The sequence below is a fragment of the Ostrinia furnacalis genome, unplaced genomic scaffold (genome assembly GCF_004193835.3).
Source record: "Ostrinia furnacalis isolate ACB-3 unplaced genomic scaffold, ASM419383v2 OfSCF2040, whole genome shotgun sequence".
NCBI classification, from domain to species: Eukaryota; Metazoa; Arthropoda; class Insecta; order Lepidoptera; family Crambidae; genus Ostrinia; species Ostrinia furnacalis.
Window position 1 is genome coordinate 160,896 of NW_021132279.1, and position 72,089 is coordinate 232,984.

Genomic DNA, 72,089 nt, shown 5'->3' on the forward strand with positions numbered 1-72,089 from the left:
GAAAAGGAAAGTGAGTGCTCTGAAAAAAAGAAAGTGCTGATAAACAATAGTGTTTGTTAAGCCTTTGACAACCTAGCGATAGATTGGCCCTAAAGTATCGCACAGGAGCTTGAACGGGTGAAATTAGTTTCTGAGTAATAAATACACAAAGTTCTTATTCATCCTTTTAATGCATAAATTATGGTAGACGACATGCAATAAAGGCATTCTGAATTCTGAAATACAGACGGATCGAAACCCACGTGGGTGAAGCAGTGCCTAGTAGTTCTAGCACAATCAATGATATTATAGAACTATAGATATGTTACGTTCATAGAAATTACGATTTTAATCCGTGCCGAGCTATTCCAAATTGCACACATTGACAAATGTAACTGATAAGTGAAACAAAAGATACGAAATAGCACGCAAATGAAAGAGATAGCTATAGTTTTAACGATTCTGCACTAACTAATCTATGTCCGCAGCGCACGCATCCTTATCGCTCTAACGTCAAAACAAGATCGCTTTCTCTTTCTTAACTTGAACATGGCGCATGGCGTCTTGATTGTTTGCATAAATAATTGAAAATATAAATACTAAATAATTTTGCATAATCACATGTGGTAAGAGATCCCTTGTATTTTGTTTACTTTAGAGTCATAATTGGTACACTTTCGAAACACACACGATGGCATTTTTTATTTATTTTGGTAAGAACATAGGAACTTACGGTGTGGTACGCACGCGATTGCGCACGACGCAGGCCACACGAAGACTAAACACAAGACGTCCCAATTGGGACGTATTTGAGTATTCACAGCGCGAGCGCTTATAACATATCTGCTTTTGTTTTTATATAATATCATTGAGCACAATGAAATGTAATTTAATGCCTTCTATACTACCTATATGCTAGGTTGGCTACTTGAGTTTTAGGTGTAGTCGGCAGCACATCCGGCTCACATAAATTGTGGCAAAATAGCATTACTGTGTCAAAAGACTCCAATGTTTAAGTAACAAAACTGAAGAAGTCAATTTGGAAAACATTTCTGAAGATTCGAACCGAACTTCTTAGCCATTGCTACCACCATACAAAAGGATGTTCAACACAATAGATACGTGATTGTTTTGCAATATTTAATAATAATAATAATAATAATAAAATCTTTATTGGCAACAAAAACACTTACATGCACAAACATTGTTGCGTTAGCAACTAGGGCATGTAATATCGGAAGGTTTTCAATTCCGATACTGAATTCCGATATTAGATCTCAATATCGGAATTCCGATATTAATATCGGAATTGAGTTCATGTGCTATAAAATTAATATTTGGTTATATTCGTAAGAATTCTGGATTGTTTACAATAAAATAATGTTGTAATCAAAATCTTTAATTTGGTACAAAACAGCACTTCATAAAATTGAAGTTTTAAAACCATTTTTACGTTATGAGTGTCCATTTCATTTGGTTTTTTATGTGACAAGAGGCAAACGAGCAGACGGATCACCTGATAATGAATGGTTACTGATAATGAGCTTATATGGACTAGCAAATAATTAAAGTGTTTTTGTAAAATCACAGGTATCAAACAAACTTTTACTCCTTCATTATATTACCCTGTTTTATGTTGGCGGAACGAATTTTAGAGTCATTCAAATCACGTGCTACAAAAATTATAGAGAGTGGTAAAAAACTTTAATATGCTTGTAATTTGTTCCTTTTTGATTATCGATGTACAACTCACAAAACCACGGGCCATCATCATCATCATGTCAGCCATAGGACGTCCACTGCTGAACACAGGCTCCGATAATGATTTTCACAATGGCCGGTTGGTGGCGGCCTGCATCCAGCGCCTTCCTGCTACCTTTATGAGGTCGTCGGTCCACCTTGTGGTTATGAGTCCTACGCTGCGCTTTCCGGTACGTGGCCTCCACTTCAGAACCTTGCTGCCTCATCGTCCGTCTGTTTTGCGTACTAAGGCAGAACCGTTGGAAGACCTTATCACAATGCTCGAAGACCTTAATCAAGTTTCCCAACAGGTAGGCCTTCGGATGAATATGGAAAAAACGAAGCTTATGTCGAATGTCCATGTTGCTCCTTACCCAGTTTCGGTTAGGAGCTCGATTCTCGAGATTGTTGACAAGTAAGTATATGTCTATCTCGGACAAACGATCAGCTAGGTAGTTAGATGCAATTTCGAGAAAGAGGTAAATCGTCGAATACGAAGACGAAAGTCTTCAATTAGTGTGTGTTACCAGTGATGATATACGGCTCGAAAACGTGGCCTTTGAATATAGGGCACAACGTGCTATGGAGAGGGATAAGCTTGGTGTTTCTTTACGAGATCTAATCAGAAATGAGGAGCTCCGTAAACTAACTAAGGTCGCTGACATAGCCCGACGGATTAGCAAGCTGAAGTGGCAATGGGCAGGGCACATAGTAGTTAGTACGCAGAACTGACGGTCCATAGTCCAGTAAAATTAATGTTTGAAAGGGAGTTGAGATGTCGTTCTTTGTTGACCAAGTACCTATGGCAAATGCTAAAATTGATTTAGAACAAGTTAAATTAACCATAAATAGTAAAGATATTAAAATATTTGCAGTGGAACAAAAAGTGATGGTGAGAGACATGAGAAAATCATTGGTCTTTGCCAATCATGTACTTTGGGCTTTGTGGCAGGTTGTGGCGAGTTTAAACGCTTTGTTTAAAATCTCAATTAAAACTTTTATCTGATTCCGATATTACGATATTGGGTCGCTCAATATCGGAATTGAAATATCGGATCTCGCAGTCCGAGATTCCGATATTACGAGATTCCGAGATTCCGATATTCATGCCCTATTAGCAACTGCATTAGTCAAGGACTGTGTCGCAGTTGCTAGCGCCCACCTCATACAGGCTGACATTGCAGACTTAAAAGTATTTTTGTTTTAATTTTAGGCTTAATTTTAACTTCTATTATATAAATTAAATAGTTAAGTTTACACATTATTTAGAAGTAGGTACCTAACTGTGAGTGTGTGTGTATAAATTCGTGCTGAGAGTGCAAGTTTCATTATGATTAGATTTATTTCTATTTTGATACCAATTTTATTCAAATTATACATTTACCATTACCACTACTTTATCAAAGTTTCTACTGCGTCATAATCAAGACCAAGAAGCCATTCACTTAAAAGGATTTTGCATTTGAAAGTGGGAAGGGAGTAGATGTGAAGTGCTGCGTTTACTTTGTTGTATAAAGAAGATGAAATGCAGTCAAAATGGTGCTTAGCTAATACAATTCTACTTATGACAGTGTCACAAATTCTATCCTTTCTTCTTTTGCCTTCCAGTAAAGCGGGACTATAAATAAGAAGCTTGTGCTTACGGAGTACAACGTTTAAAACAAATAATTTGCGTACTGAAAGAATTTCCCAGAAATCATGTATCGTCCTGGTGGGATATCTGATAGGCTATTATAAAAAAAATTATAGATATATAATAAAAGATAGATAGATATATATTAAAAAAACCCTAATAATTTTCCCTATCGCTATCGGAGCATGAATTATACTAATTAATTGAATGTTATAGTTAGCGTTATCAAATTGTATGTTATTAACCCATTTGCATTTTTATCAACCATAGTATGGCAAAACTGAGCAATTAAATAATTCGGGTCACTTAATTAATCCTATTGTTAACGTTTTGGCAAATGACGATAATTGTCGCTTAAAGTTAAAATATTCTTTGATGGCTCTTTTAAAACCATTGTATTCAAAACAAGTGAAAATGTAGTATGTGACCAAACTAGTTACAAAATAGAAAGTGGTTTATTACCATTCATTGAACACTATTGGTCGACTACATGTGTTTAGAATAACACTAATAGCTAAAATCTTTTAAATTACCCAACATGTAAACATTAAAAAAACTTGAATATAGTGCGTCAAGTTAAATATGTACTGCCCTGAGGGATCTTTTGCACTTTAGAATACCTAGATGTGATTTTGCAAAAAAATAAAATTTGGTCGCAACTTGTCGTTCACAAAGCAAGGGTTAATAAATATATTTTTTTTGTAGAGGCACTTTTTGTGGATTCGCAATATTGTTTGAACGACCTATTGTCCTACTTAATATTTGTTTATTTAAACAACATTCGTCCGAGGTCGTGATATGGTCGTTATCAAGGAACAGCGGTAAAACTTTTAAAACGCAGACCACGATAAGTGGTTACTGTATTGTATGTAAAATAACGGCACGATCAAAAAGTCTAATGGACTTACGAGTGTTCCTTTATTGTGCTATATTTATTTCGTTGTTCCGCCCACCAATTTGTCATTGTCAATGTCTTTAACGTGAACTGGAAAAGATGAAAGATAACAGCAGCTTTTATTTTGATTAATTAAGTAATTTTAAAACGATTTACATAGTGGCTATTGTCGTCATATTGCATTGCTATGATTCGGTAAATGATATTGGTACCTACCTATTGCCTATTGTCGTCATATATGAGTTGTCCGATTTGTTAAGAAACTTAAACCTCGGTGATGGCGAACAGGAAAAATGTATGCTTATTTACAATAAACAGATTTTTTTTTAAACTAAGGCAAACTTAACTCTAAACAAAATAAAAATATAAACTTATTGATTACTCAAAAATAAAAGTGTGTCCGTGAGGCAAAGAGGCGAGGATGCTGGCTGCATTTCCTCGCTGAATGCTTTTAAACCAGCGATTTGCCATAAATGCTTTTATATCAGTCAATATTCCTTACCTTTGTCCTCTTGTCTATTATTTTACAATACCTACTACACAATATTAATTAATTCGCCTCTTCTTTTTCAACGAAACGACGTTCACTACTGAAAATGTCCTCTCCAAGGATTCCTGTCCTGCGCTGTCTGTATCCAGGCGCTTTGCGCAACCTTCAGAGTTATTGTCGCAATATCATTTCTGTGAATGATGTTCAGTGCACATAAACTCAATCATCAATACTTCAACCTTATTTACAATGAGAGACATTTTTATCGAGTTATAACCATATGCAAGTCGATGATATAATGTAATGTCAGACGTTCTCGCTCGTTATCTGACCTCGATATTGCCTCCATATGATGTTATGCAAGCCAATTTTAAACAAACCACATCTGGTGTATGTTAATTGGCCTGATCCCGTTTATACTTTTACAATGTCTACGTTTCCTTCTTCACTTACGTAACCCGCTCCTGATGTTTATGTGAGTATGTGTATAGTTCTTTTTCGACGATTTTGTACAGCAACAATCTAGAATAATAAAGATCTGATGGAAATGTTCCATTAAAACTAACTGCAAATGGATTGTTGAAAACACAATCCATTGTGCAGCGCGACATCTGTTAAACATGTTTCTTAATCTACATGAATCGCGTGAGACATTAGCATCTCTATTAATATCCAAAACATATTTGTCCTTGCAATAAATTGCTTCGAAGAAATTGCATTATCCGAGGATTTTGACCTTGTCTGCCATCGATTGGATTCGTCTTTAAAGTTCGTTGCATCTCATATTCTCGATACGAGATGAACGGCCGATTCAGTCAGACGTCTGCCGGAGCACTGAACCTGTACCCTGAGCTCACCTTTCGTCTTTGATAATCGTCAACAAAGTACTTTGAACTGTAGACATTATTTTGTCAGAGAGATCTTTGATCAGATAACTAGCGGGCAGTTTAAAATTAGGCAACGCTTTGCTGGATTTTATAGCCTTTTCTAGAGTTTTTATAAATATGCAACTTTTCAGAAAACCTACCTTTATGTATTCAGCTGTACGTTTTCCAGTTGTATAATTTATTAATTGAATGCATTACCGTTATTAATCTATGACACGTATATGTGGGGATCCCAATTCCAATGTCATTCTCATTCATTTAACGAATTAATTAGCGTGAGAGTGGAATTAACCATGCCTTATAGCATTTTAGACTATGTTACGTTTTATTGGTCTACTTATTCTATTTCACTTTGATTACCCAGATGATCAAAGGACTCCAATCAACACTTTAGTGTCATTTGTCAACCATGGATAAGAAGTCAAAGGGTGATCAAATGACACTAAAGTGTCACTTGAAGTCCACTTTGATCACCTGGGTAATCAAATCCAGGTGATCAAAGTGAAATAGACCCTTTTGATCTATAACTGCGACTTCTGAGCAATACTTGACAATCTCTTTCTTCCGCAGCTCCTCGGTCTGGCCGTGATCGGCGTGGGCGTGGCGTTCCTGCTTAACTGGGCGCCGATCAAGCAGGAGCTCCAGACGCACCTGACGGTGGCCCCGTGGGTGTTCATCGTGATCGGCGCCATCATGTTCGTGATCGCCTTCTTCGGGTGCTGCGGCGCCATCAGGGAGAGCCACTGCATGGTCGTTACGGTGAGTTTATGATTGGTATAGTTGCAACAAGCAGGAGCCCCAAACGCACCTGACGGTGGCCCCGTGGGTGTTCATCGTGATCAACGCCATCATGTTCGTGATCGCCTTCTTCGGGTGCTGCGGCGCCATCAGGGAGAGCCACTGCATGGTCGTTACGGTGAGTTTATGATTGGTATAGTCGATCAAGCAGGAGCCCCAGACGCACCTGACGGTGGCCCCGTGGGTGTTCATCGTGATCGGCGCCATCATGTTCGTGATTGCCTTCTTCGGCTGCTGCGGAGCCATCAGGGAGAGCCACTGCATGGTCGTTACGGTGAGTTTATGATTGGTGTAGTCGATCAAGCAGGAGCCCCAGACGCACCTGACGGTGGCCCCGTGGGTGTTCATCGTGATCGGCGCCATCATGTTCGTGATCACCTTCTTCGGGTGCTGCGGCGCCATTAGAGAAAGCCACTGCATGGTCGTTACGGTGAGTTGGTTGAAGTAGAAATAGCGATTGATGACAGACATTCGCTAATGCCACCCGCATGCCAGCTTATGAATAGGAAAATAAGACAAGAAGTGCAGAAAAATTGGTCCTACTACCATATTAAAGTGATGACTCTACTCAAAGTGGGGAGTGTTTTTTTATGCATAACACGGCAGGTATTTGACCGCAATTGCACATGGAAATGATCTGATGATGATAATCGATTTTTTTCCGATGACCAGTTCCAATCGTTCTTTATTGATTGATCCTTTTCTAGAATAATTTGCTATAAAATATTCTAAAGCTAAAAACCTTTTTATGTTAAAGCAATTAGGAAGCAATAAGTAATAATAATAAGACGCAGAGGTCCCGGGTTCGATTCCCAGTGGGGGCAGAATTTTGTGTTCGGTTTGGTTGATGGTAGGACTTGTTCCAAGTCCGCCTGACTAGCTACCACCATCTTACCTAAGTCTGTCGCCATAACAACAAACAGTATTGTTGTGTTCCGGCAGTTAGAGGTAAGATAGCCAGTCCCTCTGTTTTTGAGGATTCCGGGTGAAGCTCGCTTCCACCTTCGGCCTGATCGTCACTTACCATCAGATGAGATACAGGCCAAGAGCTTTCTCGTTGTGGATAAAAAAAAAAGTATTGTCTCTTTACAACAAGAAATTCGAAGCTTGATCTGATCCAAAACATGTTTTATTCCAGTACGCGATCTTCCTGCTCGTGATAATCATCATGCAAGTGATCCTGGCGGTGCTGCTGTTCACGTACGGAGACAGCATCAAGGACGGCCTGAAGAAGGGCATCGACGGGCTCTGGAACAAGCGCCAGCACGACCCGGCTACCAACGAGGTCTTCAACAGCATCCAGGCTCAGGTTTGTACCTTCAAAGGTCTATGGCAGCAGTTCCCAAACTTATTTTGTCTACTGCCCACTTTGAGAATAAATTCTTTTGAGCGCCCCCATTAAATTTTCAAGAGTCAAATGCTCAGTCGGTGTCTAAGAGACCTCCTAAGTAGATGAAATTACAAATGGCCTACCAAGCCTCTACACAATGCCCCGATTTTTTTCCGGGGTCTCTTACCGCCCCTTTAAGCCTGCAGCGCCCACAAGGGGGCGTTATCGCCCACTTTGGGAAAGACTGCTATGGCAAGGCTGGCAATAGATTTTCCAGATGAGCAAAATTTCTTAGATTGTGGCGACGCCGGCCCACAGCTTTTTGAAAATCAAAGCAAAAGCAAAACTAAATTCATAAGGCCATATTTTATACCACCGCGCGCCGGCTAACTTTGGCTGGCGGGCAAATTCAAATGCCTTGACGTGGCCGAGTTTGGCCAGGCTTGGTCTATGGGGATAACCTGTTGCTATATGAATCTGATTTGAATGACTGAGCGAAGGACGAAGGTCGAGGGAATCTTTCATAGGAAAATCAAAACGGTTAAAAAAATATCCACATCGATCTGAAAACCACCATAAACTTGATTTTTACCACTTCATCACTTCAGATAGACTTCTTTGGTTACTTTGCTTTGGGTCTGTGGGCTAGCTTGAAAAACAATTTTTTGCGGGCTTATACATTTAGGACGTGGGACTATAAGAATGAAATTTGAGGAACTAATAATAATGTCCAGCAGTATCTCTTTGAAAAATCATGCTCAAACAGAAGCGTTTTTAATTTATGTTGTCTCAAAAGGTTGCAAAAAACGTCTTCTCATTGTAGTCAATGCTTCATGGTGTTTGATCATGACTAGCGAGTCCCATACGACGATGCTTATCGGTTATGCGAGAGGTTTCCCACAACTACAATAGTGGCTGCGTAAAGTGATACGCACGCATATGCATGTGATTTCCCATAATAACTCCAAGGGTGGGAACATTTTCATCTGAGATCGTTTTGTCAAACTGTAGATTTGAAGATTTGTCTTCATGTGTAGGAATTTGCAGTTCCTCTCTGCAGTTGGTTATAAATACAACATTTTTCTTAATCGTCGACATGAAATATTCATCATCATCTCAGCCATAGGACGTCCGCTGCCGAACATAGGCCCCCAATGCTTTCCATGTTTCCCGGTTGGTCCTGCGTCCAGCGCTTTCCTGCTATCTTTATGATGTCGTCGGTCCACCTTATGGTTGGATGTCCCACGCTGCGTTTTCCGGTACGCGGCCTTCACTCCAGAACCTTACTGCCCTATCGGCCATCAGTTCTGCGTACTATGTGCCTTGCCCATTTCCACTTCAGCTTGTTAATCTGTCGGGCTATGTCAGCGACTTTAGTTCGTTTACAGATCTCCTCATGAAACGGATACGGATCGACATGAAATATTATTTGTAAAATAAATCGATTAAATTAAATGAGCCGATACTGCACGCATTGGTCGTAGATTTCACTCGCCCTGACCCCGGCCCGACTGTCGAGCTATTATCATTTTTAATCGCCTATCAAGGCTACAGTTTTTTGACCCGTGACACATTGATAAAGTGACCTCACAATGCAATAACAGATAGGTTTATCGTATATCAGATAGGTAGATCACTAGGAAAGAGCATAATAGACACAGACAGTTTTCAAAAATTCCAAGGCTTACTAAACTCACTTAATGTGATGCCCTGGGAAGTTATTTTTTGTCGTTTGTCAAAACGGGACTATTCTCACCTCTCACCTGCTCACCATTCACTGGTTATTCTAGTCTAAAGCCCGGTCTCCGAGCACGTAGAATGTTGTCCAATGACCCCAAGCTGCCCATCTTTATCGCTCGCGCGTAATTATGTTGCTGTAGCGCTTGTACACTCACTGCGGGCGCCCGTAGCACAGTCGCGACAGCAATATAATTACGCGGGAGCGATAAGGATGGGTAGCTTGGGGTCATTGGACGAAATTCTACGTGGTCGGCGACCAGACTATTTTATAGTAAAGCTTTCTAGACAAAGTAACGAACGTGATAGTACCGTGAGGTGTCGTGTAGTAACAATAAACCTCGTCTTCCAGCTCAAGTGCTGCGGTAACGACGGCGCCTACAATTACGGATCCGCCACTTTGGACAAGAGCTGCTGCGATATGGAATCGTTCGCGGGACAGACTTTGGGCTGCACCATCGCCAACGCCAACACTGGCTGCCGGGAGCGGATCGCGGACCTGTACGAGAAGTGGAACAAGCCCATTGCCGGCATCGCCATCGGTATCGCCTGTATTGAGGTGGGTTTTACAAGCTACTATAGTCTGGTCTGCGACTACGTAGAATTTTGTCCATTGACCCCAAGCTACCCATCCTTATCGCTATCCTGTTGCTGTCGCGCTCGCACTAGGGCATGCAAAAACCGAGCGGTTTGGAAAAACCGGTTTTTTCGGTTTTTATTTTTAAAAACCGAACTAAACCGGGTTTTTCGGGTTTTTCGGGTCGACTGTTTGTAAGTAAATAAAAATGCTGCAAATTATAATAAAAATCATTTTATTTCTTTTATATTCTAGTTTGACAAGAAGAAGTTACATGTTCTGAACATAATATTGTGAGATCAATTGAATAGTTTAATTGAAAATCAAATATAAAGAGATCAACAATAGGATACTTCGCTCATTAGCAAAGCAAAACCTTTGGTCAGGACTTCTTGGCGGGAATCTGAAGCGTCATGTTAGCGGTTTTGCGGGTAGGGCGTAACATGGACATTCGACATAAGCTTCGTTTTGTCCATGTTCATCCTCAGGCCTACCTGTTGGGAAACTCGATTAAGGTCTTCGAGCATTGTGCCAAGATCTTCCAACGATTCTGCCCTGACTACAATATCGTCGGCAAACCGAAGGTGAGTGATGTACTCGCCATTAATGTTTATGCCGAATCCTTTCCATTCCAGGAGTTTGAAAGCGTCTTCCAATGCAGCGGTGAACTGAACAGTTTCGGAGATATAACATCTCCCTGCCTAACGCCTCGCTGCAGTGGAATCGCCCCCGTGCTCTGCTCCTGTACTCGGACCGACATGGTGGCGTTTTTGTACAAGCACTTCAGCACCTCGATATACCGATAGTCAATACGGCACCGCTGGAGAGATTGTAACACTGCAAGTTATACTCCTCAGTCTTCTGTATAACATGCCGCAGCGTATGGATGTGGTCTATGGTACTATAACCTTTTCGGAATCCGGCTTGTTCGGGAGGCTGGAAGTCATCGAACCTACGCGCGAGACGGTTCGTGATGACTCTCGAAAACAGTTTGTAGACATGACTCAGAAGCGAGATGGGTCTGTAATTCTTCAGCAAGGTCTTATCACCTTTCTTGAAGAAGAGCACCACCACGCTTCTGTTCCATGCCTCTGGCGTAGTTCCCTGGAGTAAGACGGAGTTAAAGAGTCTCTGAAGGACTTTCAGTATCGGTGTTCCACCCGCATTCAGAAGCTCCGATGTTATTCCGTCATCACCCGGTGCCTTGTTGTTCTTTAGCTGTTTGAGAGCCATCCTAATCTCGTATAGGCTGATGTCCGGGATATCTTCGGTATAGTGTCGAGTTAGCTTAGCTCTTGGATCTGAAGTTGAGCTATCAACGGGTTTGGTGACCGAGGTATATAGCTGTCCATAAAACCTCTCGATCTCACCCAGAACCTCGGCTTTTGTTGACGTTACACTACCGTCCGCCGTCGTTAGCTTCGTCAGCTGGCTTTGCCCAATAGAGTTGTCTCTTGCGAACACTTTGGAGCCTTGGTACCGCTTCCACATTGCATTACAATAATTGTTTTTATTGATATGACTAAAGAAGCGTGTTCTTGTATGAGTTATTAAATTATCTAAAATCGTAGAAGAAAAACCGAAAAAACCGAAAAACCCGGATTTATAACTGACAAAAACCGAGTTCCAAATTGTGTCGGTTATCCGGTTTTTTCGGTTATCCGGTTAACCGGTTTGCATGCCCTAGTTCGCACACTCACTGCGGGCACCCGTCGCACTATAATTACGCGCGAGCGATAAGAGGAGCGATGGGTAGCTTGGGGTCATTGGACAAAATTCTACGTGCTCACAGACCGAGCTTTATAAACTCCATTTCCTAATTTTTTCCCCATAAGGTTGCACGCGTGTCTCACTTCAATTTATCTTTAAAGTTCCCAAAATCCTTTCTCAAAGGATGCTAACATTATTCAATAAAAATATATCCCATCTGTATTAAGGTGAATTAGACAAGCTCGATGTTGCCTGCCTCCTATTTTCCCTACTTTCCCCTTAAGGACGAAAGTTCTAAAATTCAGCTCTATCAACTTTGAATACGCCCACGATAAGTAGCAAAAAATTATGGAACATGTCACAATGTGAAAGCGCTTTGTATAGCCTGACCAGGAACATAAAAACCCTGGCATAGAGGCGCGTCAATTGCATTTGATAGTGCAACACTGTGTACAGTTGTACCTGTATTAAATTAAATAAACAGTATCTGGATTCAGGATTACGGGCTAATTTGATATTTTCATAAATTAACGAAAAAATATTATTACAGGTAACCTAGTTTAAATAAATTAAATGAAACCATCAATCGAGTTAGTAGGATTTATTTTATTATTCATCAATAATCAAATTCAGAACTTGAATATTCAACTGCAATGTCTGCTCATGAACGCTTCAAACTCGGTACCTACTTCTTTCCCAATTCCATAAAATTCAACACTTAGAAAGTGACAAAAAACTTTAAAATAGGTAGTTGAAACAAACCACAGCTAATTTTCATAGTGAACTGTACTATACGATAAACATGTCAGTCAATTTGACAACCTTTGTCGAAAACATTATTCAATGAAAATATTGTCCGAACCCTTAGTATTTCTCTTCGACAAATACTTTAACACTTTGTGAACCACTTTTCTTTCACGACTATAAAAAGATTTTAGCAATTTAATTCACAAAATCAATTGCGCACATTTAAAATAAAGTTTGTTTACACTTTGACAGCAATAGACTGACATGCAAGGTGACATGTCAATGAAGTTTTCAGTTACTGTTGCCATTAAAAGAAATTAGTACCATTAGTTTTCCGCAACATGGCGAGGGTTTTTATGTTCCTGGTCAGGCTATAAAAGCCTATTTGCAGAGAATGCATTAATTTTATACGACTCTCTAGATTTCAGTGAATTAATGGCATTTGTTATACAGGGTGTCTAAAAAAACGTGTTTTGTATTCGATTGAAACATGATCTTTCTCTTTGAAATTAAAAACTTGACTTGCATCAAGTTGTTCAAACAAATTGCGTAACGTTTATAATCGAAAAATACTTAAAACATATTTTAACCATCCAATATTTTTGTAATTTCCAGGTGGTCGGAGCCCTCTTCTCGCTGTGTCTCGCCAACTCGATACGAAACATGGACAGAAGGTCTCACTACTAATATTTTGTACATTTAAACTGGTACCTATGAACACATTTTTTTGGTTATTTACTGACTTACTAACACCTACGGGTATGTCGCTGCATGAATGGACGAAGTTGCGCTCGCATTTTAAATATTTTTCATATTTATTTATCAGCTTGTCTAGAACTAGCTATCTACTTCCTTGGAATTGATATTAATTGAACAGTTAAATGAATAACATATTAATATAAACTAGTTATTAAAGTATTCCCTGTTAAAATCCCGTTATTTAAAATGACGAGCGCATAGAAAGCATTGTTATTTTTTTTAATCAAACAACACACTTATTTTTTGTTGAAGACCGCGCCCTACTTCTTTTATTAGTTATTTTTGGTTACACACGCTTTATTTTATCATCTTTTATATTAAAATAAAATGATAATTAAAATATTTGTGGTCTACCCTTTAGTCTTGCTAAGGAGTAACGGGCGAAGTCTACGATAAAACAAATAACTTGGTAAGTACTAAACGTCCGTGAGTTTTACTTGACTACAAGCACTATTGCACAATGCATTTATTTTGGCATTTTATATAAATCGGCGCTATAACGCGACGTTTGGTGCCTTTTCACGATTTAAAGGGTTTAGTAAAGGGGACTGTTTATTAAATTTTCGGTCGCCCAAAAGTGGAACTCAATTTTGAAACCTATCACAGGCCTGAATCTTCTCTTAATAATAGATTTGGTTTATTTCTATTTCATTATAACGTTTTTTGTTTGATGGAAATCACAATACAAGGTAGTCAATTAACACTCATGCCGCAATGCTTTCAGTGTTGTATTTGGGATAAAATCTTCGAAACGAATATTAGATATTTTCAGCTTAGTATTAATTAATTGATTGATGTATAAGCTAATTTGGGCTTTACTAACATTATTGTGTGCTAAACGTGTAAAAGGCGTTAAAATTAGAAATCAGTCGTCTTTCTGTAATATAGCCTAGCTAGCAGCTAAAGTTACAGTTCAAACAAGAAAGGTGATAATTTTGTAGAAAGCAATAAGGTGAAAGGCTTGTTTTCTACTAAGTCGTCTGTGGCACTGATAAATAATTCAACAAACAGACGGTCTGTTAATAATGACTTTGTTTGTGGCGAATCAGCCTCATTTATGAATATGACTTGTAATCTCGAAAATAAATCTCGTAGGATATACAGGGTGAGTTTTTGAGATCCTGGTTGGTCACATAAACTTATTGATATTGAATTTGGTATTAAAAAATCTGAAGGGTTTTATTTAAATAGCAGTTGATAGGTAGAAGTATGAACACTATTCAGCAGATTATAGGTATTTGACTTATTACATAGTGCACATTTCGAGATCAAACAAAATCAGCCACCCTTGACATTTTCTAAGTTATTCGTGTCTTGTTGGACTACTGTAAAAAGTGTTAGGTAGTGTGCAAAATACCTACTTACTATCGATTTCTAGCACTCAAGTATTTCATAAAACTGATTGATTTTACCTATTTGAATACAAAATTACAAAGCCTCTCAACTTTATCATCAAAGATTCACCCTGTATAAGATTTAAGTTGTAAAATCGGTACAAAAATAAAATTATAAAATTGCTTCTAGTTTTGATATTAAAAATCAAAAGGCATATACTTTTAATATTGATACTAACTTATTGCATTTCACATCAATTTCTTTCGTGAAATGTTAATCGTATTTAAAAGTGAATTTTCACTGTATTTTGTTTGTGTTAAGTTCATTATTATACTGTCTGTCTATTTTTATAGGTCTTTTAAATATTCTTGTGATAAAAAGAGTAATTCTTGAATAATATAAAATAACGAAGATTTACGTGATTATTAGGAAGAACAAATTAAATGTGCTATAATATCTCTATAGTAATATAATGTAAAAGTAGATTGTTTTTGATGATTATACCGTTAAATCTATGCACAATGTATCTTTGCCTTCTCTTAATGTGTGTACTAAATAGTGCCAAATTGATTACGACCTAGCTCATCTAAGGTACAAAAGGCACGATATTAAAAGATAATTATTTTAATAAATTGTCCGTTAAATTAAGAGTCGTATTATGATAGAACGTTAAATTTAACATTTAAATTTGTACTCAATAAAGACGTGTTTAACAAATTTTAATGTTGTTTTAATTTAGTTTTTATTAACTCCATTTTAACAACTGGTCTGGTAGGGATGGGCACCTTGCACCTTGAAAATTATGGCATGCACCAAGTAAGTATATTTTTGCAAATTAAATACTCACAGATTACTAACATGCATGCAATCGTTTTCGTTGTAATTTAATTTTGTTGTAAGTAATAGAAAGTTTGCGAGGATCACATTATCAATTACTTAGATGACGCCATGGTTTATTTAAAATAAAATTGCCTGATTGGCTAAAAGTCCATTAGACTCCATATCCTCTACCCTTTTTCGTATTGATAATACAGGGTGTTTAATAAAAAAACATTTATAAGTTTCATTTTTTTAAATCGATCCGCGTACGCAAGCTAATATTTCTATTACATTGGTTTGGTTTGGTTTAATTTCAATGTGTGTGTATTCTTTAATAATTCTTTCCAATGGTACCAGAACTGAAAAAATGTCTTTGAAATGTATGCTCTTATAGATTTCATTTTTAATTCAGTTAATTTATTAATTTAGGCTAACTAATTGTCATAATATTAATGTATTTTTTATGATTACAGGTACGTATAAAGCGATGGCGACACGAAGCAAACATTCGATTAAGAACAATAAAATTATGAGAATTACAATGTCGAATATTTTATGTATATTATTATATTATTAATTGACATTTACAAGTTATATTGTTAGTCTGATCTAACGCTCACCCACCAAATGTTTTGCAAATGAATAAATTAAAATACAAGATTTATTAAAAAATAACAAGAATAAAAATCCGTATACAAATCGAGCATTCTCAAAGCAAAATATAAATAAGTTTTATTGTTTCGGAGTTGTAACTAAGTATCTAATCTAAAAGATGTTTAGTAAGAAGTACATAGTATAGTGTGCCTTTAAAAATAGCCATATCTATTATGTTATACCTGCAAAACGATTGTTACATTTATTTTACGAAGTTGACCTTAGGTGTAGATCGAAATCTACTAACACCAGGGGTGGGCCAACTTTTCCGTGGGTCATCCAACGACAGTTCGAAATCGTTGCTGAACCAAATTTTAAACCTTTTTAGTCTGCAGATAGCAGGCTGACTTTGCCTACCCCTGGGAAAGTCTTGTATCATGAAACGACTCAAAACTCGATTCTATTTTTAAGTGTAGATTCACAGTTCAGCGCCGTTTCATTATACAGGCTCATCTGAAGATGCGCTGTACCTACCATTTTAGATTATAATTAATTTTAAAGTTCTTTTTTTTGTTAAACAACATTTAATCTAAATTTTAAGTAAGTATCGTTAAGTTACATAGGAGACTGTAATATAACAAAACTACAGACATTACAAGTATTTTCTTATTTCAACTGTAAAAGTTAAACGTCCATTAAGCCTACATGTAATTTAATTATTCTACTAAAATTTAATATTTGTAAATGCATTTCTATGTGGTATGTGATTATAGTAAGTGTTTTTCTCATTCATATTATTATGTAAATAAGTAGTAACTGAAGTTATTGGGAGCAAACGTTTGTTTATTGAATTTTGAATCTCTTGTGCATTTCCGATGAAACTGCTTTATGTGGATGAATTTTACATCAATAAATTTTCTACTACAATCACGATGTTTTTCTAGAACCTGGCCATTAAATTTTTCTGAAATTCCCGCCCTGCCTATTTGCATCTGAATGTAGCTTTATTAAAACAGTACCGAGAGAAAAATAAGAATTTAAAATAAAAATTGAAGGTTGAAAAACACTGGATTAGAGGAACCCACGAAGTTTGTCTTGCCCTCTCTCTACCAAACACCCTGTATAAATTGTCATGAAATAAAATTGGCTGGTACCGAAACAGGCATTAAAGTTTGAGGACCTATGGTCCACTAAAATAAGTTTTCTAGTAAAATCAAGTCAATATAATATGTATTTTCTCTCATGTCTTAAATAATCAAGTTCAATCCTTTCATTGAAGTAATATTACTACGTATAGAACAGACATCGCGAACAAAATATGTACAGTGCGGGGTGCGGGGCGGGAATTTGACGGACAGCTGTCAGTCAAATCCATGACTATCAAGTTTCATAATTTATGGCGATAAAATCTGCACCAGAAAATGTCGTACTACATTGATAGGATTGCACGAATAGTGACGTTCCTGCGTTCGCCTCATCATAGACATTGTGAATCGATTGTGAAAATAAACAAATCGGCTAAATTGTGTTAAATTTTCATGGTGCTCAATAGCAAAAAGGTTCAGCTACTTAGCCAGAGTTGCCTCGCAATCAAATTCAAGTATTGGTGATGTTATTGATTTGGATTCTGTTTTTGACTCCAAGAAAAGTTAAACTAAAAGCACTACTGCGCCGTAAACAAATGTTTTGTTGTCGATATGTTTACATAATAAAGAACCTTAAGTTTCTTTTTTGTTTTACTTGGCATTCTAAAATTTATATTCGAATTTTGTAATTGACTTTTAAATAACATATTATACCTACATGTAGTATATTACACTATTTAATAGAAATAAATAATCATCTACACTTAGTTACTTCGGAGTAAAAATTAAATTCATAGGTAGGTAGGTACTATCTATGCCTATGGCCAGTCATGTCGTCTCGTTCTATCGCAAAGAATCACCATTTGATGAGAGCGAGAGCAAAAACGGAAATGGATAGTTAATACTGTGGCCGTGTGTACTTATTTCACTTACTTATTTTTTACTTGTTTAACATCTCATTAAAAAATTACATAATTTTACCCCGAAAATGGGGGTGTCACACGGCGCTAGTAACACTAAAGGGGGTAGAGGGGCGCGGGAGGGGAAGTATTTTGGACACAAGTTGCCGCGTAGAAATGTTATCGAACACTCCTTCTGGTTTGTTCTGTATTCTGAGAGGATGGCATATTTCAAAAAACAAAACTGCACTCAAGCGTGTTGTCACAGCAACCGCTGAGCACATACTAATTGAATTTCGGTCCATGGACCTGTTTGCGTGCCAGAAACAGTCTAGTTGACATGTCTTCTCTAGTACGTAGTACATTATAACTCAATGAATCCTTTGCACGTTTTTCCGATTCTGGCATGATGAAGCAAACATTGGATGCTTAAAACGGAACGTTTCACAGCTGACAGCATTCGTAGCTGTCAGTGTCACTGTTTGTTGACGTTGACACTGTTGACGGCTCATGTCATTGATGTCATTATTTCGATGATCATACGTTTGTTGAAGCACGTCGGCCTCTTGCTTCCTTTTCGGTGAATTAAAATCCTACTTTCACTCCATTGTGTATCGTGAATAACAACGGTTCTAAATGTGCTGTGAGAGAACTGATCTTATTTCGATATTCCTCTAAGTACACATGCCATGGCCGTAGCCATACCCGTAATGGCTTACAAAAAATATTGTGTTGTGTTTATAATTTTCGCTCTAGCGATAGTGCAGGCCGTGGGTTACGACACGGAGTTGTATGAAACAAAGCCTTGCGATAGCAACGTGTGCTTCGAAGCCCTGCACGGGGCCTTGGGCGACTGCTCGTGCAACATCGATACCATAGACTACTTCAACAACGTGAAGATCTTCCCACGCATCCAGAGCCTCGTCAGCAAGGACTACTTCCGTTTCTACAAGGTCAATTTGAAAAAAGAATGCCCTTTTTGGGCGGACGACAGCAGGTGCGCTATCAAGTATTGCCACATCAAAACATGCTCCAAAGAGAGTGTGCCTGGATATGCTAATGGATACGAAAACGAGCACGAAGATGAGGCGCCGGCCGTCAAGTATACTAAGGAAGCGCAGTCAGGGTGCAGCAACGATCCAGATCTAGACTTGGATCTAGGCTATTTGAACATGACCATAAGTGCAGCCAGTCAATATGAAATTGCTAAGTGGAAAGCCCATGATGATGCCTTAGAGAAGTTCTGTGGAAATGATGACAGAGATGCTGATGCTGACTATGTTGATCTGTCTTTGAATCCTGAGAGGTACACTGGCTACAAAGGTCCCTCAGCTCACAGAATCTGGAGGAGCATTTATCAAGAGAATTGCTTCCGTCCCAAATTGAATCCGTATGAATCTTTCCCTTATGTTCTAAGTACTGATCTGAGCAACATGTGCCTGGAGAAAAGAGTATTCTACAGAGCTATATCAGGTATGCACACAAGTATTAATATTCATTTGTGTTCCAAGTATTTGCTCTCTGAAAAAAGTGTTGGATTCGCTGCACCGCCAGAAGGAGAGTGGGGTCCTAACGTAGAAGAGTTCCAAAGACGTTTTGATCCCTCGCAAACATTTGGGGAAGGGCCCAATTGGCTCAAAAATATCTACTTTGTTTATTTGTTGGAGATGCGTGCCCTGGCTAAAGCTGGTCCATATTTAGAGAAAGAAGAGTATTTCACAGGCAACCCTACAGAAGATGAGGAAACCCGGCAGGCTATCAAAAACATGCTCGGTGTCATATACAGTTTTCCAGATCATTTCAATGAGTCTTCGATGTTCAGCGGAGGCAGTCAGGCTGCTAAATTGAAAGAGGAGTTCCGAGAGCATTTCTGGAACATATCAAGGATTATGGATTGTGTGGGTTGTGATAAATGCAAATTGTGGGGCAAGCTGCAGACTCAAGGGCTTGGGACTGCCCTAAAGATCCTGTTCTCAGCCAGATGGGACAACCCTGAAGGTGACCTTGAGCAGGGAGAGTTCCCACTGAAGAATAGAGTGCAGCGGCTGCAGAGAACAGAGATTGTAGCACTGTTTAATGCATTTGCTAGATTGTCAAATAGCATAAGAGAGCTGGAGAACTTCAGGATAATGCTCAGGTAAGACCACCTCTTGTTTTTTTTATTTGCACCTGCACATTAAAATTCTACTAACCTAGGCCTGTTTCATGTCCACAGTCAGACATTAATTTATCATTAAAGCTCCATAATTTCATAAGAATTCATTTTACTGTTACTGTGCTAGATTATGACATTGGCACATGTTGATGTGAAACAGGTTCATAATTACATACTAATGGGTGGTTACTAAATTGGTTTGCTCATTTAAATACACGTATTTAGTGTTTTGTTGGGTGCTTGCCATTTTCCTTATTCTTATTATAATAGTTACAAAAATAGAAAGGAATGAAAAACAAACTTGATTTTGTTAATGAATATTGGTTGATCTACCTGATTGGGTAAAAAAAAAATATCACCGTTCAGACAAGATCTTTTGAACCTGTTAGAAACATGGTGGAACCTCATGCCAGTCTGATTGCTGTTAGAACTCTTGCTACCACTTCTATTAAATTTATTTAGCAACTAAGTTTTCGCTCGCGGCTTCGCCCGCTTGGAATTTTGTCTTTCACAAAAAACTATCGTGCGCGTCCCTGTTTCAAAAACCGGGATAAAACTATCCTATGTCCTTTCCCGGGACTCAAACTATGTCCCTGCCAAATTTCATCAAAATCGGTTGAGTGGTTTAGGCGTGAAAGAGAGACAGACAGACAGAGTTCTTTCGCATTTATAATATTAGTAATAGATATCAGATCTTCGCTTCTCACTCTTACCATCATCGTCGTAATTTTCACACCAACCTAAACTTTCATAAGGTTTCTTAACAGTCATTTCCTACAGTGTAAAGTAGCAATAAATGACGCGAATTCAAATCGCAAATTGAAAATAAAAAGTAAACAATAAACGTAACTTTCGAAGATCTGCGCTAAACCAATAACAGTTAGCCAAGTGTTGATTTCTGTTTCACGACACTATTGTTTGTGATCATTGTCTTTCGGTGATGGATCTGTGTTTGCTTCAATGCTTTCTCTTACTTTGTATCTATTCTCTAACTGTTGATTAATCGCGTAAAACTTCGTAAACAAATTGTCTTTATTATCATCATGTCAGCCAATATAAGATTTTAAACTTTCGCATTCCATTTCAACTATAAAATAGAGGAAAACGTCAGTCTAATTCAGCATTATGATTTCATCAATTAGTCTCTTTCGTCCCGCAATATTTTAGCCGTTATAAAAGTACAATCACAGCAACATAGACCTAGTGGGGTTGAATTACTTCACTGATTAGGCGACGTTCGAGTTACCACGTATTTCTGGTCATGATATTCAATTTAATAGGGCGTTGCTTGATAAAACAAATAACGTCACATGCGTTTTTAATAACCTAGTTATCTCATTAATATTAGAACTGGCTTTTTTGGATTCATGACTGATTGATTACATGGTTTTCCTGAGCGCCAAAGCCAGCCGCCCGCCCAATACTCAAAGTCAAGAAAGTTACATGTTTACGATGTTTATTTCTTAGTTACTTATCTTACCTATGATTCTATTTACTCTGAAGCTATATTGTTTGTGAGAAAATATTTGTTATTGCAAATACAATCTGTATTTGCTAAGAAAGTCACCAATAAGCTAAGCTACGCTTTGAAAGTCACGTTGGCCCTCGGAGTCATGACGTATTATTTTGAGTTCCGAGTGTCTGACTCAGTAGATAGACATATGACGTGTAGGTTAACGCGCCGCTCTCAAGCATCACAGTTATGCAAGGATGATGAAACATGTTTGCGGCAGTAGAAAGTTCCTAAAAGATTTGTTTGACACGTTTCGCACAAGCTACAGACTTTAAAAAGTTTCGAACGTTGTCTTTCCTTTAACCTACTTCTTGAAAGAAGCGCATTGGTGAATCTGAACATAACTAAGCCAATCCTGAAGACAGGATAGATAGATGTTGTTTTTTTTTTTGGGATGGACTGTCCCGAGGGTATGTTTCTAAACTGTCTAAAAAAATCTTGAATCACTACGTGTAATTGCTTGATCGTAGCTAGAGATGACAAAATTTTTGCTATATGCTAGAGTCACGTAGTCAATAAAAAAATCGATACTGCGGGTTTTTGCCAGTGCCTTATCATCGGATATTAATGAATTCATACAAATCGCTAGTTAATACCGGAGATAACGATCGCACGTATGATAAAAATTAGATAAATTTCCTCAGAATTGCATTTTCTTTGCATCATCATTTGGTCAGGTTGTATAACTTGTACACACACAGATACAGGAAAGAAAGACAGCAACTTCGTGTTAAAATAGTTTGGGACTAGCTAGATTAACCTTCACTGCTTTACATCTAAACATAGGCATTTATTAAATACTAGCTTTCCGCCCGCGGCTTCGCCCGCGTGGAATTTTGTCTGTCACAGAAAAACTTTATCGCGCGCGTCCCTGTTTCAAAAACCGGGATAAAAACTATCCTATGTTCTTTCCCGGGACTCAAACTATCTCTATGCCAAATTTCATCAAAATCGGTTGCGAGGTTTAAGCGGGAAAGCGTAACAGACAGACAGACAGAGTTACTAGCATTTATAATATTAGTTGGGATTGCATGTATCCGATTGACTTTTAGAAGTAAGTAGACTTTCCAAAAGTCTATAAGGAAAATCACTTTACAGAATGTTTTTTTTACAACAGTTAGGTATTCCCCGCACACGCAAATTGACAATCTTGCTATCAGTAAAACAACAGGGCAATTTGCCTTTAGGTACTGTACAGCAATACTTTCCGAGCCAGCTTGATTGGTTTCTATAATCGCTTTTTTATGTCTTTTAAATGGGTGTCATTTTCGCAAATCATAACGTTTGCACAAATAGCACTTGCACATTTCACTGCCGCGCTATTGCACGACTTGCACATGACATAACACATTCATACCTTTTGGCAGCTATTAAATGTTCAAAATTTTCGTACACAGCTCCAACAAACAGACAAACACCAGGCAAAACACGTTCGGAGGTATCCCGGCGCTAGATAAGATGGCGAACCCGAAGAAAGACTGCAGTTCTGGAGGATCTAAACCGCGGTTAGGGAGTTAGAAGGAAACCGAATCTTCTTCTGCGGTACAATGTACAAAACTTAAGTCGAAAGCAAAATACGGTCAATTTATTGACCCTAACTGGGTCCTAGTATAAGAATGATTAATAATAGAAGAGAAATTCGTTAAAAAGCTACGTTCAAAATATCTCCTTCTCTCAGTTCAACTGGAGACCCGCAAAAAATAATAAACCAGAATCCCTCGCTTAGTTTATATCCTTTAGCTCCTATAATTTGAATAAGTTAGCCGTTATAAAATTTAAGGTCATATCAAAATTCTTCCATAAAAATCATTGTGACAAAGATAGGTTCGTACTCTAGTGGAGACGGAAACAAAGTCGAGTAGTTATTTTTTTACCATGACCTTATGTGTTCGCCACACGAGTTTCGCTTCTACTATTATTAGTTATTCTTAACTTCCTAGATCCTTTTAGAGGTTAGTTAACTTAGTGCTAGTGTTGCTGATCATCATCACAACAAGATATTTATTGAACCCAGTGACGTGTGAGCTTATTGATTGTTTGTAAAATGTATTTATCAAGGTAAACGTGAAACTTTGATTTTTACTTAACTCTGATGCCAACTGAAAAGTGATATTGAAGTTTTTAAATGCATACAGAAGAAAATTTTACCAAGCAATTTGGAATCGGTTTACAGGTACCTAATGAAGTATTGTAGTATTTATTTGAAATATGTTTTATCTGCCGTATTTGACGTTTTTGATGTTGGTGTAATAACAGATTATAGGATGATATACCTAGCCGCATGAGCTGGCTTAATTAAGGTTTCGTTAATAAGTAGGTATTTACTTATGCCAGGGCTTCCCAAACTTTTTTTACTGTGATGTCCTTGGGAATTTGTAATTTTTTTGAACACAACAAAACAAGAATGAAAGTAAAAAAAGATTTATTTTTACTTTATTGAATGGCAATTAATGAGAAGGATGTGCTAGCTTTTCTGAGCATAGCTTCTCAAAAGGGGGCTTAAGTTTGGAAATTGCCACTCTCATCTCTTTCTCTACCGTTTATTTTCAATCGCCTCACGACCGACGACGCCCTTTGGAGAGATCCGCGAAGCCCCAAGCGCCTCGACGCACAGTTTTGGGTATCCCTGACTTTACACAATTCCACCTTAATCAACCGGCTTCGTCAATCTGTTTAAATAACTATTGATTCTAAAGAATACGCATAATAATGATCCACCTGTTTTCACCTTTACCTTGTTTAAGTGTTTAGTCTTAAATATTTTTTTGGTGGTATGCTAAGGTCTGCTTGAATTTATTGACTGAAGAGAAGTCCTATTTTACCTTTCGTGGTTGTATTTTCCGTTTCAGTGACGGCTAGTTTCTCGTATTTTTAAGTTTTTTTTATATTTTAATTTTTAACTACTCTAAAATATACAATCATAAACAAAGTGCAATAGACAAATTAATATTGTTAGAACTGTTTTATTGTTTTTATTTTATTTTATCGATACAATTTTTTATACATTTTGTATTACAGTTCTTTTTAACACCCAAGGTTGTTACTAAGTGCTAAAACATTGAAGTTAATCCAAATACTATTGGCTACATTCCAATGTTACGATTGATATCTGACATTGCATCGAATATGCTCTATATCGGTAGAAATCTTTGCGTTTTGGCAAACAATTGTTTGTAAAGATTCAAGTAATTGTAATACTTTTCTAAGAATAATCTTTTTTACTTTCTTAACTCTTCACAAAATTTTAAGTGTCACAAATTTTTCTTCTGCTTCTTTTTACACAATGTCAAGTATTATTAGTTGATTTACATCATTATTTCTATAGTTAAAGTTTGTAAAATGAAGTATTGTAAGTTCACCACAAAAATGATTAGCATCTCAAATCTCAATTAATTCTTCTGCTCTTCCATAATAACAATGAGGTATGAACCTCAACTGAATGGTCTTTTGAAACTATCGATTTTAATATTTTCCAGTATTTATGTGCACAAAGACTCTTGGCAAGGCCATCTAATGTCAATGGCAAAATATGTATATTTTTACCCTACGTTTTAACTTGTTGATATACAAGATGCACTCGCGCTTTGGTTGGACTTAGCCCCTTAGTAACTCTTTAAATTCACATTAACTTTAAAATGTACAAATTACAGACGCAGTAAAATTAGCTGAACACTACATTATGTATTTGTAATTGGTTATAATGCAACCGAAATATAGCTTGTCCAAATTTCCACTGTATCAAAAGTATAATTTGATTTTTTGCAAAATTGTATACCAAGCCAACCAACCTAAGGGGCCGTCCATAAATTACGTCATCGATTTTTTCAGATTTTAGACCCCCCCCCCTACAATCATCCTAGCGTCATTTCTTAATGACCCCCCCCCCCTTCTCCCAAAATTGACGTCATTACCAGTTTGACAAAATTAAAACACTTGTAGAATCACCTTTTATTTTTTTTTAATAGATAGAGTGATTCTTAAGGAAGGTTTATGTACAGTCCTCTCAACTTAAGCTGAGAATTGCATTTGTGTGAGTGCACACCGATAGTTTAGAGTGGCAATCGGCTTGAAGCGCGGCGCGTCCCGCGCATGGTTTATTATAGCAAGCGGCCTGAAGCGCGGCGCGTCCGCCATGCACCGCTTCCTTGTCGCTCACATACTTCACTTCACCGCCGGTACTGGTAGCAGATACGTGTAATTTTATGTAATTGTGTTCCAAATATTAGTGAAATGGCTCCTACTGTAAGTGAATTTCCTGTACGAAATCCATTAAGCAGCCAAGTGAAAGAAATTTTATGGAAATTGAATACGTATTTTAAAGGTGTGAACGAAAAGTTTTTAGTCTGTTTTTATTTTGTAATTTTATAAAGTTTGTCTTTTTGTTGTATTTTGTAAGGCTGGCTGGACGCCCTCTCTATAAACGGTGCTCGCAGAATATCAGCGTCGAGGTACTTCGTGCCTTGGCATATGCTGAGCGAGGACCTGAGGCTAGTTGCCTAAAAAAATTTTTTTAGTCCGTAATGTTTAATATCAAAAAATATTGGACACGTATAATTTTATTTGTCAATCTAACAAATAATTACATAGTTATGGTGCGTTGAAGTTGCGCACGACGTCACAACGTGCGGCATTTTTAAGCAAGCGTTGACGTCACGGGCCTCTTCTTATGAACTTTGGGGCGCTTTATCTCTTTAAATTTTCATTAGTTTGAAAAAGTGAAAAATACGAGTAGAGTATTTTTTGATAAGTTAACTGACGGACTAATTAAAACTCTTGCTTTTTGACCCAGGCAACATCCCCAATTATTTGTATGTGTTTTACTAACGGTACTTTTGGCGATCACTCACACAAATGCAATTCTCAGCTTAAGTTGATAGGACTGTAGAGGCACTGAAAACGTATGTAATGCAGTCTACACATCAACCCGCCGATTTGCCGACATGAGCCGTCAACTTTGGACGTGTCGTCAAAAGTCAAATCGTCATCGACATGATCCTTTAGAAATAAAGACGCCGACACCAAGCTGCCGGGCTTGGAATGTGGAGTCCATGATGACTATTGATGACAGTGGACGACGTTTTTGCTTCACTTTAGACAAAGCTCTTCTCAAGTATGAAGACTATCCATCTAGGCTTTACAAATCTAAAGTTATTTCGTATTTTCTAATCAAATATAAATATTATTCTCCTCCCAAATTACATCACAACCCAATAACATTGTTTCTGCTTTGCCTGATTGGAATTCGATTAGATTCGATCTTTTCGATCGACTGGCTATTGCTACTGAACTTAATTTTGTCTTACATCATCCAAACATTCAAAAATTCACCTTAAGACAAAGCTAAAAGGTTACAATTTAAACTGACTGGCATTTTAGTATGTTGGTTACAGATATATCACATTTTTTCCAAACGAACGCGCTGAGCGTCCGAGTGTAAATTGACATGTCAATCGCATAACGTGAGTGTAAGTGTCAATTTGACACTGACAGCAGATCGATAACATAATGAGATGACAGACGTTATCGATTCGGATCTGGCGTGAAGAAAAATAGAAATATAGCGAAGTGTGAATTATGTTTGTTTGCGAAGTTTTTACATACTATTATGTAAAATAATGTATGAATCAAAAGGTCAGCAAACAAAATATGTACTCGTAGCTCTTAGTCTACACCTCACTACACACTATACCCGCCGATCTGCTGACATAAGTCGTTGACATAAACCCCGACGCCGCCGCGCCGTCGTAAGCCGTGGACATTTGACATGTTGTCAAAAGTCATAGAAAATACAACATGATTTTTTTTAAGTAAAGTCACCGACACCAAGCCGCTGTGTTGTTTTCGGGCTTGATGGGTAGAGTCCTTTATAAGAGACCTCACACACTTTAGTCAGCTAATAGTTTGGTCAGGCTGTTAATCTATATCTATAAAAGCGAAAGGTTTAGAATGTAGGTGCTCACTAAGACGGGATTTTACAAATATCAACGTACGAAGTCGCGGGCGGCCGCTAGTCAGAATAAATAAGTAAAAAAATACTCAAATCACTCCGATTTGTAAAACATCGGCCGATGAAAAGTTTGTAATAATGGTAGCAGGAAGGCGCTGGATGCAGGCCGCTACCAACTTTCTAATCTGGGAATCATTGGGGGAGGCCTATGTTCAGCAGTGGACGTCCTGTGGCTGAAATAATGATAACGATGACGCATTCTGAGCTACCTGACTCTACCATAGTAAACTCTACATAGTAAATTAATCCCTTATGAATAGTCTTATGTATCCTAAGTCGCGTGCGGCCAACAAACTGTAAATAAACAAAAATATTATGAAGTTGTGATCAATTCAGAAAGGCACAATGGCCCGCAACTAATAGCGGACAATAAAGCATAGACAAAGAATGAGGAGCAAACCCTTGGCCACACTAGTCGTCGCAGACTTAGGACTAACGGATGAGGCACGTATCATTGAAAGCCATTTTTATGTAAAAAAAACTCATTTATTTTTGCAAGAAGGCTTTTAGAAGTTTTAAACCTACGACTGCTTCGGGACAATAAATGGGACAGTGCTGAGAAGAAATGAATAAAAAAACTCAGTCACTATGCAGCACAAAGCAGGTATTGACTGAGAGACTGTAACCACACCTGATGTTAAGTGAGATGCAGTTTAGGATGGTACATATCTGCCCTGTAAGTGCCTATTCACTCTTGCCTTGAAACTACTCGGATTATAGTATTCGAAAAAGAACACAGCAAGCAGCGAATTCCAGTCCCTAGCTGTTAGTAAAAGAGCATTATAAAAGAGTTAGCGAAACGCTTAGTGCGAGCTGGTGGACTGTGATAATGAAGATGGTACGCTACCTGCGTCTGGTTTCCCGGTGATGGAAGACGACTAGAGGAATTAAATTTGTTTCTGCAGATAGGCTTTTATAAATCGCTTTTACACAACCCAGAATTAACCTTAAGATGATCTAATGCTTAGCTAAACAGTTAAACAGTCAGGTCCTTAAGATGGGCTAATGCTTGTGTTCAGGCACACATGCTTTTAATGAGCACGGTACGATTGCGCGGGACCTATTTAAATCTGCCGCCAACTCCGTCCCGCCAAAACTTACACGGCGAGCGCGCGCGACTACAGCAGCGCCGCGCTCCACGACGGCAAACGAACGAAAACTATGCAACGCGTCCTCTCGCGTTTGGGCCGGCATCGCGAGTGCCACGCTTATTGTGTGCTCCAACGGAAATGTGAAATTTGGTGACCTTTTGGAAATGTTTTGTATGTGAGGCCTCCACCGTACTTTGCTTGAAGTTAGTGACTCAAGTGAACCACCGAAGACACCGCGCGAAGCCCTAACTACCGGCCGGCGGCGTCCTACAGAGTACCTACCAGCAGCGCGGCGGCAGACAAGGTACTTGTTCGATTGTTTCTGTGTTTTGTTGATTGTGTTGTGCCTGGACGACACTGGGGAACTCATATTTAGATAAGCTATCGAAGTACACACACCGGCAGATTTAGAGGAACGGAAAAAAAAGCATCAATATCNAGAATGACGTAATATATGGACGGCCCCTAAGTGGCTATGTGCTCTCCATTATTATAATATGCCCCAGGTCTCGATGTTATTTTTTGAAGAATATTGCCCTTTATTGCCAATGTGAACTTAGTTGTTTGTAGGTATTTTATTTATTATTATTTTAGTAGGTTTGTTTAGAAAAATTAAAACTGTCAAAACAAACAGTTTGTTAAACAGTTATGGCACGGTAATAATATCATACAGTATTGTAACTTCATATAAACAGACGAAACGAGAATTTTCTTTCGAAATTCAAATCTCGGTATGCGCTCGGTATGCAAAAGTCGGGGATGTCGCGAATGTGCCGAATGGACGTCGGTAGCCAAGTGTTAAAAATAACAAAACTGATTGAATTCGACTGACAGTCATTTACGGTCAAATTGGTCAAAAACTAGTCAAATTTTCATTTTCAGTCAGTTTGATTTGAAATAAAAATTATATTGTATTAAACCAGCTTTTGCCCAAGACTTCGCTCGCCCGAAATTAACGTCACAGATCATTATGATTATTAAAGTTTCAAAATTATTTAAGTAGTTTTAAATAAATTAAATCTACTAATCACAAAACAACACACATATTTAACCTATTCCATTCACAAAGTATTTTGTGTCTAACTAAATAAAAAAATACAATCACAAAACTAGATAGAAATTCTAATTTTTCTAAATTCTAGGCAGATGTAATTAAACTGGGTACTGTAGGTGGGCAGCCCTATCGCATGTTGTCATACTGTGACGTACCGCGCGACTGTTGACATTTATTTGAAAAATATGGCCGAGTTGGAATACTGTATAGATAGTATTACCGTGGTTATGGTAGATGATAGAGTAGACAGAGTAGGAGTTTTTAATATTTTTTTGTATTTATTTCAACTCCAACAGTACATTTTTATGTCGTTTTTTTATTTTTTCTAAATAAATCTTACTAAATAGTTAGATTCATGTATCAATTTAAGCCGAATAGAATAGACTGGAGACTGGAATAGAGATTTTACTTAAAAGGCCAGTTTTTCAATTGTCAATTTCAATCGTTTGTAGGTATAAATGTTTGAAAAAGACAATTGTATCCTCCAGATAAAAGTTATCTGGCGAATGAGAAGTCGGGCCTTATTAATCAACAAATGGCCGATCGTAAAATATTTTTCAAATAACGTAAGATTGAAAACTATTAACAGAGTGGTAACTGTTTTGACGTCATTCCATTGTTTTATTGTTATTGCCTAGCTTATCGAATTGATTTAGTTCGTTATTAGATTTCAGGTCTAAATTAACGACATTTCTCTGTACTCAAATTGGCTGTTAAGATTTTATCTACTACTTATCAAACTGATTCGTTTGAACAAATTGATATGTTGTTTATATTTTTCAAAGGTGTCTGTGATTTTTTGAGGTAACGACTGTCATGACAAAATTATTTATTTTTAATTATTTTAATAAATGTTTTAACTGTATTGTATTCGTTTTATTTTTAACCTGTGGTGTGTGATGAGTTGTGTGTGCGAGTTCTTTACTAATAATAACTAATGAAACTTTTTTTAATTACTGTTTTTGATGTTACTTTAGGCCTTTTTTCGCAAGAGGTACGCATTTTGTACCCTGGGGAGGATTTTGGTGATAGACATACGATGATGATCCAGTAAAATCTCGCGATTCATGTTTTTCTAATAATACATAGTAGCATAATTGTTATGTAAGTGAGCCAAGTTTTGATTGATTTACTTGTGCGTTTGCGCATTCAGACGTCAAGGTTCATTATCATGTTATGCATGTGGACTATTATGACGAATATAATGATTAATGATTGCCATTTAGTCACCACATTATCTAAACGAATTTCCTGAAGTTTCCGATAAATATTTTCTTCTCATTTTCTTAGGAATAAACATTTTCATAAACTAGCTTTTTAACATAAATCCACTTGTTTTCAGACCTCAACTTCAAGAGAAAGGAAGATATTTGACGTGTGAACAACGTGTTACGTGAATTATGTGAAGTTTCATAAATACTAAACATCACAAACATATTTAATGGCATCACAGCAACTAGTCTGAATATCGTAGGTTAGTTTTCAAATTGCATAGGCTTTTTAAATTATACAGTGAATATGATTATTAAATTGTGTATTTCTTCTTTTTAGCATAGCTCTCCCTGTAAGTAACCCATGCGTTCTTGTTCTGAAGTTACAGACGCGTTAGCGCCAACTGAAAGTAGGTAGTGAACTTTGTAACGATTTTACGTTTGAAACTAGGTATTCACGTAAAATTTAAGTGCTATCTGAAATCATACTTTATGTGTGCAGTGTGCCATACATGCGTATTTTGTCGCTTAGGCTTATGATTTTTCATGTCAAAACTTTAAAGTTGGTCTTCAGCATCGCATTGCTGAAATTCTTGTGTTGAAATTTGATTGTCTTGTTCAGAGTTAAGGACTGAAAACAGTTGCAAAAGTTTGCTATGTATGGACTTCCGAGGACTTGCTCAGTAATTAATAAGATTTTGAAGTTTTTGTCAAGATCAGGGCTGGATAGACTTTGAGTACAATGAACTAGGCTGGTTTTATTGCTATTTCCCTCAGAATACTCAGAAAATAAAAATTGAGGCAAACTAGCAGTAGTTTGTTAGGTTAATACCTATCTAGGTATTAACAATACAGAGCATAAATATTGTAATTTTGATTTGTTTTACTAAAAGACCTTCATGTTTGTTATCATTTAGTGTCATTCGAGGAACTGAATGTATAATTAAAAAGCCATTTCTATTTCATACATACCTAATGTCATGAAAAGTTCCATGTTGGACAATAGGACTAAATTCATGGAACTAATAACTACAGATTATTACTCGATTGTGTCAGATAGTGATCTAAATAATTATATTATTATAACATTTAGGTTCAATAAAATAACAACTTTAGATATTTGTTCGATTACCTAATATTAGGTAATAAAGCTAATCCTATCTTATCGTAACTGCTGGAACAAAAAAAAAATACCCCCACTTAGAATCGAATGGGGACCTTTGGGCCTGAGTGTGGCCTGAGTCAGGTGCTATTACCACTAGATCACAGAGCCGGTTTATGCAGTAGGTAGTCTATTTTATAGTTATGAAAAGTATCAGAGCGACATTCATATTGAAATTAATTTAAATAGAAAACCACACGTTAGCTGGCATTGTGACAACATGGCAACAAATATTCGAATTGTATTATATTAAATAGTTATTCAAATGAGCTGTAGTCTGTAACACACCGTCACGCTTTTGGATAAAACCTGCACGGTTGCTCACAGCGGAACCGACCTGTGCACTGCAGATAACCGGTGAAGGACGATGGACATTACACTAATCGGCTTTTTAACCTCAGGTTTGTAGTTATGAGAGTCAATAATGGCTTACAAAGGATTTGTCACACTAGATTCGGTCTGTGGTCAGGTCAAAGTGAATGCAGCCCGTATAATGTATGACTTATGGGTCTAGACAAAGTGCACATTATAGGTAATCGCGTACCAGTCGAAAAGTGGTCGAAAGGCCTTTTTTGTATGGAGTTTTGACAGATTCGATTTTCGATTCGATCAAAAAGTGCACTTTTGCTGCAGTTGCTGTCGCGCTCGCACACTCACTGCGGGCGCCCATCGCACAGTCGCGACAGCAATGTAATTACGCGCGAGCGATAAGGATGGGTAGCTTGGGGTCATTGGACAAAATTCTACGTGCTCACGGACCAGGCTTTAGTTAGACCCACTGACCGTAGACCGCATCCAGTGTGGCAAGTCCTTTAATCAGGCTGGTTAGGGGCGGCGGAAATATGGCTGACATAACTTTAACTACAGGTGCCTACTTCTGGGACTTATTACGTCACAAGATCAGTGAGTATTGTAACCATTTTATTTACTTTAAAGTACTTAGTAATTAAAGTGTTTTTTTTTTTCAGTTGCATCATTAGCTGACTTGTTTGTCACCCTTAAACACGACGTTAAAAATAGTCCTACGTAACTTACAACAGCAAATAGCATCATATTTTAGATACCAAAATTCGTTGCCAAATATCTTAATACTTTTTACCAGAAAATCATTTTCTGTAAATAGCCGTCACATTTACGCTGGCAAAGGCTTGCGAATCTTGCGATTCTGTTTTCCTTGAAATTCCGAGTTATCTACTAACGCTCGACGTTTGTCAAAGGGCACAATGATGCGGGTAGCTGCACAGGCACAGTGCTTCAGATAACGTTCGTTCGCTCCGGTGGGCACTATGCAAACTTAGTCACGTTCGTGTTTTCATTGCGCTTCTGACAAGAGCATTTATTTTCTGTACTGTTGATCCGTGCAATTCTCCGAACAATTCATTTACATATCTTTATACATGCATACTTCTATGGAAAGTATTTACTTACCAATCTCACCGAATGACCACTGATGTTTCTCTAAGTTTAATAGGACCTCCATGGTGCATGTTGTATTCAACGCCAACTGCACGGCGACAAAAAGTTCACCCGTTCGCGCGCGCCCGCCTCTTGACATAATGCGCCTAAACCAAAATGGTTTAGACTAAGAGCTAGTGAACGCCAGACCTACGTCATTTTATAAAAGCTGAAAGTTTGTCAGCGTATGCTCCCAATGTAGGATATAATGTTGGTGAATTATGAAGTTTGGGTCGTGGTGGCTTTGGGAGCTACCCTAAAAAAACTGTCTTTCAAGGAGTTGGAACTGTCAAAACTGTCTGGCTGTTGGGGAAAATACTTCTAATTATTGCCCCAATATTATACATAAAAATCAGATTTTTTATTATAACGTAAGTCTAACGTTTACGGTGGCTTTTTCTGTATATTCAAAAGACTGTAATTCTACTAACGTTATACCATTAAATCTGATTTTTATGTATAATATTTGGACAATAATTAGAAGTATTTTCCCCAACAGCCAGACAGTTTTGACAGTTCCAACTCCTTGAAAGACAGTTTTTTTAGGGTAGCTCCCAAAGCCACCACGACCCAAACTTCATAATTCACCAACATTATATCCTATATTGGGAGCATACGCTGACAAACTTTCAGCTTTTATAAAATGACGTAGGTCTGGCGTTCACTAACTCTTAGTCTAGTTATTGTTCAAGTGCCAAAAACCTGCTCTCACATTGTTTGCTCTCGAAATTCATAAATTACAGGAAAACTACCAGGATCACATAAATGCTAAGGAAATGGGGGTATTCGAAAACATTAAAATACTATGAATGAATGCTAAAAGAGGACAAAACACGGATAGAAAGAAATAGCAATTAAAATAATTGTAAAGATGTGTGTGTAAGGGGCGTGGCGGAAAATAATCTGTTAATGAAACAATTTGTGTCTACCGCCATATCCTTAATATTCATGTTCTCCTGGTACTTTAGGGAAACTTTGAACTATTCATTGAGATTTTGTTGGCTAACAACATGGACCTATAAAAAAAGTCGGACGGATTCTCATCAACAAAATACTGTGACATTAGGATATACCAGCTCGCCTGTACGTACAGGCCGGCACGCACACATTCATACCCTGATACACCACTTCGAGTGCAAACTTCACACTGTTGACACATTTACGCGGCGAAAAAAAACACAAATACGACATGTCTTGCGTGGTGAAATTGTGCAAAAACCGTTCTGATAGAACGATCAAAAATCAAGGAATCACATTTCACAGGTAAACTAATAATCTAATCACTTATTTCCCCGATTTTATAAACATTAAAATATTAAAATCAAATGTCAATCACCCGACAAAATAATACGTCAAAGGCCAGTGTTCTCAGTTATTTACGTGGGAAAATTACCCGAAAAGTGGGAAATCTATAATTTTAAGACTTTTTAGGTGTTTATTACGCATACTATAGAAATAAAATAATTTATCATATAGCCTGACCAGGAACATAAAAACCCTCGCCATGTTGCGGAAAACTAATGGTACTAATTTCTTTTAATGGCAACAGTAACTGAAAACTTCATTGACATGTCACCTTGCATGTCAGTCTATTGCTGTCAAAGTGTAAACAAACTTTAATTTAAATGTACGCAATTGGTTTTATGAATTAAATTGCTAAAATATTTTTATAGTCGTGAAAGAAAAGTGGTTTACAATGTGTTTTTATAGGTCCATGGCTAACAAAATATCCACCAACTTTTTGAAACTTATCGGGTCTGTCTCCACCAGGTAGAGATGCAGTGGATAAGGATAATTTAGTTCTAAGTTCGTTGCACGTATTGACGCACACACGTAGATTGCAGAATATCTCAAAAATATAATTATGTTTAAAGCAAACAGTCGAAGTCGAACTGTGTAATTTTCCAACTAAATTAGAACTAAAAAAAAACAATTTCTTTTACTTACTTCATACTACATAATTACATGCATAATTACTTCATACTTACTTTAGAAAGTACTTACCATTTATCTCAATAAATTACCACTGCAGGAACTTCATGGTTCTATGGCTCGTATGGCTGTCTGCATCTTCATTGGACCCACGTCCCCACGTCCAACGTTCGTCTTAAGTATCTGTTGTTCGGTGGCTAGGAATCTTTCCCTCGACTGTGTCCAATTCCCAGTTTTGAAACAGTAAAGTATGAAAGTGAGGTTCTTTCACTCGCCATTTTGGTATAATCTTCTCAGAGATTACTTTTATTGTTAGGCCCAGTTTTTTGACTCATAGTTAAGAGCGTTGTCACATTTTTCATGCAGAAATCGAGAATTTGGCAGATTTCGAAATGATTTTAGTCATATAATTTATTGTTATAGCTTCTTTTGACTTATACCATCGTAATTATCATACGTTTTTCCGGAATGTCTATTGACAAAATCTCGTTCAAATTGGATTTTTGCCTACGAAAACAGCGAATTTCGAAAGCCCGATTTCCAGGTAACTCGCGAAGGCACAACTTTGAACTAATATTACAACAAATTTATTTCTAAGTAAGAAGATAGAATGTATTCATTAGAATAAGCATACCCTGAAGAAGAAAGTGTATTGAGAAAATTTTGATGTTTAATTCATTAAAATGCATTTTTATCATGTCTAAGATAGTCAAAATTCGAGAAAATTACTGCAAGAAAACAGGTCACATCTCATAATCTAAAAGTCATTTGGCAACATAAACTACTTTATACTTAAGAAGAAACATAGTACTATTATTGTGTGAAAAAGAAAAAATATCTATCTTCAATCTTCAAATGAAAAATTAATTTGAAAATACTATAAAATCGGGTGCATCAAATGGCATAAATCAGTCGTGCTTTGGCACTCGTAGACGCCGGGTCTATGTCAGTTGACTGCCCACTGACGTATATGCGTCACGCGTGATTTTTTCGTAAATTGTAGTATGATTGAGTACTTTTGATCCGCAAGTATTTTTAATTTATTTGTTTAGGTAAATCGGACTTGTAATTTCTTTCTTTTCAAACTTTTTATTATTTTACTTACAGAATATGGGTAGAATAGATAAAAGATATTATTATGGTATCTGTTTGGTCAGGAAAAAATAAATGACTAATAAAAATTTTAACAGGGTGTCAAAACATTAGTCTATGCTATTGTGTTTCTACCAACATAAAATATACTCTTCCTTACTAATAAAAGTTGAATAGCGTCTGTATGGTCACACAACGCTTCGTCATGTTTTTCCGAAAGTTCAATTACTGACGACTGAATGAAAGAAATTGGTGCGTAACTATTCATCTGATATTAAACGTTTAGTAATAAAGGGGTAGGTCAGGTAAATGGCAAATCCACCAGCGGTCGCTCGATGACACTTAGACAAATAGTTTTATAAAACGTCAACTAAGTTGGTTAGGTATTTGTATTGTAGATACTTAATAATACTTATATACAAATGAACGTATAAAATGAGTTTATTTTTAAAATTATAGGTACAGGGTGGAAACGATAAGTGATTTCACTTGATTTTTAATTATACAAGATATCGAGAAACTGTTAACTGTTCCTGTAAGTGCTTCATGAGCTCTTTAAAACAATAACAATAAATAGGTCAAAGATAAATAAATAAAGGTAACTGGATCTATGAGAAAATTCAATGTTTCCGAATTTCATACTAAATGTATGCCGCCAGCCATACCTACCATATGAGAAGTGTTAATTTTTTAAATTTAAATTTTTAAATGAGTAATACATATATAATAATCAAACAACAAACTCGTAAATTGCATTCTTATTTAAATTATTTACGGAAGACATGATTTTAGGTTTAACTTGCTACAATATCATCAAGAGATACTAATTAATAAATACTAAATAAACAGATAAAGGGGACGGCATTAAGGCACTCAGAATTCTCAGAAACCATTGATGTCGTGTTTGTTTGTAACTGTATTAAATGTATGAAAGCTGGAAATATAGGTTTTTTGAATAGATTCAGTTCGTTCTTAAACATATTATTGATGCCGTTTGCTAGGTCTCATGAAGCACTTTTTCAGTAAGTAACCATTTGTTCGACATCTTGTATACCTACTATAAGAAATATTCGAGTGAGATCACTTATCGATTATTTTCGTCATCCTTATTTGTATTAAATTTAATTAAAATACACTAAGGCTGAGATGCACCACCTAACTTTGACCCTAACTGACAATAACCGGTGTTTTATGTTAGACAGATTTTTGACATCCAAAATTTTGATGTCAATGTTAAAGTAAGACGGTGCAACACGGCCTAACAAATGTATCGTAGACAGTACCTTTTATTTTCTTCATAAATCTTTCTTTTCTTTGTAAAGCTATCTACAAGCTTTTATTTTCTTTGACATCTGGAGTTGTAAAATCTTGCAACTTAAAATTTACTCACTTACCGTTTTCCCATAGAGCTGAAACACAGGCATGCAAAATTTCGTTTCATTTCGCACTAAATAATTTAATTTACACATGTTTTCATGCGATGGCCAAGTCATTATATTTATGTAAAACGTTAATGATTTCCTGGACTGGACTTGGTATTACATGGATCTCACAACTTTTTACCGTAGAACAACTGAGTAGTGAGACTTGGTTTTTTGACAAGTATTGTTTTTGATGGGTTTGTATTACAGAACGCATGTGTACCTAATGGGATAACTGTTTAAAAACACGATTAGATAAATTTTGCTCTATGGATAAAAATCTTAAAGTTACCTCTGATTTTTTAGCATTATACGACCGTGGTTTATAATAATAAATTCTATAAAATCACAATGATATCAGTATTTACCTCTTTGATTTCCTGACTTGTTTAGATTTACAAAAACTAAATATTTATTATTAACTTTTAGATAATAATTTGAATGGCGCTTACGATGTTTAGTTACGAGCTCTTTGATGGACACAGATATTATAGATAACGTTTAAAAAATGGCACGCTCGTTTTCATACATTTCATTCTATTTATTTAACCTATCCATATTTATGTGCGGAAACGTCACAAAATCAGAATAAATTTTAATTTTTCCATCCCGCATCATAAAAACTAAAAAGTCAAAAGTAAAATTTAAATAGTAAATATTTTTCATAAACAAGCTTTTGATGCTGTAAAAAGAATAAAATAAAACATAAATTCTTTCAAACCCATCAACTTATTACTTTACTCAATTTAAAGATTAAAAACTTGTCGCGGGATTTACTAGTGTAAAAAATACATTAATTACGTAACTTGATTTTGCTAAAAGTCTGATCTGAGAAAAAATCAAGTACAAAAAATCAATACATTATTTCTTTATTATTATGTATGATGTACTGTCTTAGGTACGATACAACTACGGATTAAGATCGTTTAGTCGACGCAGCGTTGAAATTGTACAGATAAATGCAGTTTGCGCACTCACTACGCGACGTCAAGCAATAAAAACCTAGAATTCGAACGCCAACTTTTTGCTACAACGCTCTTAAAATAACCAATAGTTAAGTTTGACATATGTCAAATGACAAGTGGTTAAATATCAGAAAAAAATGTTTTTCGAACAATGGTTAGCTTGACTTTTAGTACATTTTTTAACTATTCGTTAACATTTTGTTAATATTTAACCATTAGTAGCAAAATTTAACAATTAGTTATTTTAACTATGAATCAAAAAACTGGGCCTTAGAGCACAGAATAATAATAAGTACGTTAGAGTGCCAAAAACCTGCTCTCACATTGTGTCCTCGGAAATGAACTAGGAACACAGAAATGCTGAGGATATGGGGGTAGTACGAAAACATTAAAATACTATGAATGAATGCTAAAACAGGACAAAACACATAATATAGAAAGAAATGACAATTGTAAAGGCACGGTAAAGGTGTGTGTTAAAGGGGCGGGGCAGAAAATAATCTGTCAATGAAACAAATTGTGTCTACCGCCATATCCTTAATATTTATGTTTTCCTGGTACTTTGACGAAACTTGGATCTATTTATTGAGATTTTCTTGGCTGGACTATTTTTTGAAACTTATAGGGCGGGCTGGTACAATAATTTAGTTCTAAGTTCGTTGCACGCATGTAGCTTGCAGAATATCTCAAAAATAAAATTTTGCTTCAGTCGTTTACCTACTTTTTAATTAATCGTAACAAGTGATAGTTTGTGAGTGTCAAATTTATTGATCTGCTCAAAGGATCCTGTTGTCTTCTAATTTTCAAAAGGTGTAGCGGTGCGGTTTTTGAGATTCGAGTCTTGAGTGTATTTTTTATATTAATATTTCATACATCTTTTATTTTTATTGGAACCTTCTGTATATTTAATATGCGGTAGGTAGGTGGTCTCTAGAAGTGTCAAGTGTCGTCACAAATGAAAACTCATAAACTCCCATCAAAGACCTATGGGTTTATTGATTATTCCACTTACCCTGAGTTTCATCAGTTATATGCACCATCGCGACCATCGCATCGTTTATAGATAACAAACGTAACAAATCTATCAAACTAAAAAAAAAACTCATGTCTGGCTTCCTGTCAAATCATTTGAAATTCGCAATTCGCAATCTTGTCCTCTGAATGTGTTCGAAATGGTATCAAGGTACCAGGAGCGCAGAATTAGTAAGGATATGGGCGGTAGATTCACTATATTGTCATGTCACGCGAGACGGCATACATACAAAATTCCACTAGTATGAAAGAGACAAAACGACTTCCGTTGTTATCTCTTTAAACAGAATGGTAAATGGAAGAAGAAAAGAGATAGTGAGTTAATATTTCATGGCGTGTGAAAGAGATGGAAAATAAATTATTAATCTACCGCCATATCCTCAACATTTATGTGTTCCTGGTACTTTGACGTAAGAAATTGGTTTTCTAGAGGGCGTTAGGGTATTTTGTGAATGATTCAAGATGAGCGATCGTTCAGAAAATAAATTTGTAAATCTACCGCCATTTCTTCAACATTTATGTGTTCCTGGTGTTATGACGTAACAAATGGCGTTTGAAGAGGGCGTTAGTGTATTTTGTGAATGGCGATCGTCGAGAATGCGTTTGCGCATAACTGTCGATTTTTTTCTAGAATTTATGAATGTCAATGAATGTATGTAATCAGTTACTTAGTGTAGAATGCAAACGGTCGTCTATAAGGATAGGGGCAATCAAACAACGTTTTATTTTATTTGGGAACGGAATCGTTTATTGAACCCATCTGTAATAGTAGATAATTAAATTATACTGTTACTCTACACATTTTGTACTGCTGAAAGTACCTACCTATCTCAAATACTCTATCTCTTAGGTAAGAACGCACTAACACATGCACCCGAGGTGGGTTTCATTCACGTTTCAACATATGCCCCGAATCGGTAGTTACCAATCACAGTACGACTTGGATCTTACAAATATTTATAATGAATACATAGTTATGTTTAGATAACTTCATGAATTTGATGATAAACAATAACATGCCAATTCGTTGAATCTTTAAAGTATACATCATCTAAGTTATGTCAAATGAGAGATATGATTCGAATTGCATATATCATAAGATACGTTACAGTTTTTCGAAATTATAATTACCAAAGAACAATTGTTTTCAAATTATTCGTTACAATTAATTAATATAGTTAATTATTACAGGTGTTCTGTCCGGATACATACCGCGATATGAATTAATTCATTATAATAATTAGATTCCCATTTGTAGGTGCATTATAGACATGAAAATGGAACTATATTGTTTATTAAAACTAAGTTATTCGTTACACTGAACAAAAAATAAGTTATTTATAATTTGGACGGATACACTAACGTTTCAGAGGAATGACATAAACCTAACTTATGAGCAGCTGTATTAAGTAAAAATACATTAAATTGTTAAGCATTTGCGATCTGCTTTATGGATATCAAAATATTGGAAGACAAAATTAAAATTGATTGACAAAACAATAACATTTGAAATAAAATGTAATGTGAAGTTTTCAGATAAATTCGATTAAAATTCAAAATATCCTGGTGTGTATCCGAACACGGGGGTCTCTATTACTTACTTCCAATACAATTCACCGTCGCTATGAGCTTAGTCTAAGTATTAACATTTTAGACATCGATCGAGTCGTCACATCGTTATATTAATAAATAGGTATAAATCTTCCTTTATTGTCTTCAACTTTTCCATTTCAAACAAGCTGGGATAAAATTATTTTAACTAAAAGTGTCACAGAGTAACAAGTGGTGGCAATATCTCCATACCTCGCTTTGGTTGTGCCGTTAGAGTAACTACATGTAAGAATAAAATACACAGAATTCAGCGATGGTTTCTAACCGTACCTAAGGAAATAGAGAAGAAAGCAAACAAGCGGTCGACGATTGTGACAAGTGTCACGATTGCAAGTCACCAATTAAAATAACAAACCAACCTTAATTATAACATTACACAATATTGTTTAATTTAAATAGTAAGGGGACCATCATCGATATCGATAGCCAATAAATTGATTTACATTTACAAAAATAATTACAGCGTTAAAATATCTAAATTGACATCAGATTCATAAATAAAACTCCATACACCACACAGCCCTGCCACATTCGTCGACACCTAACAATAGGATCGTTGCCTTACGAAATAATACAATTCATGATATGTACCTAAGTATACACAAATGATCGACACTCCGCAACTGATACAAATCAATAAATAGTTTAATGACGTCAAAATATCTATATACACCTAAAATACTTTAGTACCCTTCGATTTATGGATTCATAATAATGTTAATCGATTGTTATAGTTGACTATTCTTTATTAATAATAGAGTAGTTACTAGCTCGATAAGTAAATCGTAATCGATATTTACATAAGTACCTACGAATTATGATCGTGGCTTTGGGCGTGTGACAGAATGGTGCCGTCCTCTTTGCTAGTTTGAGAAGTGAAAGGGACGCAAAATGAGATTCGGTCGCACGCCCGTGGCACGCCTAGTGTACAGACTCTGAAACACAGAACTTTTTCACACTTTACCCAACAGTAACGCTTCGTTCGGTTAGAAAGTAATCCATTTAAATGTATATGAAAATAAGTGGGACTTACAGTATATACAAAAATATCACATTACTTCGAGGCCGCAGCTTTCATACTTAGTCATTAGTTATTTCGTCTTACCTAAGTCAGTGTTGTTTGAAGCAAGCTACACATCGCGGGAAGTAACCACCGTGGCCACTGGCTGAATATGGAGGCAAGGAAGCGCAAACCACTCCGACGCAAGCATGTATTTCAAAATCCAAATCTCATCTTGATTCTCAGCACAAACGCATCGGTGCCATTTGTGTCCGTCTCCCCAACTACTAACAAGAATCTACAGAGAATTCGAAAGTCTATCTATGTGCTTCGTCGTTAATTAACTCAGGATTTACACGGGCATTGATACGTTTCTTACAGTTAACAGTTAAGTACACATCATAGTCAATATCAATATCGTATTCATAACCAAAATTATCGAAATAGTCCGCATCGAAAAACAAACACTCACTCAAAAAACTGTCCTTTTCAAATATTTTATACAGGTTTCATTACAAATTGACCCATGCAAATCCCGTTGACGTGAGAGCTACGACACTACGCGACTTGAGGCCTCGGCCGACGTCGAAAAGCTGCAGCCTGGCAGAGTGCAGCCGGGCACTACACTAAACGTTAACCTCCGCTAAGAACCACTTACAAAAGTGTAAAGTGTAAACAACCTTTCTTGATGATAACGATACTGGACTTCTTTATCTTTAGCGCCAATAGAAAGCACCTCTTCAACGGTGGAATGTTTACTAAAGAAGATTGTTCACACTTCAGGAAAGTTCTAGAGAAAGTTTAAAACTATTTGGCCGTCGACAACGGGCGCGGAAGCGGCACAACACTAGACGCTCCGCCGACTATCACAAGGGTGCCGCCGCTGGCGTAACATTCCATACTCAACTTCCATTCCAGATTCCATTTCTGAGAAATGTCGAATTCGATAAAGCAGCAAAATACTCGAACGCGTAATGCTTCAACCACACCAACACGACGGTCAACGATCATAGGCTAATGACAGGTCGCGCGACCCATGACAGTCCGCGCGACCTGTCATTCGCGCCGGCGATGGCGAATTGACGATCTGCACGCGTTGGTGTGGTGGTTGAAGCTTAAAAGAAACCACGCCACATCGTAAAATGTTCAAAAGAAGCGGAATCACTTAGCAATCTCCCTCAACCGTTACGCCAACGTCGGTTACATAGAAAAATATAATTTCGGCGTTTATTGCTAATTAGGTACAGTCTTTGGTGTCCGGTGAGGAGCCGCCGGAGAATTCGTCTAGGAAGTCGAAGGTGGCGACGGCGGCGCGCTCGCGGTCCCCGTAGCGGACGAAGAAGCCGTCGCGGCCGAGGATGGACGGACGGCGCGCGCGCGGGAACCGCAGCACGGCCAGCCCGCGGCTGCGTAGCGCGGCCGCTGCGGCAAGCGACGCGATCACGCGACGTTAGCGGAGCGGCGGGCGGGCGGCACGGTGCGGTCACGCGCGTTTAGGCCAGTGGTGTGGTAAGGAGCGTTTTTTGAAAGTACGACATTGTGGTTTGATATTTTTGCTACATTTTTATTTTGTAGGATTTTTATTTTGTAGCCTTTTTCACTTATACTGGTTGCCAGCTTTCCGTATCTTACTAGATGAAGTGACCGCAGAGGGCACTGAACTTAATGTCTCGTAGCAATGATTCTTGCCCCGCTACGAGTAAATGGACCCGTAGTTGTTACGCTACGGCATGGAATCGTAGTCGTTACGCTACGGCCGCTACGGTACGTAGCATTCCTCGACTACGCGCTACGAGTCTCGTTACGAATTAAGATAACAATTTTGCTGACTTCTGATTTTATTCAAGTTACTAAATTAAAAAATTTTTCAAGATGCTTGAAAAAGATATTTGAAACTCTTTCTTTGATCAAGGCCTTAATATTAAGGTTGAAATTCAAGATTGTGTAAAGTTAAGAAACATTCAAAACTTTTTCCTTGATCAGTCAAAATTGATGAAAGCATCAAGTAGAACTTTGTCCCCACCACACCACATAGCTCAATTGTCAAAACTTTCAGTCCCGGGGCACAGTGCCGCGTCCGCCGAGGCCGGTCCCCGCTAGCGGCTAGGGCGGGCGCCCTCTGCACGGGACGAACAGCGTGAGCGCCACGCGCACGTCACGCCGCCCGCTCGTGCCACACACACGGGGGCAACGCTTCTTGTAGATCGTTTTATAGATTAAAACCTCGTATTCGCTACGCGAAAAACGTCCCGCATTACGTATCAATAGAATTAACCGCTTGAGTCCCAGACGGCATTTATAAATGTCATAACAATTGATTATCTATTGTGTCTAGATTCGCGGGCCTTGAAGGATTAATGGCTATCACGGGACTATTCCCGCCTCTCGTTCCCACCGCTGCAACTCCTTTGTAGCCAGGATCTACAGCTAATGGGCTATCAGGCCACATCGTAAGACAACATCTAATTTTTGTAGCGCCTTGCGGTAACTTTGCGGGACATTTTTTTGAAAGAGAATACGAGGTTTTATTTTCTTGAAGTCCTTGTAAATGAACAGATATTTTCGGTAGATACAAAATTTAATTTACTTATATAAAAATGTTTATAAAAGTGGCAATTCAAAATAGTAGCCTAATGTCAAATAAATTATTCAATGATAGGAAATATCCAGGAATTATTGGCCATAAAAATACACGTTTAATTTGAGTATGACCAATAAACAACGTATAAAGATTGTTTCATGGCAACGTAATTCACCATGAAGTTTAATCAAAAATACACGGTAGAGTTAAATTACTTTACAATTTCCATCATTGTAATGCCACCTTATTCAACTTCATAATAACTAGAAGAAGCGTTGCCTCCCATACGACATCTACTCAAGATGAGGCGAGAGAGTGAGATGGTGCGTGCGAGTGAGAGCGGAAACGTGGCGTGACTGGACGTGTGGCGAGACAGACATATTAAATGACATGACGCACAATGATAGAGGCGTTCTGTGCACACTTCAAAGTTTTACAAAATTCGACACAAATCTTTAGCCCTCTGAGAAAGATCGAGGTTTGTTAAAGCCCGGTCTGTGATCACGTAGAATTTTGTCCAATGACCCCAAGCTACCCATCCTTATCGCTCGCGCGTAATTATATTGCTGTTGCGACTGTGCGACGGGCGCCCGCAATGAGTGTGCGAGCGCGACTGCAACATAATTACGCGCGAGCGATAAGGATGGGTGGCTTGGGGTCATTGGACGAAATTATACGTGCTCGCAGACCAGACTATAGCAAATATAGTTCTACGAGAAGAATTTTATTACTTAAGTCTTAAAATATGAGGAATGGACAGTGAAATCCATTTCCTATTTTTTCTGGTTGCTGATCCTTGTTAAGAATCATAGAAAAATTAAGAGAATTATTTATAACTAGATGTTATTGGTAACAGTTTGAACTTCTGAAGGATCTTTGAAGTGAGCACATAACATAAACAGGGTCAAATTGACAGACTGAAGATTTTCGCTGTGATTTTAATTGTGTAGTAGTTTATATGATTTATGATTTTTCTTTTACTCCCAGAATTTGTCGGTACAGCGAAAACCTACAGCATTAAAAAGAGTTTCGTCAAAGAGATTTAAAAAAATATTCAAATGTAATATTTCAGAGAAAACTCTCGTTCCAAAAGTTATCCACTTATACACAAATCTAGAATTAACCAATCAAAAAAACATTAAATGAACACTAAGGCCCAGTTTTTTGATTCATAGTTAAAATAACAAATTGTTAAATTTTGTTACTAATGGTTAAATATTAACAAAATGTTAAGTAATAGTTAAAAAATGTACTAAAAGTCAAGCTAACCATTGTTCGAAAAACATTTTTTTCTGATATTTAACCACTTGTCATTTGACATCTGTCAAATTTGACTATTGGTTATTTTAACTACGAATCAAAAAACCGGGCCTAAGTTAAATAGCTATAGAGTCCGCAGCTCCATCATTATTAACATAAAATGTAATTTTAATTTTTCCCTTGATCTGATTATTAATAAAATGAATGACAATGGTATGTTACAATGGTTGATGCGGCTCTTAATAAAACATAGAACATAAATAATTAGTTACAACACCACCCATGATATCAATAATTATTATTATTACGGTGTGTGTTATGTTAGCCAATATTAAAATTTCATTGTATGAGACCACGATAAATAGTGACTAAATCTCTAAAGCAGCCACATTCAATTTATGGTTCAAGGACCTGCCGTATACTGGTCCTATAGTTTTTTTAGGGTTCCGCAGTGCTGACAAGGAACCCTTATTTAAATTAATAATGTTTGTTGAGTGAGACCCATAAAAAGTTGAATATTGCTGCTTTTTAGCATAAATTAAGTTAAAAATACAGTTCGGGAGGCGTAAACTGAGCTTTGCATTTTGTGTGAGCGCACGCACATGGCGTAAGTCGCCGCGCATCTGTCATATTTCACCTACTTAGCTTGTATTTACTGGTAGCAGTATGACTTTTGACTTTTTTTTATCCACAACGAGGAAGCTCTTGGCCTGTATCTCACCTGATGGTAAGTGATGATCAGGCCGAAGGTGGAAGCGAGCTTCACCCGGAATCCTCAACCACGGAGGAACTGGCTATCTTACCTCTAACTGCCGGAACACAACAATGCTGTTAACATTGTTGTTATGGCGACAGACTTAGGTAAGATGGTGGTAGCTAGCCAGACGGACTTAAAACAAGCCCTACCACCAACCAAACCGAGCAGAAAAATCTGCCCCCATTGGGAATCGAACCCTGAACCTCTGCGTCTGAAGCAGGTGGTCTTACCATTAGACCATAGAGGCGGTTAAATTCTTAGTATTTTCTTTTTGTGTTCAATTCAATTTTAAAAGTTTTTTGTGTGACTAATTTTGGTGAACACTCAGACAAGTGCAAAGCTCAGGTTAGGCCTCGCTGTGTGTCATGCTCACCGGTCTTCTGCCTCCGCGAGCGGTGCAGGCGGTGCAGACGCGAGTAGGGCGGCGGCGGCGGCGGCTCGGCCGGCGACGAGCCGCACGACGACGGTGACGAGTCGCTCGACGCTAGCATCACGTCGAGGAGGTTCGCGCGCGCCTGCGACGAATGTTCGGGTGAGATGACGTTTGTGTGACGAAGGTGCTACTTATGAGACTACTATGGACAACAAAATCAAAAATCAAAATCAAAATTTTGTTTAGACTAATTAAATTAGAACTTGCAAATCGTCAAATGCTCTTAAGGAGCCTATACATGTCTCATTCTTTTTTTGCCCTACCAGCGCTTCGAGACAAACATTTGGCAAGTGCTGAGAAGAAGCGCCGCAACAAACTCAGTCACCACTGTCTGCCGGTTTAAAAATATAAAAATATAAAAAAGTCAACAGCAGCAATAATAGAATCGCTCGACGCCAGCATTACGTCGAGAAGGTTCGCGCGCGCCTGCGACGAATGTTCGGGTGAGATGACGTTTGTGTGACGAAGGTGCTACTGAGAAGGAGGAAACCAGCAGCAATGGTTGGTCTCAATAGTATCACGTCGAGGAGGTTCGCGCGCGCCTGCGACGGATGTTCGGGTGAGATGACGTTTGTGTGACGAAGGTGCTACTTATGAGACTACTATGGACACCAGCAGCAATAATAGAGTCGCTCGACGCCAGCATCACATCGAGGAGGTTCGCGCGCGCCTGCGACGAATGTTCGGGTGAGATGATGTGTGTGTGATGTAGGTGCTACTGAGGAGACCACTACTATGGAAACCAGCAGCAATGGTTGGTCTCAATAGTATCACGTCGAGGACGTTCGCGCGCGCCTGGTGGTGACGAATTTGTATTGTAGTAGGTGCTACCAGAGTAAATACAAATGAGTAGGTCATCTTCATAGAAACGTTATGGTAAAAAATATACAGTGTGTCCGGGCATGTAGTGATCAAACTTTAAGGGCGAAATCTAGGGACAATTTTATCGATAAAAATACTTCAAATTTGGGGCTTAACCCATTAATCGAAAAATTATAAGGATTTAAGTTTTTAATTTTTAGTTTTCACCTCTTCTTTCAAAAACAAGTGAAAGCGTGGGTAGCTTAACATTAATAAGCAAATATTTTATATCATGCGATAGCCAATAAAATTATCTATTAGTAGAAGTAGAAAACAGAAACAAGTTTCATACATTTTATGGAAGTAAGAATGGAATTAATTAGAAAAAAACATGACTTTTTTCACTTCTTTTTCAGTTTTTTTCCAACACTAGAAAAACCAGGTCGTTAAGGTATGTTTTATTTGCATTGTATTATTAGTATTTCAGCTATTCTACATAACGAATGTAAATTTATTAGTCTACGTCTATTACTTTTGACGTAATTGTTGAACAAAGATACCCCTTCCCAGCGGTTTCCATAGCGCACGCGACATGCGAAAATGCACTGCCTGAAAGAATCACACAACCTATTTCGATTACTATGGAAACTGCTGGGAAGAGGTATCTTTGTTCAACAATTACGTCAAAACTAATAGACGTAGACTAATAAATTTACATTCGTTTTGTAGAATAGCTCAAATACTAATAATACAATGCAAATAAAACATACCTTAACGACCTGGTTTTTCTTGTGTTGGAAAATAACTGAAAAAGAAGTGAAAAAAGTCATGCTTTTTTCTAATTAAATCCATTCTTACTCCCTTAAAATGTATGAAACTTGTATCTGTTTTCTACTTCTGCTAATAGATAATTTTATTGGCTATCGCATGATATAAAATTTTTGCTTATTAGTGATAAGCTACCCACGCTATCACTTGTTTTTGAAGGAAGAGGTGAAAACTTAAAATTCAAAACTCAAATCCTTGTAATTTTGCGAGAAATGGGTCAGGCCCCAAATTTGAAGTATTTTCATCGATAAAATTGTCCATAGATTACGCTCATAAAGTTTGATCACTACATGCCCGGACACACTGTATATTATATGACGGAGCTCAGCAATATAATAAGCTACCCAAAAACATAAAGAAATTCAGTCTTTTCCGTTTTTCAAAAAGATATTAAAGTTCCACATCCTCAAAGGTTCGCATAAAGGTCTTGATGGCAAGTGATCGCCTTCTACACCTGAGTCAAAAAGTGATACTTAATAACGTCTTGTTTTTTCACGTCTACCGACGAATGTCTTGTGTTTGGTGAACAATTTAATCCGTGCGCCCTTAGTTTAAGATCTACCTACATTTATTTTGTAAATAATTAAAATACCTTGTTTCTCATTTTTAGTGAAATGTACAATTTGTTTTGAGAAATAAATTCTTAAACCTGAAACCTGAAACGCACCGAGCGCAGTTTGTATGTGAGCGCGCCAATATACGTATGCAGCGCGCACGCACACACTGACAAAATTCGGCGCAACCACGACTGGCTCCACTCTAATCCACGCAAAATTTTGTCTGTGTGTGCATGGGCGCCGCATACGTGTTGGCGCGCTCACATACAAACCGCGCCCGTGCGTTTCTATGAAGATGACCTACTCATTTGTATTTACTCTGGTGCTACTGTTCTTTAGAGCTTCGTGTTAAAGACATACTATCGTCAACTGTGCAACTACGAATACCGAAGTTCTTTGGTCACGACTCTAGAAATGAGAACTCGATGGAGAGACTGGTAGTTCAGGGCAGGGTGGAAGGCAAGAGAGCACGCGGTCGATCGCCAACCCGCTGGACCGTCATTAATCAGGTCAATTAGTCTCCATTGCTGGATTTAGTTTACCCAAGGCGAGAGGAGGATTTGACTTACGCCTCTTATGCTGGCTAGACTGATCGAGGTTGTCTGATGTTCGTATATTTGTAGTGGCCTTTTACAACATCCTCGGGAAGAGTGGGGGTGGTCTTATTACTATTGCCTGTTGGAATAATATCCTGTTGTTATGCGCCTCGTGACGTCACTGCAGCAGCTGCTCTCCTTGGGGTCGCTGAAGTCGATGTCACGCTCGACGTGCACCCAGCCGGTGGGCGCCCACAGCGCGGCGTCGCTTGCTGTGACGTCACTGCAGCAGCCTGCTGTGACGTCACTGCAGCAGCTGCTCACCTTGGGGTCGCTGAAGTCGATGTCACGCTCGACGTGCACCCAGCCGGTGGGCGCCCACAGCGCGGCGCTTGCTGTGACGTCACTGCAGCAGCCTGCTGTGACGTCACTGCAGCAGCTGCTCACCTTGGGGTCGCTGAAGTCGATGTCACGCTCGACGTGCACCCAGCCGGTGGGCGCCCATAGCGCTGCGTCACGCTGCGTCGGCGGCTCCTCGCGTGATTCGCCCGTAGCCTCGCTCTGGCGGATCATTCTGGAAATACCAGGGTTTGCTGTTAATTTATAGTGGACTATCGATTGAAAATTGATACCCAATCGGTAGTATCGATAGCTAAAACCGTGATACTATTGTCGATGGAGTGAAACACTATCGATCGATATAATGTCCAGAAAATAGCTAGGTATATCGATAGTCAGTCAGATGATGGTGGATTTTTAGTGGGTAGGCCCCTCCCTTCTGGAGAGGAGAGAGAGAGAGAGAGAGGAGAGACACATAACCCGCCGCCTGACCACAGTGGCGGGTATGCAGCTCAATGCATTTTTACCACCGAAAAAAAAAGAAAAAAAAGGGTGTCCCAAAAAGACCGGTGCAAACATAAGGAGGAGGAATTGAGGAGGTCATACCTCTGCAACAGTAAAACTTTTGAAGACTAGCAACTTCTTCATATTTAAAAAAAAACTCCCCGTTGCTGTGGGTACACTTAAGCAGATATTTTTCTTGCCAAATACTCTCAAAAAATTGAGTTAGTGTCCAAAGACAAAAATAATAATTAAAGCAACAAATTACCTGTTGAGCTCCTCGATGACATCCTTCGAAGTGGCCGCCTCGTGGAAGCTCAGCGTGTGCTCTTGTTTCACTATGATCGGTTCAGGCGGCGGCGCGGGAGGCCGACTTCTCTCCGCTACGGGTATCTTAGACCTCGTCCTGTTCGGGGACGAAGGAGGCCTTTTCCCCATCAACGTGGGAATCCGACTCTTGTCACTCCTCTTCAAATCCTTAAAAGTCACCTCACTCTTATTACTTACTATCACAGTTTCAGCTGTAGAAGTGCTTGTCGTATTCGATTCAGTCATTTGGGGGGAGTTTGTTTCGGGGGACGATCCCTCTTCTTCCTCTGGGACGGTAACTAAGGCTCCCGTGCTGCGTCTGCAAGCATTCAGGACCTCCTCCACGAGAGATATCTCCGGTTCTCCACTAGGGAAGGTGAAGCTCGAAGACTTGCTCAAACAACTGTCCAATTCCACTCTTTCTTGGACCGGAGCCTTATTCAACATTATATTAACAGTGTTCTCCTTCAACGCCGAAAAGTCCAAACTTCGACTAGATTCCATATCACCCCTGTCGTCCTTCGACTGCGCTAAAGCCGGCTCCTCGTCGCCAGAATTAGTTATATCGATGCTCCTATTTATTTCGTTCTTCCGCTGGACTTTCAGGAGGTGGTGATCGTCTATTTCGTTTTCGGCGTTTTCTATTCGCGAGAACTCGTCGTAGTAGTCTTCGGACTCCGCGTATGGGTCCTCGCGCTCGATGAACCGCGGCGTCGATCGCGGTTCAGACACGGTATCACAGTAAGGGATTCTTGGGCGATCGTTCGATAACAAATCGCAGGAGTCGTTCTCTGAGAAACTTCCGAAGGAGTCAGGCCTCTGCCTGTCCTCTGAGACCTCACTGCGAGGACCGACTGAGTCATCGTCGAAGTCTGCTGCTGCATAAGGTGGTGGAAGTTCTCGTATCTCGGATACGGGCCGCGAAGACACAGAGTCTGACTCTTCCCTATCGCGGCAGTACTTTTGCTGTTCCGCTATAAAATTGAGCACGTTTTGTAGCGCCTGCTCGCGATCCTGCAACGCCATTGCTTGCACGTCGTGCATTCGCAAGTGACTGCCAACGTCTTGCGCGGGCAAGCCTCTCGAGGAATTCGATGCTAAGCTTTTAGTACTTTCGTACTTCACTAGACGGTAAAAATCCCGGGTGAAATCGAGACCCACGTTTGCGCAGTCACCGTCCTCACTCAGTGCGGTACTGGATCTTTTATCTGGCACATCCGAAGTGCTCGACCACGAACCGCCAGGGGAATGCGTTCCAGTACATTCCCATCTCTTATCAGTCGTATCCGTATCGTCAGCGATTCTGCACTCATCAATTTCTATAGTGGCAAATCCACAATCATTCCACAAGCAGTCGCCGACGTCCTCTTCCAATTCTAAAGCATCATCCTCTCTGATGCTGGGCAACGTCGACAGCGAAATCTGACCGGGGGTCGTTATTTCAGCGAAAGGAGACTGTCTGTCTCTGAGATCCTCGCACGATAGCGATAAGCTCCAATCTTCTAATTCGGCTCGGTCATATTCTAGATCCGCTAAATCTCTATGTCGTTGCTGCAGCGCTGATCTGGCGTCGTCTAGTTCCAGCCAATGCTGGACGTAATCGGCGTCGTATTGAGAGCCGTCTGCTCTGTCATCGACGGTGCTTCCCCACGAGACTCGTTCGGAGCTCGTGGTAGAAGCGATCGCGGGTCTTCTCAGAGGTCTTTCGGGAGCAGGCTTCAGATCTAACACAAGGACCCCAGAACTGGGGGTGGGGCTGTCGAGGCAGCTGGTCGGACACGTGGTGCTGGCTAGGAGCTTGAGACAGAGGTGGGAGTCGGAGAAGCTTCTGACCACATGCTGGAAGGGAAGAACCGGTCTTGAGGGTGGGTAGCTGCCTCTGACTCCTGCGAAGGCGACTCCTATGGGGAAGTAGATGTAGTCCGCTTCAGCTAGTAGCCTGGCGTGTCGCCTGGATTCCCTGGGGTTTATGGAGACGATGGTCTGGTTGTCTGTTTCGTCGGAGGCTTCGTTAAGGTCAGGTAGGGCTCGGTCGGCAGCGTGGTCGCTCTGGCGCGAGGCGTCGGCCTGCACGTCGCTGGACATGGTGGAGTAGCCTTCGTCTTTGGCGCCGCTCTCAGGGGATTCTGCTCCTGCCTCGCCCACCTCGCCATTTTCTTCTTCTGTCACTTTCTCCTCCGTACCTGGAATGGTTAGCGGTTGCGATGAAACTATAATTTGTGCAGTTACTGATAAAGAATTTTGGGTAACGTTTAGTCAACGGATTTTCAGTAAAGTAATGTGTAATGAGGGTTTTCGCGATTGAAAAATCCGCCAGATGGCAATACGTAGACGCGAGGTCCAAATGCTGCGTGATTGGTGGATTTTGACATATCTGTCAATGTCATGTCAAAAATAACCAATCATGCAGCATTTGGACCTTGCGTCTACGTATTGCCATCTGGCGGATTTTTAAATCGCGAAAACCCTCATTGGCATGTAACTAGAGCCTTATAAAGATTCAGTCCAATAAAATGGAATCAGTATTATTACAGGCTCTTTCTCAAAATTAATTTTGACGACCTTTAAAGATGATGTTATTAAAAGCCTGTAGATGTGGACTACCTTTGAAGATGATGAAGTTATCAACAAATATTGGACACGTATATTTTTATTTATCAATCAAACAAGAAATTACGAAGTTATGGTGCGTTTAAGTTCCGCGTGACGTCACAAAGTGCTATACTTTTAAGTACTCCTTGACGTCACGGGCCTCATCTTGCTTTTTTACCCAGGAAACATCCCTATTGGAGAACCTTTAAAGATAATGCATTTGAAGACTGAAGACATCAGAAGACTCACCGCACACAGCGTCGGTGCAGGGCTGCGGCATGCTGAGACTGAGGGTAGCGGGACGCGCGGGCGGCGCCCACAGCGTCGGGTCCACCGCTGACAGTGCGCGCGCCAGGTTGGCCGGAGTTACTTCCAGCCCCTGCCACACAGAATGAAACGTTGCTCACGTTGCTAAGTACTTTTTGTTCTTTGTTTTTGTTTTCAATTAGTATTTGTATCGTAGAATCAATGATAAATAAAAGAGCGCGCCAGATTTGCCGGAGTTACCTCCAGACCCTGCCACAAAGAATGAAACGTTGCACACGTTGCAGAGTACCTTTTTGGTCTTTGTTTTTGTTTTTAATAAGTTTTCCGTCGTAGAATCTATGATAAAAGAGCGCGCCAGATTTGCCGGAGTTACCTCCAGACCCTGCCACGAAGAATGAAACGTTGCACAAGTTGCAGAGTACCTTTTTGGTCTTTGTTTTTGTTTTCAATAAGTATTTGTATCGTAGAATCAATGATAAAAGAGCGCGCCAGATTTGCCGGAGTTACCTCCAGACCCTGTTACAAAGAATGAATGCATACGTTGCAGAGGATCTTTTTTGTCTTTGTTTTTGTTTTCAATTAGTATTTGTATCGTAGAATCAATGATAAAAGAGCGCGCCAGATTTGCCGGAGTTACCTCCAGACCCTGTTACAAATAATGAAACGTTGCACACGTTGCAGAGTACCTTTTTGGTCTTTGTTTTTGTTTTTAATAAGTTTTGCGTCGTAGAATCAATGATAAAGGAGCGCGCCAGGTTCGCCGGAGTTACCTCCAAAATCTTTTGGTCTTTGTTTTTGTTTTTAATAAGTTTTGCGTCGTAGAATGAATAATAAAGGCGCACCAGGTTCGCTGCCGTCACTTCCAGCTCCTGTTACAAGGAATTAAGTGTTGCAGAAGGGAACAGAAAAGTATAATAAGAGTGTTGCTAATGAAGAGTAGGAACCTTCCAGTCTTTGATTTTCCAACCGTTTTTCTCCTTCGTGGTGATGGTGTTAAAGAAACGAGGAAAGGCGGGATAATAAAAGTTCTTAAGCGGATATTACATATCGGAAAATACAGTGTAAAACGCTATACAGATTGATGAAGTGACGAACCCTCGATGAAAAGCTGGATGAAAAAATAGATAGGTACAGCAGTGGAACATAGATCATTTTTGAAGTCGGTTTAAAAAAAGTGGGAAGGTATACCTTCACTTATCAGTAAATTGTTTTAACTGACTGAAATGATAGTGATGGGGACAAAATCTCAGTTGTATTGACTTTAGTTGTCTAACACAATTGCTTGATATTTTTTGAGAAGACAATAAGCTAGCAAAAATCGCTGTCATCAGAGTTTGCCTAACTCAATTGCTTGATATTTTTTGAGAAGACAATAAGCTAGCAAAAGTCGCTGTCATCAGAGTTTTGTTCTTTAGGTTCAACCAGAGATCTCTGCATATTTTTGGCTATGTGTTTTACCTTGACTCTCGTTAATAATGTTTCGCTTTTCTTACCTTGAGCTCCGTCCAGATATCGGCCAGTATCTGGTGGCGGCGCTTGTCGTCGTGGCTGAGCGGATGCGGATGCGGCGCGGGCGGCGCCGGCGGCGGCGAGTCCCGAAACGAGACCAGCGACCCGCAGGAGCCCACGTCTACTAGGTGCACTGCAATGGAGAACAATGGACAATTTGACACCATTCTCCAATAATTTGAAATCACAACTTTTCTAATAACTTTTTAAAAAAAATGAAACCGACTTCAAATGCGTGAACACAAATAATACCTATTCAACAAAAAAATAATCGTTCAAATTGGTTCATAATCGGCGGAGATATTGCGTATAAAAAAGTTCATCCCCAATTTTCCACCCTTGGGGGTGAAATATTTTCTTCAAATTCGCATGAAACCACCCTTTTGATAATACCTATTCAACAAAAAAATAATCGTTCAAATTGGTTCATAATCGGCGGAGATATTGCGTATAAAAAAGTTCATCCCCAATTATCCACCCTTGGGGGTTGTTTTTTTATTATTAAATTTAAATGGGACCACCCTTGAGGTATTACCTATACGCCGAAAAAAGATTTGTTCAAATCGGTTCATAATTGGCGGAGTTATCGCGTAACAAACATAGAAAAAAAAAACATACGGGTCGAATTGAGAACCTCCTCCTTTTTTTGAAGTCGGTTGAAAAGACACTTCATTCTGGTCTTAAAAACTTAATTAATTTTAAATTACCTGTAAATTACGATTTTTGGTCGCATTGTAATTGAAAAAAGTATTTTATTTGAGTTGACAAAATAGTGACGTCACTTGCTTGTAGTGGCATACAAAATTTATGGGAGAGTTTCGTTTTGACAGTTTTAAAAAGTACGTCAATATATTGGTGGTATGTAGGAAGTCGACGACGACATCATAAAGGTAGCAGGAAAGCGCTGGACGCTTGCCGCTACCAACCGGGTAACATGGAAAGCATTGGGGGAGGGAGGCCTATGTTCAGCAGTGGACGTCCTATGGCTAGATGATGATGATGATGATGTAGGAAGTCTGGACTTTAATGCTGTGTGGTGTCATGAAGCTATAACTGAGACGCTTCCATACAAATTGACTGTTCAATTGCGTGGAAACGTATCGCTACGCAGTCGCCTTTGGGCGAAAAATTCAATTCTGTTTCGAAATTTTTTGCAGACTTATTTCGTGAGATCGTTGTCGATCGTCGCGATTTCTGTACTAGGGTAGTACAGCAGAGCTTCTGTGATCGTCATTTTCCATCAGGTGAGATGGCTGCATCTCTTGGCCTACCAAGAGCTTCCCCGTTGTGTTTTTAATTATGATGCGTGAGGGCCATAGCTTTCACACCAGTAGCGCGTTCAAGGCTCGACGGCTTACGCCGTGTGAGGAGTGGTAGGTGAGGGCCGCGGCAGGGCTGTAAGTCCATAACTGCCACACCAGTATAGCTCACTCAAGGCTGCGTTCTGGGCCTCGCTCTACAAGATGCTTTATTCAATCCCCTATAGATTACCCAGTACAGTACCTTGCAGATCCCTCGGCGTATGTGGCGTGATGGGCGTGTGAGGAGTGGCAGGTGAAGGCCGCGGCTGGGGCCGCAACTGCCGCACCAGAAGCGCGCTCAAGGCTCGGTTCTGGGCCTCGAGCTCGCGGACGCGTGCGCGGGCGCATCCCAACTCTTCGCGAATGCTCTGGAAAAAGAGAATACGATTCTTCAATTCGAATGAATAAGGTTAATAATTTGGCTTTTGATTGAATTAGATAAATGTCGTGCTTTGGGGGTGACGAGATGACTTTTAAGAGGGTCATAGACCATGCAATCCAATGTAGGTGAAGAAGCTGCTGTTGCGTAAATTACAAAATAATATTACGGGCAGAAAAGATTCAGAAATATTATGTTCTCAATTCTGGTCTCACTTTGAAAGAAATCACTTATTTTTGAGCTACAAAGTTAGTTACAAGTAGGTCAGCTTGATTGCTACTCACTAAACTTACTCATAGGAACGAAAATATGGTTGACAACTTTGTACGAGTTTCGCCGTATGTGGGTTTTGCCAAGCGGTATAAAATCGATAAGCCTACTATTTAATTCAATGGGCTAACGTCGGCACGCAGGTGTCTTCAAATATCATTACGGCGTGTCTCTACCGTTCAAACCTTTAAGTTTTAACACAATTAATTACAATTTAGATGCACGAGAGCAACATCACCGTAAAAAGTTACCCTATTCCATCCCTCCGTCAGTTGTCTTAGAAATAAACGCGTATATTTTAATTATGCTTCATTAGTTAAATTAAATTCGAGTAAGGTAATTGACGGGGGTAATTACTAGGGGAGATGGGAGATACTGGCAAGCATTGCTTTGGTGTTGCCAACTCGAAGACGCGGCCGGAATCCCGGGTAGATCTCGCGACGTTTATTAAATGGTTTTGGAACTGAGACGTCCGAGTTTCAAATTTAATTATGAGTAAACAAAGTTAATGGAGTTCGCATAATTTTCAAATATTTACTAAAGTTGGGCAGTTTAAGTAGCGCTTTAATGACGGTAGCGATGGATCATAAATGTATTATGTTTATGATGCTAAGTGCCACTTAATATTAACTTGAATAAGTAAGAAAATAGAGTGCCTATGTTAATGTACAGAGTGTTTTTTTTATTGAAAAGGTAATAACTTACACGAAAATCATGTGCATAATTTAATTAGTTTTTTAATTAGTTTCATTGATCCTTAGAATGTTTTTTGTTCTTACTAAGGATGGTATAATGTGGTTCCTAACACTTCGTACCATCAGGATTAACCATCATATGCAAAAGACGCCACGAGATTATTTATCGATATTACGTAAGATATCGTCAAATTAACTCGACGTACATCATCGCATCTGAACCTGTTCATCCAGAATAAAGCACTGACATTATTTTAACGCTATTAGCGTCATCCGACGCATTACGCTTGATGGATGTGCCCTACGTCTTGCATTCGGAGCCAAGTGTTTGCCGAGAATTATCTATCGGTAATTAGAGAGGGCGCCTCTGAGGCGGCAGATTATTACATCATGGATGTATGTAATTGATGTGCCATAATTATATTCATGTTGATAGGATCATGGGAGAATTTTGGATAGTTATGAACAGATGGGTAGTTAATATAATTAGTAGGATAACTTAGCCATCTTATAATCTATAGAACATTATAATTAGTAAAACATTAGGTAGAGACGAAAATTGTATGCCACTATAGCGGCTAGGTAGTTTAAAGTTTTGCCAGCCAGGTACTCTGCATGAAAACACTTTAGTTTCATGCTTTCAGCGCGATCATTTCTCTTATTGTTCAAACACTCGTCATTTCCACACCGCGCAAACTTTACTCGCAAAGTTGGCGCCAAAGCCGAAACAACATGGCGGCTACTAGATTTAAACGCAAACGGTCGCATTATCGGCGAGATTACTCCAGATTATAGTGGTCCAGGGTTCCGTAGGAGTTATTACGGTGCGGGCTAACGCCGAAGTGTCCCATTTTGCGCGATTTATGTGCGAATGTCCCACCGCATAATCCAGGCCGCGGGATACGGGACGCGTATAATTATGAGAAAACAATTTCCTGGATGCATCTTAATGCCGGCTGGATTAAGAGATACGAATATTTTTCGACGGATTTAGCCGTTTGACACGCCCGAAATTCGTAAGAGGAAACGGAAAATGTTTATTTTTCGTTATATTAATGAGTTATAGGCGTGTTTTTGCTCGGTTTTATGACTTGGCTTTATTTATTGGTGCGTATGTCGAAATGCATTCATATTTATATTCATACAGGAGTATTATTTTATGGATTTCTATTTTACCATGCTGCTTATCTATCTAACTGATCATTGAACATTTTTTTGTAAAAACTGATGTGTAATGGTGATTGCAAGCAAAAGCGTTGAGTGGCGACAGACCTTCTATATCTTGATCGACATCGTCACCTTTGCAGTGGTGTTCGCCGTCCAGTCCTTTAGATTTTAGATAATAATAACAGCTAATCACACAAGCTTTAGGCTGAGTTGCACTATCTTACTTTAACAAACGTCAAAAATCTGTCAAACTCCATACAAAAAACGCGGTTATTGTTAAAGTTACGATTAAAGTACATTGGTGCAACTCAGCCTTAGTTACTAATGTTTTTTACTGGTAGTTTGTGCTTCACCGTACCTTCTGTGACAGCAGCGCCCTGACGACCTGCTGCGCGACGTCATCCAGCTTCCTTTCATGTTCGCCCTCGAGCCCCGCTGACAGTGATGACAGTTGGCCGCGCAAGCGCTCGTTCTCAGCGCTCAGCACTGATAGCTGGCTCTGGTAGTGCGCTGCTGACGCCTGGAACAACCGATACTTGCTGACGATTGGCTAGGCTTTAGGCAGAAGCGAATAATTAAGAGCGCTTTCACATTAGGGCGTTTGTAGCGCGACTGCAGCGCGGCAGCGGCGTTTTTATAATGTGAAGGCATGCATCTGCTGTCACATAGTATGAAATTTTCGGCACCGCGTCTGTCGCGCGTTTGTCGCGCTGCTAAATCGCCTAATTGTGAAAGCCCTCTAAGTCAGTATAATTTTGATTGCTGATTTTCCAGTCGAAAAAGTTTGTTTACAAATAGGTACTTCTTCATTAATAAACGCCTCATTAGTCTAGAAAAACAGAATGTGCTTGACAGCATAAAAGTGGCAAACAATTTTTTTCTTGTTTATTACTATTTATATAGCGTCACCCCGCGTCAGCCGCACAGGAAAGCGCTTCGCACAAAAAACCATGGAAGGGCCTATCATTCGCACTCTTAATTAAGCGACCGCCCACAGTCACTACGAAAAATAAACAAACCAAAATAAATTGACCCGTGCCCTCTCTAACCATCAAGCCAAATTGTACTGTTCCAAAATACAGCGTTCCGAGTCAGAGGTCTTCGAAAAGTTGTGATGACGCGCCCGCTTTTTTCCAGCGAAACAAGGGAAAGAGTCTTATATGTCTATGCCGTTAAGGGTTTTAGGCAGGCAGTGGAGCGGCAGGTGAAGTTTTCATTAGTCATCAAATGGGGGCGAGACACAATACGGCGTGTTTGTCCGTCCGTCTGTCTGCAACAACACGCGGTTGATACGGCGCCAAAGGGGTGACGTTTCAATAGGCCTGGCTCCGTGCGTTTAATTTTAGCAACGGCTTTGTCCACTTTTATCGCGCTTCAGTTAAAAAGCGCAAACGTTCAAATAAAACCGTGAATTTTCAGCATTTTAACGAACTACAACACCAGAGTAACTTTATACGCGCGCGAAACGCGCTTCCTTCGCCGCAGGTGTAATGTTATATTGGTATCAAAAGGGTAAATGGATTATGAAAGTGCGTTGGTGTCTGAATTAAACACTTTATTACATTTGTGGATGTTGCATATTGAATGATGGAAAATTCATGAAATTAACACCGACTGTTTGCTCCCTGTGTGTACCTACCTGGTTTCCTCTTAATTGGTTGCGTGCAATTTGCTTTTATGATACAAAAATCAATCGTAGTAGGTACTTCACCCTTTGGTTTTGTTTATTGCTTACTTGTTTTCGTATAATGCAAGTGCATAGCAAACATTAATTATGTATACAGTTCAGAGATTTGACTATAATGCAGTTACCTTTTGACTTGTATTATTCAAGCATCAATTTTACCATTTCCTAAAAGATAACAATATGGATTTTTATAAAAATTGTACAAAAATATTGTGACAAGCAAAGCAAAAAGGCGCCAACATTTGATTATGTCAAATTGAAACTTTTTAAAAACTGTTTACGGCTGCGCCACCAAAAAGTTTTTATGCTTTTGCAAATAGAGGAGTATTTACTTGTTCCGTTCAGATAATGGAAACGTGTTTATTTATTCAAAGGCTTTTAATTAAAATGTTTGCGATTGAAGGGTTCGCGGAAGGTTTGTTCCACGTAAATAATAATTTACGGACGAGCGATCTGCGTCAGCCACTTCCCTGTCTGAGCAGTTAATTTAGTAAATTTAATTTATATTTCGCCGTGCATCCACAGTCGGGATAATGCAAACATTTTAAACGTTACAAAGTGAATTTTATGGATTATTTATTTGTGGATGAATATGCTGAGTGTCAATATTGAAACTGTGAATTGTGGAAAAAAATATCCTGGGATTTTTTAACTAGGCTGTATGGCATTGTGTCTTTGCCTTATCTAGAGAAAAAGAAAGAACCAAAATATTTTCTTTAGAAAGATGCCCGAAGAGTTTTTATTTGTTGTAGTTAGGTAGGTAAAAGTAAAACTTTATTTCTGTAAATAGGCTTAAAAAAAGCACTTTTACTTTTACATATAAAAATGTATAAAAAATGTAGTTTTACTTTTATATAAAAAAATGTACTAAGTTTTTATTGATTGCATTGCCCTACTTAAAATGAGCTCGTAATTAAAATCAAGGGCTTGGCCGTACCCGATACTTTTTAATCAAATGGGAACAATATTACATTTTTGTTGAGGTTGAGGTTGTAAAATCGTATCGAGCCTGCTGTTCAATTTCGTTTGCGTTTGTACCGCAGATGTTTCGTGGAATCGTCTAATTAAGCCCGCGGATTGCGAAATTGCTTTCACATCAGATGACAGTCAAACAAGTAGGTATTGAGATAAACTCCATTCGTTCGGATTTCCTTTAATAAATCTTTGTGATTTAAGGATTGTAATGACTCACCCGTTTGGGGGAACCCAAGTAGGTAGCTATTACGACTGTACACCAAAATGTTGTTTACGTAATCATAAACGAAGTTATCTTATGATATAATCATAATTCAACATAGCGCCATTTGGTTAATTTTAGAATTATGTAAGTTCAAAATTGAATAAAGTTAAGACTTTGCTAATATTTTGAGTTCTAGGTACATAATTTTCACAATACATTATTACGTACTACAACATGTTTTTTCCCTATTTACCTTGTGTAATCTTCGCATTAAATAACATGTTCTGAATAATAAATAACTTTCTTTCTTTCAAACAACAGATTAAAGTCGCGACATCACGACCATGTCACCAACACACCGTTTAGTCAATTCAATTGTATTTCAACCTCATCAGTTCCAAAAAGTCGTTTCCACCGCAAAAATCTCCAAAGTTGCAAATTCACAAGATTAATGACGCGAAATCTCAATCGGATATTATCCGAAACGGCCATTGTTTCGTATGCGACGGTGGCGCCCTTTCAGCCAAGTGATTACATTTACGGCAATAACTAGAATTAAACGGGACCATGTTATTTAGAGATGTTGCCTGTGTGTGGGTGGAGGATGTCGATAATAACTTAATGAAATCGGTAAGCGTTAGTATCTATGGCATTTATGATGGCAAGAGTATTTCTGGCATATTAATAGCAATAAGGCATGGAGTGATTACTGTGATATTTAACATTAGAGGTCGATGGGAAGAAGCGATATGGAATTGTCACCCTAACAGAATATTTTGTAACTCTTTAGTAGGGTAATTAATCGATCGTTGGAGAGATAGCTTACTTAAAATTGTATGGTGATTTTTCAATGGATGATAGAAAGTATAAATTATAATTTTTTTATTCGACGAATTTATCGATACTCTTATTAGTGTAGCTCCAATCGATGCTTTGCACGACCGTCATTAATCATGGCCCGCAGTGTCGACATCATTAGCTTTGTTCGGTCACGCGTCGCGGGCCGCTAGTGATGTATCGGCCATTTTTCGGTTATTCGAAGGTGGAAAAGTTAAAGTTTCTTTTATGTTAGCGCAGGGGTTGTAAATGCCTTAGGGTAAAATATAACGACTCTAATTGTGGTTATGCGTCAGCTTCTGCCAACCCCATGTTTGAAAACGATATTAAGTTTCTTATATGTTAGTTTTAATCAGAGTAAAATCTGCAGAGTTTGTTCAATCTACTGCCAAATGCCAACGAGTTAAACTTTAAAGTATTTCTTATGTTATGACTTTTTCTCGAAGTTTTCATTTAATTTCAACAGAAACTTTGTCTTACATTGTACGAAAAACTTAATTACTTCGCTCAAAGCATCACGATAACTCTTTTTCAAATGTTTCTCTTCGTCTCAAAATCTGAACAGCCAAAGTTGTACTCATGTGTGTCTCTTTGGAATTCTTCGTTAAATCTATACTAATATTATAAATGTGAAAGTACGAGTGTGAAAGTCTGACTGTCTGTCTGTCTCGCTTTCACGCCTAAACCACTGAACCGATTTTGATGAAATTTGCATAGAGATAGTTCGAGTCCCGGGAAAGGACAGATTTTTTTGTGAAAGACAAAATTAACTACACGCGGGCGAAGCCGCGGGCGGAAGGCTAGTTTTACTATAAAAAGAGTTACCTATATTAATTTCTTCAGGCTAAATTACACCATATTATTAATGACATTGAGCAAATAATTTCTTAAATACCTTCGCGAAGTAAAACTTCTGTACGTAGTACTTATTATTATTCTGTGGTAAAAGTAAAACTCATCATCATCATCATCATTTCAGCCACAGGACGTCCACTGCTGAACATAGGCCTCCCCCAATGACTTCCACATCGCACGGTTGGTAGCGGCCTGCATCCAGTAAAACTCAAAACTCATTTATTTTTGTTTGAGGTTGTAAAATAGTATCGAGCCTGCTGTTCAATTTCGTTTGCGTTTGTACCGCAGATGTTTCGTGGAATCAGCTAATTAAGCCCGCGGATTCCGAAATTGCTTTCACATCAGATGACAGTCAAACAAGTAGGTATTGAGATAAACTCCATTCGTTCGGATTTCCTTTAATAAATCTTTGTGATTTAAGGATTGTAATGACTCACCCGTTTGGGGGAACCCAAGTAGGTAGCTATTACGACTGTACACCAAAATGTTGTTTACGTAATCATAAACGAAGTTACTCGTATCTTATGATATAATCATAACTGAACATAACGCCTTTTAGTTAATTTTAGAATTATGTAAGTTCAAAGTTGAATAAAGTTAAGACTTTGCTAATATTTTGAGTTCTACATAATTTTCACAATACATTATACGTACTACAACATTATGGTTATGCGTCAGCTTCTGCCAACCCCATGTTTGAAAACGATATTAAGTTTCTTATATGTTAGTTTTAATCAGAGTAAAATCTGCAGAGTTTGTTCAATCTACTGCCAAATGCCAACGAGTTAAACTTTAAAGTATTTCTTATGTTATGACTTTTTCTCGAAGTTTTCATTTAATTTCAACAGAAACTTTGTCTTACATTGTACGAAAAACTTAATTACTTCGCTCAAAGCATCACGATAACTCTTTTTCAAATGTTTCTCTTCGTCTCAAAATCTGAACAGCCAAAGTTGTACTCATGTGTGTCTCTTTGGAATTCTTCGTTAAATCTATACTAATATTATAAATGTGAAAGTACGAGTGTGAAAGTCTGACTGTCTGTCTGTCTCGCTTTCACGCCTAAACCACTGAACCGATTTTGATGAAATTTGCATAGAGATAGTTCGAGTCCCGGGAAAGGACAGATTTTTTTGTGAAAGACAAAATTAACTACACGCGGGCGAAGCCGCGGGCGGAAGGCTAGTTTTACTATAAAAAGAGTTACCTATATTAATTTCTTAACCCATGACCTCGACTCTAGCCTAAAGATATTAACCGATTAATTAAAATGTAACAATCGAACCTCGGAAGCTATTGGCTGGGCAGCCTTCCAATTTAGTTGGTTATCTAACCCAATCGAATGTTCTAGCAGTTGGGATGGAGAGTAGCAATAACAGCCACCTTTGGTTCGTTTCCATTGATAGACGATATTGGAATTTGATATGGCTTTTGGTTGAGAATAGTAGAGATGGGCCAATAAAAAGTAATTGGAATGTCAGTTTTCTCTGTCCAATTAATATGCAATTTTATTCTTAGTTATTTATACTCTGCTATACTAAAATTGATTAAAAATTAATCGTACGTGAAACGTTTGTAGATACTCGAAACATTTACGCAATATTTGATGATAAGTAAAAATATTTTTAAAAGTCCCAGTTTGAAGAAGAAACCGTGAAGAGTTTCCAATTTTTTGGTGTAGGTATTTACAAATATGATAGCGATACAATGTACCTATCCTCTCATAGCTCTTAGGAAAATTAAAAGAAAGAGAAAAGCACTTTTGGAGTTCTCGTGTTGAAGATTTGTCTGTGAGCGATTCAATAACATTTTACACTAATGTCGTGTCGTTGAATCAAATGGAGCTTTGTTAATTGGTTTCGTTACACCGCCACAACTATGGTATGGTATGGATGTACCCTACGCAGACGGGAGCATGAATAACTTGGTAGTTGCCACTTTAAAATGCAGGATCGAGTTATATTGTTAATGGAACTCGACGGGTGCAGCTCGGATTTTATTTAAGCTGGGTAACGTGGATCTGGGAGAATGTTATTCGACAACGAAAGAGTGAATTGTCAGCTACGAAGGTCTAATTTGATTTGATTTTAAGTTTAAGGTCTGTTTGTTGATGTTAATAACTTTATTGTTGACATAATTACTTAAAATGACATTGTTTAAATTTTATATTTTTGCATGCCATTCTCTGGCGAAATGTGTGATACTACTCAAATCTACTTTACCATCACTTACATGTACCACTTTCAAGCGAAATAAATGATTTGATTTGATTTGATTTGATTTGATTTGAAGGCATTGCTTAGTCTAAGATAAGTGACTAACTGCTCTCTGCTACAAACGTATCAAAGCAGTTTATAAAAAGTTTGACTATCAATATGTGAAAGGAAAAGTATCACGATGGTAAAACACAACATTCATTAGAACTAACTAGACAAGTCCATTACGCTGTTTTCCTCTAACCAAAACATTAGACAACATCACAAACGGCCGAATTAATGCAATAATAATTTCCTAACCGCGCTTGCCAAGAAAAATGTATGCAGAAATCTAGTGTAATTTTTACTCCTTTCCTTTAATTTGTTGTCTGTGGCGGCGTCCCGACGACGTGGTTTCGCGCCAACTAGACGCCAGCCATCTTGGGCTCCATGATCTATTTAATCCAATAAATAAACATGTAATTTGATTCAGCGTAATTGCGTATATTACTCGCATTTCCAATCTAAAGGCATATTAAGATTATCACCTAATTACGACTTGCTGAAAACTGATTCAGAAATATAATGACACGAGTTCAAATTATTGAATTACAGATATTCGAAGAAAAGTTTAACTAATCTTAGCCAAGAAACTAAGTTCTATCTGTGATTCTACAAATACTTATCACGAACTTTGGATTTGAAGTAAAAGTTTTCAGCACATGAAGATCATACCAATATTTAAGTAAGCTCTGGAGGTAGCCTAATATTTGAAGTGTACCTACTTAATAGGCATTGAAAAAGAAGAGTTTCGACATCGAAATGGTTCAATTTGAAGATAATTCGTTCGGATTGTTACTAATGATCGAGATATGAAATAGCCACGCTAACTGCATGTAACCGAAAACAGCCAAACACAATTAGTACCTAGCGAGTGTAAACTCGGAGCGGCGGGCTGCGCACAGATTATAAAATGATGCACCCCACGCGCTAGTGATGCGGCAGGTTGGGCAGAGAACATAATCGACAAGGGGAAACTTAAATGACGCTCCTGAAACGAAACAAAACTAAATTCTCGATTAATTTGAAGTAGGTAGTAAACTACCTAAAGATATTGCCAGTTATTTTGGTTTGTAAATAGAGAATTCCTCAAATAATCGTATCTACAGTAACCTTAACCCTTATTCAAATAGTTATTTATGTTTCTTATAATACCTACTGAAACAATCTGACGACTTACTGAAATATACTAGTTGCGTAATACTTTGGATATTCCCTAGGTATTTTTTCTTATCGTTGTATGATAAGTAAATATATCTTCAAAAATAAATGACTAATTACGGACACTAACTATAATCCGGGCCTTTTCAAGGCGAGAGTGAATAGACACAGGGCAGATATGTACCATCCAAAACTGCATCTCACTTAACACCAGGTGCGATTACGGTCAAATAACTGCCTTGTCATGCATAAAAAAACCTGTTCATTCGTCAAAAGTCCTAACCATGACCTGCAAAGACAGTATTTTCAAAATACATCTATCGATTGCCGCCCTCCCTACCGGTAACTGCGCCCTTGCACTTCGGAAGGGTAGAGCTGAATTATTGTTTAGAGGGGCGCGCGGGGAGGGGCTTTTAAACCGGGAAACCCCTGCCATTGTGCATAGCCGATTTCCCGCTTTCCGCCATTTTAATGTCCTTAGCCCTTCGCTGGACTGCTGTGTGGGTGGACTGGTGCAAGGTGGAAGAGTAAGGCGTTTTGTGAAGATCTAATCAAGTTAAGACTTCTCTTACTGAATCACTTTAGCTTTCGAACAATCAACATCATTTCAACTTATGGAAGTCTCTCCCAAAGTTACGTACGAGTACTAAGCTTTTTCCCGTTTTTTTCTCCCAGCTGCTATATCCAAAGTCATCGGTCTTTGGACACAACAAATGGACAACACTAGCGATTGATTTATGGTATCATACTGTTCGGGACGAATGCTATTTGCTAAGCTAGACGTACGTACGTACTACGTACTATGCTAATTGTTTAATACTACGTAGAGTCTCTATACTGTAAACTTTGTTGACTGAAGTTGCGTTCAATTCGCGTCGCTGTCACACCAGCTGCCCTAAAACTAATTTAAATATCGTATCGTATCCTACTTATTCATAAACTTTATTTACCATAGGTAAATGATGGGTGAAAAATAATTATGAAATTATTCGCCATACATACATACATACCTACTGGGAGAAATTGTAGAGTTTAAGGTCACGTCATAATGCATTGGAAAGCAGTTCCTAAATTGGGCCACCGTAATTTTTTTTCTAAAGGTTTCCAGGCATGTGTGAGTGGTTGTTACGGTTTGTACAGCCTTTATTACAGTTCCGAGAATCGTCGGGGGCTCGAGTGGAGTAACATTTCATAGTTACATTACCTATGGCCTTTTAGGACCATCATTGGGCACAAAATTGCAGCCATTTTAACTGCAAATAGGAATTAGACGCAAATATTGCTGAACCCTAATGCAGATTCAGTGTGGGACCAGAAGGGGAGCTCGTACCTACTTGTATGAAGTTTGATCAATTCAAATTTCAAAAAAGATTTTGTAAACAGTCGTAGCTATAGATAGGTATACATCCAAGTTTAAGTCATTCATGCTGGTTTTCACAATCAATTCCTAATTTTTAAGTGACCCCTTTGAAACAAAATTCCTGATAAGTGTTACCATAGCTAATAGGGGTCACTTAAAAATTAAGGATTGATGGTGAAAACGGGCATTAGTCAATAAGAAACTTCTCAACTTAAAGGTATTGATTGCAGTTTGTGTCACGTATCGATTTAAGAAATTGTATGTTTAAAATTCTGAAACTTATTATGCTGAACTGTGTCATTGACATTGACATCTTACATTTTTAATTTAGCTCTCTTTAATTTTTCGGGCTGTCATAAAATATACTTGCAGAATGTTTCTAAACTAAAAAAAAACAATAATTTAATTAACGAGTCAAATTCTTTCACTCGCGGCTGGAAAACTCAATTTATAAGCCGAACCTTTTTATAGCCCATGTGTTACGTTCTCATACCTACTATCCAGAGCATCTTTAGTGTATATCATATAGCAAACTATACTACACTAACGAGACGCCATATCAAACTATCTGTGGGCTGTCAGTCCGTCGTTTACGAGTTATTAGGAGGGAGAGGGCTCAGAGGGCGACGATTTGCTCAGACCTCTTAAGGTGCTCATTTCTTGGCTGGGTGCCGTATTAGAGCGCTTAGGAATGACGGACAGTTTGTTGACAAATATGAAACGGCTTTATTTCATTTATGAAGGAAAGTAAAAGAATACACTACTTTTTTATTTGGATCCTACAACCCAACCGATTTTGATAAAGTTTGGTGTAGATATAGCTTGTGTAGTCCTGTCCTGTACTATGTGTATGGACCCAGAGAAACATAGGATAGTTTTATCCTGGTTTTGAAAGAAACCGTGCGTTTAAAAGTTTTTCAATGACAAGCCTTAGCGAAGCCCTGAGCAAAAGCTAACAAAATAAAACCAAGTTAAACTTGTAATTTAAACGAAATCTAATAACGAAAACTGAGTGTCACTGGCTGGAAACTTATGCGTCTACGTGTCGCGGAACAAAGTTATCACACAAACTAATGAACCCCTAACGTATGAATACGAACGTGCAAATAGAGGAGAACTAAAGAAAATTAAATGTTCCCACTTTCGGAGTTAATAAAACTTCAGCAAATGATGTAAAGTACGTGGAAACCGGCATGTTCAATTATGCAGCGCTCATGCAGTATTTGTTGGCGACAATCCTGGAGCATTGTGGTGCAGTGCACGAAGGTACAGTAGAGCTTCTTTTATTCTTTCAAACTTAAAGTCAAAATTCCTTTATTTGCATTGACTATTAAAAATATACTTACAAATCGTCAAATATTTTGCTCTTAAGGAGTTTCTACATAATTTAATGCCATATACATTGTTGCATGAGGCGAATTTAATGCTTTGAAGGTTGGACACTTGAACAGCGAGTACCTCTCTTTTAGATCATTTTCTCTGTTTTCCAGTCTTAAGTTTTATATGTTTGAAATCATAAAAACATTGTTTTGACGAAAAGTAGCATTTAGTACTTCTAGCCATTCTCATAAGGCCACGAGCCTTGATGAACAATTTACTTTGGATTTTGAGCAAGATTTATTCGATCTTGTGTACTTGGTGTCACTTTTCTTTGTTTTGATTCTCAACTGTTACTGTCTCCCTAACTATATGCAGTTAGGGTCTTCTATACCTTCCTATTTTATGGCTAGGTCCCAATGCCGCCCGCTTGGTCACATTAAAGAGCGTTTATCGAGCGCGTGGGGGACAGGCGATCATTTTTGGATTATGGCTGCCCCTGCAGATAGAGGAATTAATTTACGAAAGCACCACACCCAGACCAATTCATCCTGAGCCCTGTCACTTTAAACCGTAAAATGCAGGGCTTTAATAAAGCATGCGATAGGGAGGTCTATTAGCACCGGTCAGGGTATAACTGGACGTTCTTTGAGAGATTATGCTGTGTTTGAGGGGATGAGATGTTTTTGCGTAATTAGTGGCGTAAGAGCCTTTCTTGCGATAAGTGGCGCTTGGGTTGTTTGGCCAGTTTTATTTTAGGGGACTATAGTGAGTTAATTATAACTAAGAGCTTTTGCGTAGGCACGTTGTGAATATTAGATGTGGTGTCATATGACGTTAAATAACGTATATTATGCAGGGACCTATCTCTAAATGGTTCTTTATTTTTAGATCAGAAAGGATAGAGCTATCAAATTTTCTCCCAATGTCAAATGAAGGCCTTTAGGATATATTTTTATTTGGTTAAAGTAAAGTAGGTAAAGCTTTTTGGCAAAGGAATAGTTTTGTGAGTATATTTGATGCGGATCCCGTATGAGATCTCTCAGTATTGTTGGCTTTGCGAATATTCCCCACATTTTCCTCGTGGAAACGGCTGACAACATAAAAATGTTAAAAGATATTAAAAATAGGGGCCGACGCACAATGGCGGATCCAGGTACGAATATCATTCAAAAGTGACGGAAATGGAAAAATCAAAATTCGCATTTCGCCATTCAAATTTACAGATACCGACGAGGGGAGAGGTTTTTTTACTTCGTAACAATGTCCGAATGCTTTGTGATGAATTGGGTACACGCCGTAAGTTTTTTTTATTTGCTCACCTTTTTTATTTTCATGTGTATCATTTTTGCATGCTGATAGGTTGGTACAAATAACCTGAACGAGGAGGAATTGAGTAGGCTTATTCATTTGCTAGTTGCACTAAGAGTGGGCAACAGGTACCTAAATGACTACTCTAGCTGCATTATTTTTAATAGAAATATCTTAATGAATCACACACAGCTTATGACCGCAGTCTGTGGAGGAACACTATCTGTGGTCGCGATCCTCATCAGTGAGGGACCGAGGAAGAAGAAGAATCTTAATGAATCAGATGATGCATTTAATGCATCCTTGAACTACGATTGACTATCAAATTT

At 38.4% G+C, this 72,089-nt stretch overlaps 3 protein-coding genes across 4 annotated transcripts; 2 read left to right on the forward strand and 1 right to left on the reverse strand.

Moving 5' to 3' along the window:
* Positions 1-6,033: 6,033 nt before the first annotated feature.
* Positions 6,034-16,957, forward strand: LOC114354334 (CD63 antigen). The gene is made up of 6 exons (XM_028306660.1): positions 6,034-6,052; positions 6,166-6,383; positions 7,561-7,731; positions 9,842-10,048; positions 13,139-13,230; positions 15,910-16,957. The coding sequence occupies exons 1-5, from the start codon at positions 6,034-6,036 to the stop codon at positions 13,208-13,210; spliced, it is 687 nt and encodes a 228-aa protein (XP_028162461.1). The 3' UTR covers positions 13,211-13,230; positions 15,910-16,957.
* A 1,582-nt stretch (positions 16,958-18,539) lies between these two features.
* Positions 18,540-31,392, forward strand: Ero1L (endoplasmic reticulum oxidoreductin-1-like protein). Of its 2 annotated transcripts, none has more exons than XM_028306670.1 (2): positions 18,540-20,151; positions 31,177-31,392. In XM_028306670.1, the coding sequence occupies exons 1-2, from the start codon at positions 18,704-18,706 to the stop codon at positions 31,229-31,231; spliced, it is 1,503 nt and encodes a 500-aa protein (XP_028162471.1). In that variant the 5' UTR covers positions 18,540-18,703; the 3' UTR covers positions 31,232-31,392. The 2 variants fall into 2 exon arrangements, with proteins under 2 accessions (XP_028162471.1, XP_028162470.1); XM_028306669.1 differs by lacking the exon at positions 31,177-31,392 and adding an exon at positions 23,080-23,246.
* Positions 31,393-40,824: 9,432 nt separating this feature from the next.
* Positions 40,825-60,317, reverse strand: LOC114354335 (uncharacterized; the record flags this gene model as incomplete). Its single annotated transcript, XM_028306661.1, has 8 exons — positions 40,825-44,137; positions 47,687-47,828; positions 50,916-51,042; positions 51,577-53,789; positions 54,445-54,588; positions 55,970-56,118; positions 57,489-57,654; positions 60,156-60,317. Coding segments are annotated over 8 exons (3,288 nt in total), but the record flags the coding sequence as incomplete, so codon positions are not given.
* Between the last annotated feature and the right edge of the window lie 11,772 nt (positions 60,318-72,089).

Coding starts and splice junctions, on each gene's coding strand:
- LOC114354334 (XM_028306660.1), top strand. Junction 7,732..9,841: donor TCAACAGCATCCAGGCTCAG/GTTTGTACCTTC, acceptor CTCGTCTTCCAG/CTCAAGTGCTGCGGTAACGA. Junction 10,049..13,138: donor TCGGTATCGCCTGTATTGAG/GTGGGTTTTACA, acceptor TGTAATTTCCAG/GTGGTCGGAGCCCTCTTCTC.
- Ero1L (XM_028306669.1), top strand. CDS start 18,704: ATGGCCGTAGCCATACCCGTAATGGCTTACAAAAAATATTGTGTTGTG. Junction 20,152..23,079: donor AACTTCAGGATAATGCTCAG/GTAAGACCACCT, acceptor TTTCGTACACAG/CTCCAACAAACAGACAAACA.